Below are 72,089 nucleotides of genomic sequence, written 5' to 3' on the forward strand. Positions count from 1 at the left end.
TGCTGTTGAAGTGGAATGGGCTCTTTTGTTTTACATTAGGTATGGGTTTATCCGTGGCAAGTAATGTTTGGTCATGCAGGGTCCTTGGTTAACATTTCACCATAGGTACCTACTCCCTTATTCGTGTGCATATCCCCACCATAGGTATCTGTTTAATTGCCCTATTTTTACACACAACTCAACAATGACTCTGTAAGCTTTGTGTGTGGAGGTTTTTAGTATTTTTGCATCACTTAGTGGTTTCCCACTTTTTAATATGCTTAGTCTATGTATGTAAAATAAACAGATGTTGTCAGCAGACTTTGGATAGGGCGATACGGTGTTTGTTCAGTTAAGCTTTAATTCACATTAATACCTAACCCACATACACATTGAACACCAAGCCTATTTCTCCTTCCACCATTACCTTGGTTTTTCTCACTCGTGTTATAAGTAGCCTTCCCTTCCTGTGCCCTCCTGTTTGACAACCTTAGGCCCATAGATGTCAGTCACTTGTCACTAAATGAGAAATCACTATTTATTTTCTTAGATAGTGTGCCTAAACAACACTGTTATGCCTAGGCCTAGCAATTTTTAAGTGGAAATCTGGCCTTCTGATTTCCCACTGAAACACAGTTTTACCACAACCTATTTTTAGTAGCTAATTGCGCCTAGTGGCTGCACCACTATATTAGGCCTAACAAATTTTAAGTGGAAATCTGGCCTTCTGGTTTGCCACAGAAACACAGTTTTAGCACAAACGATTGGGAGTAGCTAATTGGCCCTCTAGGCTGCACCACTATATTAGGCCTAAAAATTTTTAAGTGGAAATCTGGCCTTGTGGATTGCCACTAAAACACAGTTTTAGCACAAAGGATTAGGAGTAGCTAATTGGGCCTCGTGGCTGCACCAGTAAAGTCGGCCTAACAATTTTTTTAGTGGAAATCTGGCCTTCTGATTTGACACCGAAACACAGTATTAACACAAATGATTTGGACTAGGTAATGGGGCTTCCGGAGACTGCCACACAGTTTTTGCACAATCTACTTCGATGCTGGAAGATTGACTTCACACAGGTTCACTTTCAGCACCCACACTAGCGCAGGAGTGACCTTACTGTACTGTGGCACTGAGCAAAAGGTGCCAGCAAAATAAGACATCTGCTTTTTATATGGTCATGGACATGTGACTTTGGCAACCAATCACAGAAGACCTTGTGTCATGATGTTGTGGATGGTTTCTGTGCCTTGATTGGTTGCCAGAATCAGCACGCAATGCTAAGGAACAAAAAGAATGCACACTTCGCTGCTGTAACCTCTCCACATGCTCCTCTGACCCAGATACAACCCTCACCTCATCAAACTCGTCCTCCAGCCTCTCCACTCTTCATACTGCAGCACTATCCTAGCCAAAGTAATAACAAGAGCATTAGTGGAAACGTTATGATGTATTGAGCTGTCACTGACTTATGCTGACTTTGTGAACATGAATCCGAATGTGCTACGTTCGTGCTGAATTTGAGATTGGCGAACGTTTTCTGAACTCATTCGCTCATATATAATTAAGAGTGCCTCATTGCGCTTCACTATAAATGTTATTCCAGCCAGGGCCTAGAGTAACCTTCCTTGCATAAGAAAGAACATCACTTTACAAGAATTTGATGGTCAGGCATAGCAACGCTCCATCCCACAACAGCTCCTCCTTAGCTTCATCCAGTTTAACAGAGGTCTTGAAATTGCTGTGAAAATGCCAAAAGTTGCAAAATGTTTGTGCAACTCTGCATTATGCAAATAATGTAAAATTTTGTGACTACTCAAAGTGTTTAACAGTGTTTTCTGCTGGAAACACTTTGCTGTACAGGCACCATAACTTTATGAAGGGAAATCCATTCTCATTCAAGCTGAGTCAATTTGTTGCTTATATTTAATACTAGATGTGTGCCCGATGCTATCGCATCAGGAGGGCAGTAAAATCACGATGGGGGCAACTTTGTGGCGCTGGGGGTAGTGGCCCACCCACTTCCATGCAGTCACATCTGGCAGGAAAGACGGTGTTTTGCGGCCTGTGCTGGAGATGGTGTGCGGCGCCACCAGAAGGTGGCCGTGCCCAATCTCCAGCACAGGCCTCAAGCCGCGGTCTTACTTATTTGCCGGCTGTGACTGCATGGAGGTGGGTGGGCAGGCAGCGGCGGAATCCGGCGTGTGTAGTCAGGCAGTAGGGTTCCGGCAGCGGTATCCCTCTCATTACTCCCCCCTCATTACATCTTCTTGTTACACCCCTCTCACAGCCGGCAGGAATGACTGTGTTTTGTGGCCTGTGCTGGAAATGGTGTGTGGTGCTGCGGGGAGGAGGACCCCCATATAGTGATTGGGCCGGAACCAAGGGGACCGCCATCAGAGTTATTGAAGGAATCACATCAGGAGGATTACAAAGGGAGACATGCGACTGAAGTTGTCAGAGCAACAGGGGGCGGGGCTAGGGTAAAAGGAGCAGGGGACGTGCTGAAGTGGCAGTTGGGGAAGAGAGAGAGTGAAGGCAGGACGCAGGGTGACTTGCAGGGGCACCGAGAGGAGCCTGCGAGGAGAAAGCTGGACATTTACCAACAAGAGAGATGTGAGAGACTGTTCCCAGAGACTGCTCCCCGCTCCCGTTCTGAGAGAATCATCCCCGCTACCACACGCCTTGGCGAGAGAGGAACTTTACCTCAGGTTGTGGCCGTGAGTACCCGTAACCAGGCCACAGAGGCCTGGGCACTTCCCCCCAGCCTTCCCCCATCACGCCGACCTGGCCGTCACCGGCCTGAAGATATGCCACCTCGTCACAGGCGAGATAAAAGGCTCGCTACCCTGGCTTTGGGAGAGACTCCTTGATAAAGGACGGCTACAGGTCATCTGGGGAACTGCGTCATCACCGCGCGCCACCTCCATCATTTTCTTCAGAGCCTGTTGCGCCCCAGCGGCAGCGCTTTCTTCAGGGCCTGTTGCGCCCCAGCAGCAGCGTTTCCTTCAGGGCCTGTTGCGCCCCAGCGGCAGCGCTTTCTTCAGGGCCTGTTGCGCCCCAACAGCCTCGCTTTCTTCAGGGCCTGTTGCGCCCCAACGGTATTGCTTTCTTCAGGGCCTGTTGCGCCCCACCGTCATCACTTTCTTCAGGGCCTGTTGAGCACCATTCCTTCCCGGGGAAGCGAGACTTCAGGACAGCCGTCTCAGCGACCTCAACGCGGCCACGCTCACGAAACCAGCAGTCCCTGGAAGGCTAAGTGGCATTAGAATTTGGATAAGATTGTTGAGTCCCTGCGTGGACTGTTTGTTTTGTTCTTAATTGTATGTTTGTTCAGACAAGCCCAGTGGCTAAAGCTAGATAAAAGTTATTTTGCAAACCATCAGTCGTCTAGTGTCTCGTCACTGCATCCTGCGAACCTACTCAACCCTACACTTGGCGTAGTCGGCAGGATGCAGTCTCCGAGCGTAGACAGTGGTGGCACAGGTCAGGGGGAAGCTGTAGACTCTGTAAATAATGAGGGCCCCCATACTAGCATTTCATTGGGGACTGTTATGATTGAGTCACCGTAGGAGGCAGACACAAAAATAGAAGCTACGTCCAGAAAACCAGAGAAGTTGGCAACTATCAGATTGCAGACCCCTGAACCTATCAACACAACTAGAAGTAGCCGTGGGGGGTTCCTACGATGCCCTAGACCCCTCGATCACAGCCAGAGCGCTAAATAGCGTAAAGACAGAAAAGGAAATCTAAACTGCCCCAGAGCAGACCCCAAAGTAAAAGGCAGCCCCCAACATATAATGACGGTGAAGCAAGATGAAAAAACACTCACACAGATAGAAAGATAGGCTGAGCAAACGATGGGGCCCAAGCTAACTAAACAGAAAAGGAAAGGAAGGTTGCTGTCTGCAATCTGCCAAAACCCTATCAAAGACATAAGCCAACAAGCTGATATGAAAAAGACCCTGAAGCAGCTAGGCTTCAAAAACTAAATCAGCACTCAGGTATTTTCAGAAGACAGAGCTAAAGGAATTCAGCACACCCCAGCAGGGAATGGCAGAAATCCAGAAAAACAAAGCAAAACAAAGTCAAAGCACCAATGCAAAAAGCCGAGCAGAATACTTAGCTTTAGAGGAGCAGGAATTCAGACTGGTCTCCAAGGATCCCACAGAGAAATCACCCGCAGGGCAGAAGGGCGTCGGCAGCCTTATATCCAGTCAGTAACTCCACTCAGCCAGTCATCATAATCAGGCTCAGGTGTTTGATAATCAGGCTCACTACCTTTCTTTACCAGAAGAGGGAGTTCCTCGGGCCTCAGTAGTGAAGGGGAAAATGAACTCACAACAGGGGGCCATGCTGAACAACCTGCCTAGATTCTCCGGCTCCAATGCTATGCTGTGGAGCTGGACGGAGCGAATGCGGGGGCTCTTTCGGATGCACCCAATGACCCCTGACCGGGAAGCTGAAGTGGCACTCATGGCCCTAGACGCGGAGGTGCGGAGGTCAGTGATGTTGAAACCTCCGGGGCACCGCAACACTTTTGAAAAGGTGTTGCAGATAGTGGAACAGACCCACGGGGATCCCACTAATGTGGGAGAGTTAAGGACCCGTCTGTTTAGCCGGATGCAGGCAGAGGGGGAGACGATTACTCAGTATATGAATGTACTCCAAGAATTGCATATGGCTATTGAAAGAAAACACGGGGTAGGGGTAGGACCTGTTGACATTACCCTACATGACCTACTGGTGACTGGACTGCGAGATCCACTGATAAAGCGGGAACAGATCAGAATTAATCCCCAAATAGACTTTTCAGAAGTGGGAAGTCAGGCACGGGTTCGGGAGCAAGAGCAGGGGATGGCGGTCCCCGTGGGGAAGGTCCGAGGTGTGGAGGCCTCCTCGAACACAGTTGAGGAACCTCAGTGGGTGGAGGAGATGAAGCGAGAATTGAAAAATATTAAGAGCGAGTTGGCTGAAGTAAAGAGAAGAACCGAACCGGAGATTGGACGACCCAGTGTTAATCTCGGTCCCTGGGGGTCACGCTCTCCGCGGGGTGGTCAATCTATACCGGCCCGGTGTTATGAGTGTGGAGAACCAGGCCACTTCGCCGGAGAGTGTCCGCGGCGTGGGAGATACCCACCCCAGCGGCCATTAAACTAAAGGGCTCCGGGCTGGGGGGACACTGCTCGGAGCCGAAAACCACAACTAGGGTTGATGGAAGTCCCGAAGATTTGGTAGCAAAGTGTCCGGTAGTTTGGGCAGAAGTAGAGGGCCGGGCCGTCCGGTGTCTGGTGGACACGGGGTCACAAGTAACCACTATGCCCGCAGCGTACTTTCAACGAAACTTTCCGGAGGCAGCAAGGCCTCAGTGGGGGCCCATGATTAGACTAGTAGCCGTCAACCAACTGCCGGTCCCGGTTGCCGGGGTAGTGTGGGTGCAGGTGACGTTGTGCGGTAAACCCCTCGGCCGCAAAGGGGTGGTGCTGATTCAAGGAGAAGCTGATCAACGACACCCCGTCACCCTAGGCATGAATATTTTAAAAGAGTTTGGTAACCTGATGCTTAATGATCCCACACAAAGGAAACTGAAGCAGTGGGGTTCTCGCACAGCTCAGGGACAGGTATTCCAGCAGCTGGTGCAAGGTGCGCGGGTGCATCGGGACTGCCAGGAGGGTGAGGCTCTGGGCAAGGTCATAGCGACAGCGGCACCCCTGCTTGTGCTGCCTCCTGGACAGACAGTGGTGGCCCTGCCAATTCAGGCCCCGATACCTTTGGAGGGCGTAGAGGTGCAGGTGGAGCCGTGTCACTCAGAGCACTTACCTCCTGGCATACTGGTGGCCCGTTCCCTCGCTACGGTGCAAAAAGGAACCGTCCTGGTCCGCTGCGTTAACCTTGAAGACCGAGATACCATTCTGAAAGCACGGACTGTACTGGCCAAACTAGTAAAGCCTTTAGAAGAAGTGCTGCCCGCTCCTGCGGTTCAATTACGAGTACACCCCGAGGATCCTTGGGAGGTAACAATACGAACCTTACAGGCCCATGAAGTCTCGACACAAGAGAAGGGCCGAAATATTTTGGAACAGGTGCGGGCCAAGCTTTCTGGACTAACTGCGGCCCAACTTTCACAAGTAAAAGCATTGCTGGGACAGTACCATGAAGTATTTGCTAGCCATGAGGACGACTTTGGGTGTACCACCGCCATCACTCATGAGATCCCCACAGCAAGAGCGGCCCCTATCCGAGAACGATATTGACAGATCCCGCCACAACTCTATCAAGAGGTGAAAACTTTGCTGGCTCAGATGCTGCAAAAAGGGGTGATACGGGAAAGTCAAAGCCCTGGGGCGGCCCCCATCGTGTTGGTCCAGAAGAAAGATGGTACACTACGATTCTGTGTGGATTATCAGAAATTGAATGCTTGCACTATTAAAGACTCATACCCACTGCCTCGCATAGAAGAATCTCTGTCTGCATTGGGCAAAGCAACATATTTTTCGACCCTGGATTTGGCCAGTGGGTACTGGCAGGTGCCCATGTCAGAAGAGGACAGAGCTAAGACGGCGTTCATAATGCCCATGCGACTGTTTGAGTTTAATCGAATGCCATTCGGGCTGGCCAACGCCCCCGGGACCTTTCAGCGATTGATGGAGCGATGTCTAGGGGATCTCAATTTTGAGGCCACGTTGATCTACCTGGACGACATCATTGTCTATGCCGCCTCCTTCGAGGACCACCTGAAGCGATTGTGACAGGTACTCAGCCGGCTGCAAAAGTGCGGGTTGAAGGTGAAACCTCAGAAATGCCACCTATTTCGCTCTCAGATTGAGTATCTGGGTCATGTCATTTCGGCAGAGGGTGTGAGGCCATCCCGGGAGAAGATTGCTGCTATCCAGGAATGGCCTACCCCCGAGACGGTGAAAGACGTGCGGGCTTTTCTGGGGTTAGCTGGATATTACTGTCGTTTCGTAAAGAATTTTGCATGTCGAGCTCGAGCCCTGCATGACCTGCTGAAGGGGGCTCCCGCTGCGGCCAATGGGCGAAAAATCCAGTGGCAACACCCTCAGGAAGAGGCCTTCCGAGATCTCAAGGCTGCACTCTCGGATGCCCCAGTGTTGGCTTATGCGGATTTCTCTCAGCCGTTCATCCTGCACACTGACGGGAGTCTTCACGGGCTAGGGGCTGTTTTGTCACAGGTTCAGGATGGCCGGGAGAGGGTGATCGCATATGGAAGCCATTCACTCCATGACTCCGAGCGTAACCCTGACAATTACAGCTCTTTTAAGCTCGAGCTCCTCGCAGTGGTGTGGGCTATGACGGAGAGATTCGCAGAGTACCTAGCGGGCTCCGAGGTGGTAGTGCGAACTGACAACAACCCACTGGCTCATTTTGTAAACGCCAAGTTGGGGGCTTTGGAGCAGCAATGGGTGGCCCGAATGGCAAAGTACAATTACAAGATTATTTACAAAAGAGGGGCCGAGAATGTTCATGCAGATGCTCTCTCCAGGATTCGACATACAACTCCCAGACAGAATCGAGATGAAGAATTAGAAGGAGAGGAAATACCGTTCGCTCTTACCGCTGCCGTGCTCACCAATGTTGATGCAAAAGTATCTTCCCCAGAGGCCCACAGGGGCATCCTGGAACAATCTCGGGATAAATGGATACAACAGCAACAAGAAGATGAAGAAGTTGGACTTCTCCGGACATGGGTCGCCGCTGGTCAATTACCCACTGATACTCAACGACAAACTTTGACCCAAGACCTGTCGTTGATGCTGCGACAATGGGAGAGACTGATTATCCAAAAGGGACTACTGTACCGTAAAATCACTTCGCAAACAACCTCAACGACTGTTTGGCAGGTGGTTATGCCTGGAGCTCAACTACACGAACTGACTCGAGAGGCTCACGAAAAAGGGGCCCACTTTGGAGTCAAAAAGACTTTGCAATGGTTACAACAGAAAGTTTATCACCCACGCATGTCGACTGTTGTGGACGAACTTTGCCGTACCTGCCGCTTATGTGAATTGGCCAAACCGCCTGCTCAGTGGGCCGCAACACAGATGATTGTGAGCACCCTTCAGCACCCTTTGAGCTCCTGACGGTGGATTATTTGCACATTGGTCCCGCATTCCAGGGATACGAACACTGCCTCATCATGGTGGATCATTTCACCAAGTTCGCTGTGGTCACCCCTACTCGAGACCAGACCGCGGAGTCAGCCACCTCCGCAATTTGCAGAAACTTTATACAAGTGTACGGCTGTCCTCAACGTATACATTCCGACCAGGGAACATGTTTTTTGGAGAAAGTTATGGAGGAACTACATCATCTTTATGGGATTGATAAATCCCGGACCACACCATATCACCCACAAGGGAATGGGGCTTGTGAGCGATTTAATCGGACATTGATTCAAATGCTACACACTCTGGAGAGTGACAAGAAAGCTCGTTGGCCTGAATATGTTTCTGAATTAGTATGGGTTTATAATAATCGGGTACATCGAGTTACGGGCTATACTCCTTATTTCCTGCTGTTCGGACGAGAGGGTAAAGGGATCACGGAGGTAGAGTTGGACCCCGAAGAGCCTCGGCCCTGGACCGGAGTGTCATCTTGGGTCCGAAATCATCGCCACAGGCTGCAAACTCTTCACCGAATTGTACATACCAAACTTCAAGACTGGGAACACCCAGGGAAGAATACAACCTCCCCTTCCCATCTCCAAAGCGGGGACCATGTGCTTGTACTAGATCAATGCCCCCAGAATAAACTGGAGTCACGATGGGAAGAGAGTCCTTATCGGGTACTATGCCGTATCCATCCAGAAGGACCTGTGTACGAAATACGGCCCGAGCAGGATGAAACACTGCCCACCCGCATTGTGCATCGTAATATGTTACGCCTGTGTATTTCCACCGACCCGAAGCAACTGGAACCCGTCCCGAAGACATCCGAACCGGAGTCCATATGCTGGGACTCGGACGACGAGGATTTCCCTCCAGTTCCCAAGGGCCCTCCACCCAATAATGAGCCAGTTGACACAATTAACCCACCGGCATCTTGCAGCCCACCGACATCCACCACCCCAGAAGATTCCACCCCAGTCGAACTTAGACGCTCCGAGCCGTCAACAGCCGGCAAACCCCCCGAATGGTATGAACAAGACCAGTTCGTATGGCAACGAATATTGACACCTTTACAGGCCAATTTCAATAGACTAACTCCCTCGCCCGAGGACTGGCGAGTTTACAGGGTGGGGGAATGTGGGGAGGAGGACCCCCATATAGTGATTGGGTCGGAACCAAGGGAACCGCCATCAGAGTTATTGAAGGAATCACATCAGGAGGATTACAAAGGGAGACATGCGACTGAAGTTGTCAGGGCAACAGGGGGCGGGGCTAGGGTAAAAGGAGCAGGGGACACGCTGAAGTGGCAGTTGGGGAAGAGAGAGAGTGAAGGCAGGACGCAGGGTGACTTGCAGGGGCACCGAGAGGAGCCTGCGAGGAGAAAGCTGGACATTTACCGACAAGAGAGACGTGAGAGACTATTCCCAGAGACTGCTCCCCGCTCCCGTTCTGAGAGAATCATCCCCGCTACCCCACGCCTTGGCGAGAGAGGAACTTTACCTCAGGTTGTGGCCGTGAGTACCCGTAACCAGGCCACAGAGGCCTGGACACTTCCCCCCAGCCTTCCCCCATCACGCCGACCCGGCCGTCACCGGCCTGAAGATACACCACCTCGTCACAGGCGAGATAAAAGGCTCCCTACCCTGGCTTTGGGAGAGACTCCTTGATAAAGGACGGCTACAGGTCATCTGGGGAACTGCTATATGTAAGAACTTGGCATACACCAAGAGCTCTGATGCAGAAAGGTGATTTTTAATAGATAACAGTACATACATACACAGACGTTTCGGTCTAGGACCTTCATCAATGTACGATATAATGCACTGTGAGATTCTTAGTGACTGGGCTCTGTGAAATGGATCAGTCCTATGAGGAGGCACATGTAGCCGTCCCACGTGGTAGTATGCAGAGTGTGGACGCGGTATCCTCCGCGAATCAAAGGTGATACCGCATCCACACTCTGCATACTACCACGTGGGACGGCTACATGTGCCTCCTCATAGGACTGATCCATTTCACAGAGCCCAGTCACTAAGAATCTCACAGTGCATTATATCGTACATTGATGAAGGTCCTAGACCGAAACGTCTGTGTATGTATGTACTGTTATCTATTAAAAATCACCTTTCTGCATCAGAGCTCTTGGTGTGTGCCAAGTTCTTACATATATCAGATTCACGGATTGGGATCCTACTTGGGCACCACCTTTAATCTTCAGGGTTGTGCCAACAGTTTTTGTTCCTATATCTGGGGAACTGCGTCATCACCGCGCGCCACCTCCATCATTTTCTTCAGGGCCTGTTGCGCCCCAACAGCATCGCTTTCTTCAGGGCCTGTTGTGCCCCAACGGCATCGCTTTCTTCAGGGCCTGTTGCGCCCCAGCGGCAGCGCTTTCTTCAGGGCCTGTTGCGCCCCAACGGCATCGCTTTCTTCAGGGCCTGTTGCGCCCCAGCGGCAGCGTTTCCTTCAGGGCCTGTTGCGCCCCAGCGGCAGCGCTTTCTTCAGGGTCTGTTGCGCCCCAACGGCCTCGCTTTCTTCAGGGCGTGTTGCGCCCCAACGGCATCGCTTTCTTCAGGGCCTGTTGCGCCCCAACGGTATTGCTTTCTTCAGGGCCTGTTGTGCCCCACCGTCATCACTTTCTTCAGGGCCTGTTGAGCCCCATTCCTTCCCGGGGAAGCGAGACTTCAGGACAGCCATCTCAGCGACCTCAACGCGGCCACGCTCACGAAACCAGCAGTCCCTGGAAGGCTAAGTGGCATTAGAATTTGGATAAGATTGTTGAGTCCCTGCGTGGACTGTTTGTTTTGTTCTTAATTGTATGTTTGTTCAGACAAGCCCAGTGGCTAAAGCTAGATAAAAGTTATTTTGCAAACCATCAGTCGTCTAGTGTCTCGTCACTGCATCCTGCGAACCTGCTCAACCCTACAGTGCCACCAGAGAGTGGCCACACCCAATCTCCAGCACAGGCCTCAAGCCGTGATCTTTCCTGCCGGCTATGACTGCATGGAGGAGGGTGGGCAGGCAGCAGTGGGATCCAGCGTGTGTAGTTAGCTGCTGTTGGGATTGCAGCGGTGGCCTGGATCCGAGCATCAGCTGGGATCCCAGCAGTGGTTGGGATCGCAGCGGTGGCCTGGTTCCGAGCGGCTGCTGGGATCCCAGCGGCGGTCCGGATCGCAGCAGTGGCCTGTATCCGAGCTGCATTCGGGATCACAGCTGCATCCTGGAACCGAGCGGTATCACTTGGGTACTCCAAAATGGCGGTCGGCGTACTTCCGGTGCGGCGCAGTGGATTGTGGGATTCGAGGACATCCAGAGTGGATGACAGACAATTTAAGGCAATTATATATATATAGATTATTGACCCCATATATAACCTGTTTATTGCTCAGACTTACAATTTTTATTTTACTGCGGATGGAAATCCCAAATATGCATTGCAACATCTTTGCGAGTCATATTTTCTCCTGCCTATATGTTGCTTATATTTTCCAATACCTGAACATGAAGAATTACAATTCAACACTTTTTATTTATTTTTTCAATGTACAAAAAGCTCTAATGTGTTTATGCAATTCCCAGATATTTTTGACTTTGATAGTTTATTTTTCCATAAATTTTCAATTACCTGGAAATCTGATTCCTGACAACAGGTGTCACCTTACTTCTTATCTTCAATCTCCTAGCTTTTTTTTTGCCTATTTCAAGATGTTTGTAACATCTCATGGCCTTCAAAAATAAATATAAATAATTATAAACAAAATTTGCTATTTTAACTTGTTTTTCTTGTATAATCTTATAACCGACACAATGTTATCCCCAATTATATCTTCAATATGTAAAATGCATATTTTTTTCAAGTATGAACAATCAGATTCATATTTTTGCAAATTCTCTCTGTCACAGCTATTGGATGAGAATCTAACAGGTTATTTAAAGAGGACCAGACATTTGCAACAAAAAAATAGTAAAATACCTTGTAAAAATGCCCCCTGATTCTGTTACTTAATTTGTGTTGTCTCCCTCCAGTGCAGAGATATTCACATTTATTGCTTAATGCTTTTTGGGCCCAATATGTCTGATGTGCAACTGGGTCACTGTCCGGTACAAACAAAACAAAGCGCCTGTGCAAGACCAATATATTTATATTTTACAGCACAGTAGCTCATTGTAATGCTTAAATCCACTTGTTTTGGAAGTGGAATTGGGTCCTCTTACCTTTTGGGCCACTGTGTGTCCGTACAGGTTGCATCAATGATATGTTCACCCCTGAACTGGGAGTTTCTTCATAGTTTTCTCAGGTTAGCATGTGTTTTCATCCCTTCCTCTCAGATTTTGCCAATCACAGGTCAATATACAAGTCTGGTTTCTTTCAATGCTTCTTTATAATTACACATTTCCATAACGCACAATATCTTCAGTACATAGTTGAATAATACATTATCAGTCTAACCAATGTGAAATGAGCATAGCCAAGAAGCTGAGTTACTTAGCAGAGACGCTACAATAGGACTCAGCTATAAATACCAGTCACAGTTCCAGTAGTCTAGCAGTCTTAAGGGCCTGTCACACTAAGCGATATCACTAGCAATATCGCTGTAACATCACTGGTTTTTGTGACGTTATAGCGATATTGCTAGCGATATCGCTATGTCTGATACTTACCTCTGACCGCTCCCCCGCTGGTTATCGCTGATCGCGCGAGAACGTCCTGGACCGTTTCTCGTCATCAGCTTCCTGCTGGGCTTCCTGCTGTGATGACGAGCGACGCATGGACGCGGGCGGGAGGACGTTAGGATCGCCTCGTCTGACAGGTAAGTAGTGACCTCTGACCCCTGCGATGTCGCTGGTGAGTTCTGCCTGTGTGGCAGCTCACTAGCGACCACTTAGCGATGTACCAGCGATCCTGACCGCGTCATATCGCTGGTCGGGATCGCTGGTACATCACTAAGTGTGACAGTCCCCTTAGATGCAGCTGATCTGTGAATGCCAGCATCTGGAAGGAAGGGGTGAAAGCACACCCCCCCAAAGAGGACTCTAAAATTTCATGCAACTACAAGCCGAGATTTCACATACTGCCTTCCAAAAAAAATTAATGTGAATTTCTTTGCAATGTAGAGATACAACATAAAACAGGAAAAAATGGCTGAATCAGGAGAGCTCAGGGATTTTTACAAGGTATGTTAAGTTTTTAAACAAGTGTCAGGTCCTCTTTAAAAATACTAGGCTAAACCAGATACTCTTTTAAGAGAAATGAATATTTACAGTATCTTATCTTATGTTAGAAATATTTATCTTTTATAGTAAAAAATGCTTTTTAATGATTAAATGCTGGTTGGGCAACTAGCTGTGTTGGCCCAACGATCTATAATCAACTTCATTATTTATTGGTTCCAAGCAAAATGTAAAGCATTTAATTTTAAACACTTACTGTATATGCTGGAATATTAGTGTTCTAACACAAACATATGATTATGTGATCGTTACAGTCTTGTTTTCTGCAATTTACTTTTAGAAATATATAATATGGTAAGAAAAAGGGTAGCCAACTGTGCAGATTTATTCTGTGTGTATATCACAGTTAATCTACTATACGTGCTTTTAGTAACAAAATAACCTGAAGCAATCTACAATTGCTGCAGAAATATTGTAGCTTGAAAAGCTTCAGATTTTATTACATAAAGAAAATTTTTATTTTTTTTATCCTAAGAAAATATGCAAAATATTTAGTATTTTCTCATATTAAAATGGGTACTTGTTTTATTTATGCCAAGCATCATAATGCTAGTTAAGTGTGTGTGTATATATACAGTGGGTGCGGAAAGTATTCAGACATTCAGACCCCTTTAAATTTTTCACTCTTTGTTTAACTGCAGCCATTTGGTACATTCAAAAGAGTTCATTTTTTTCTCATTAATGTACACTCTACACCCCATCTTGACTGAAAAAAACAGAAATGTAGAAATTTTTGGAAAACTTATTAAAAAAGAAAATGAAATATCACATGGTCATAAGTATTCAGACCCTTTGCTCAGTATTGAGTAGAAGCACCCTTTTGAGCTAGTACAGCTATGAGTCTTCTTGGGAATGATGCAACAAGTTTTTCACACCTGCATTTGGGCATCCTCTGTGTTAAGGGACTGCGGATCACAACAAATATAAATAACGATAGGGTGCGATCGCGACCCGGGGTCCACTGTGCAGAGATGTAAAACTGCTGCTTTAGGGTAATGGCGGAACAAATGACTTGCATACACCTAACACAACTGCGCCAGCTCCATGCAGTGTGAAACAGAATGCACAGCACACAGCTCTATTAACTTCACAGAGCGAAGAAGCTATAGGTTGAGCTCACTCTGTAATCAACCCATGCCAACGTAGCTGAAGCAGACGCAGACGCAGAGTCAAAAGGAAAATACTATGCTGACGCTAGTTAACTAAAACGAAACCCTGTACTGAACTCACAGAGAAGCAAAATGGCTCTGTGGTTTGACTTGCTCTGTAACTCAGCTGTGCTAACTGCACACATGACTGGATACAGATGCTGGAAACCAAGCGGCAAGCAAAACCCCTAACTGGTACTAAGCTGAGCAAGGTCAAAACACTCAAACGTGCAGTCAGAGTGGTAGCGTATCCACTCACACACATCAGCAAAAATGATACTAGCATGCCCGCAGGTGTCACCAGGAGCCTTATAAAGCCAAAGCACCATCCCAAACACACTCACTGACATTGCCCATTGAGCGGATGACACCTCACGGACATGCTCAGTAAGGTGATTTCTGGACTTAGACTCCGGAGCATCCGATCGCCGCTGCCTATAACTGGTTACCATAGACTTGGCTGGAGAGCCAGCAGTAACCAGTCGAACAGCATGAGCCTGAGCAAGACGCTGGGACTGACTCTATGCTCAGCAGCACCTTCAGTGGCCGAATATGGGAGACCGCAGAGGCAGACTAGGCTTGGGATCTAGCACATGCAGTGGGAGAATCCCAGCACCTAACATTACCCTCGGCGATGCTCACCACGCTTGAAAGCCGTAATAAGCTGGGGGGCACAAATGTGCTCTATAGGCTTCCAGGTCCTATCCTGAGGCACATAACCCTTCCAATTGCCCCCCAAAAATTTTTGATCGCACACCACCTTGGACCTGAAAATGGTATTGACCTCTAAATCGTCCGAGGATGTATCTGAGCTCCCAGCAGGAGTCCCAGAAGACCGAGTCATATATACCGGTTTCAACAGAGACACATGGAAGATGAAAGGCAGTGAAAGGCTAAGGCGATAGACTACAGGATTCACCTGTTCAAGGACCTTGAAAGGACCATGGTAGCAGGGAGCAAATCTAGTGGACTCGACATGCTGCCTGATGGTCCGAGCTGACAGCCACACTAAATTGCCAGGAGTGAAGATTGGAGCGGGACGACAATGCGAGTCAGCGGAGACCCTCATTCTCTCTTTAGAAATCCTGATGACATCCTGCATGCGATCCCAAATGTTATGAGCCTCCACTGCCCAGTCCACCATCCTAGGGTCAGAAGACAAGACATGCAGGGGCACGAGAACCTGCGGATTCTGACCATAGTTTAGGAGAAATGGTGTCTGCCCCATGGAGTCACAAATGGCATTATTCAGAGCAAACTCCACGCAAGTAAGCAAGGACGCCCAGTCGTCATGCCTGGCAGAAGCAAAATACCATAAATATGTGACCAGAGTCTGATTGGTCCTCTTCACAAGCCCATTGGTCTCAGGATGGTACGCAGATGAGAGATTGAGCTCTATGCTGAGCAGCCGACAAAGCCCTCTCCAGAACTGAGGCGAAAACTGAAGACCCCGGTCTTTGACAATCTTGTCAGGCATTCCATGAAGGTGGAAAATATACTTAACGAATAGTACTGCCAAGCCCCGTGCACATGGTATGTGCGGAAGGGGGGCCAGATGCACCATTTTGGAAAAATGGTCGGTGACTACCCAAATAAACTTGTTGTTATGGGACTTGGGCAAGTCCACAACAAGGCCATCCCAACCATCTCCCAGGGCCTATCTGCTACTGGCAAAAGATGAAGCAAGTCGGCGGGTCTCAGCCTGGAAGGCTGATTCCTGGCATAAGAGATACAAGCTTGGACATAGTCCCTCACGTCACAGGTCACCAAGAAGACCTTGCCAAAAGCTCAGTGGTCCTCTTGATGCCGAAATGCCCTCCCAACTTAGAAGTGTGTGCCCAAGAGAGGACCTCCGGCTGCAGGTTAGGCGGTATATAAGATTTGCCCGGAGGCAACTGCTCTAGTCACACCGGAGCCACCATTCAATGGATGGTGAAATTAAACCGGGAGAAGAATAAGGACCACCTGGCCTGGCAAGAATTCAGCTATTGAGCCATCTGCAAGTATAGCAAATATTAGTGGTCTGTTAAAAACTTGAATGGATGCCGAGCGCCATCTAGGAGATGTCTCCACTTCGAGAAAGCCAACTTCATGGCCAGTAATTCCCTGTCCCCGATAGAATAGTTTTTCTCCACCAGTGAGAAGGTCTTAGAAAAAAAGAAACAAGGACATTTCCGACCTTTAGCATCCTTCTGGTACAGGGCTGCTCTAGCATCGACGGAGGAGGCATACACTTTCAGGATGAAGGGCTTATCCACATTGGGCCAATACAGCACGGACGCCCTAGCGAAGTGAAACTTCAGGGAAATAAAGGCCTTAGAGATCTCCTTGGACCACTGTTTAGGATTAGCTCCCTTCTTGGTGAGGACTAAGGACTTAGCTGCAAGGGTAGAGAAGTGGGGAATGAACTGGAGGTAATAGTACATAAACTCCATAAAGCGCTGCACCGCTTTAAGGTAAGGCGGTTCCTGCCAGTTCATCACAGACTCCAGCTTGGCAGGGTCCTTTGCCAAGCCCTTGGCTGAACTAATATACCCTAGAAAAGGTAGAGACTCCTGCTCAAACACACACTTCTCCAATTTGTCAAAGAGGGAGTTGGCACGTTAGAGATCGAAGACTCTACAGACATCTCTTTGGTGAGCATCTAGATCTGGTGAATAAATAAGTATGTCATCCAAATGCACCACTACAGAGGTGAATAACAACTTTTAAAAGATGTTATTAACGAAGTACTGGAATACCGCAAGAGCATTGTAGAGACCGAACGGCATTAATAAATACTCATAATGACCTTTCCGAGTATTAAATGCAGTCTTCTCATAAGTGTATTAAATTATAAGCCCACGCAGATCCAACTTAGTAAATATCTAAGCACCCTGCAGTCTATCAAAGAGCTCAGAAATGAGTGGCAAAGGGTACTTGTTTTTGATGGTGATGGCATTCAAACCCCTATAACACTGTGTTACCAAGGTTTTGTCCCTCGGACAATTTTGAGTGTTGCTGATAGATTTTTTTCATGCTGATTTCAGAAATGACTTTAGATTTTTCCTATCACTTAAGGTTTTTGAGAAATGATATGAAACATTATAATATTGTTATAATTCTAAAAACTCATATGAACTTTTTCTGAAACAATATATTCTGTATTTTCCACTGAAATAACATATATCGCTGATCTACACATATGCAAGCACTTATTATGTGAATTACGCACAGGCGCAGTGAATCATTTGGCTGACCGTGTGCGGAGCATACCACATCTCCTGGGCAGGGGAGGAATCAAAAGACAATACTGACATACTTAGAGCATGGCTGAATGGATCACGACCTTCAATGCCATTCGCTGTCCCAAAGATATGGAGAGAGCAGAGAGATCATGTAACAGATTGCTACTTCTGCCTTGCAAATGTAACAGGATGTTCAGCAAAGAACAAGAAATCAATAGAATATCCTAATCTTCCTTCAGCCATAAGACCAGTGCCACATGATGAAAGTCTTTGTGTTCCAAAGCTGCCCAAAGTATGTACAATGGAGGATGATGAAGATGAACTAACAATGTCAGTGGAAAATGAAACTGCTGCAGACGCTGACTTTGAGCCTTCTACATCTAATCCACATCTGTTCAGTCAAGCTGATCTGAGTGACTTGGTCAGAGATTTGAAATTGTTAAATAGGCAGGCAGAATTATTGGGATCAAGGCTACTAGAACGGAATCTCTTATTACCAGGAACAAGAGATTCTGTTTTTCACATTCGTCAAGATGACCTTAATCAATTTTTCAACCATGTTGACAGTTTAACCTTTTGCAATGATGTCTTGGGGTTGTTTGGTGCTCTTGGATGCGAACATGACCCGAAGGAATGGTGACTAGAGTTGAGCGAAACGGGTCAAAAAATTTCAAAAGTCGCCGACTTTTGGCAAAGTCAGGTTTCATGAAACGAAACCCGACCCTAGGATGAGGTCGGCCACGTGGTCGGCGACTTAAGCGCCAAAGTCGTGTTTCAAAAATTTGTTTTGCGCTCTTTTTCACCCAATCAGGATCCACGGACACTGTGGGCAACGTGATGACATAGGCAGGGGTCACCACCATCTTTCAGAAGGGCATGCAAGTGATTGGCTTGCTTTGGTGGGCGTCACAGGTGGTATAAAAGGGCGTGCATGCCGACCGCCATGTTACTCATGCTGATCTCAGAATAGGGAGAGCTGCTGCTGATGATGATTTTGTGGGGAGAGCGTTAGGCAGGGAAGAAGACACCAAAAACTGCTTCTGCTGCTAGCGATTTTGCCTGTACAACACACCAGTCACTGTGTGTGCAGTGCAAGTGGAGGCTATATTTTTCTGGATCAGCGGTGTTGGTTGTTAGGCTGCCTTCTAAGGCTTCCTGACGGCTGCATTGCTGTTTACCCACTGCTCTGCAAACTGCTTTTTTAAAAGCAATCCCAATTTTTTTTTTGTCCTGGTGAGATACTGAGCGTGCATTTTTTCACACCATACAGCGGTGCACACTCCTCACACAGTACCGTGTAACGGCTGTTATCACAGCTACAGTGAAGCGATCTGTGTGTCACTCCGTAAGAATAAGTCGAGGACATGTTCCGTTCTTACAGACCTGCACCTTCTAGTTTTGTCTAGCTTTCAAACAGTTAAATATATTTGCTGTTTGATCACATTCAAAACTATAGAGAGACAGCGTGTGTCAGTCCGTATATTTAAAAAACACGGAGCTTGACAATTTTACGTACACGGGGCAGCCGTGTACGTGCACGCTCCTCTCTCAGTACTGTGTAACAGCTGTTATCACGGCCACAGTGAAGCTATCTGTGTGTCGCTCTGTAAGGATAAGTCGAGGACTTGTTCCGTTCTTACAGACCTACACTCTAGGGAGATTCCTATTCTGCCCAATTCTATATACACCTTGTAGTTTGTCATACACTAGCCAATTTCTGCCTGTGACATAGCGCTGTGATATTCACTGGGCCTCACACAATCCAAAAGTGTCCAGTGTCCACAAGTGTGTGCTGAAATTCAAAATCTCCGTTATCCTCTAGTCACATTTTTCACACCTGCGACATCAAGCCTGTGACATAGCGCTGTGATATTCAGTGGGCCTCACACAATCCAAAAGTGTCCAGTGTCCACAAGTGTGTGCAGAAATTCAAAATCTCCATTATCCTCTAGTGACATTTTTCACACCTGCGACATCGGGCCTGTGACATAGCGCTGTGATATTCAGTGGGCCTCACACAATCCAAAAGTGTCCAGTGTCCACAAGTATGTGCAGAAATTCAAAATCTCCCCTGTCCTATAGACACCTTGTACCTTGTTTTACATTACTATATAGTTTGTTGGATTTTGTCTACATTTCTACCAAGAATGAGGAAGGCTGGTGGAAGAGGGCAGGGGTTGGCAGCTGGTAATGATGGTGTTGGTGGTGGATCTGATGGAAGTGGCAAAAGCAAAATAGGACCGAATGGAGGAGGTGTTGAGCCTGCATCATCGTCTGGCTCCACAAGGCCTCGAAGGCTTAGTTTTCTAGGAGTTGGCAAACCGCTTTTAAAGCCAGAGCTTCAGGAAAAAGTTTTGTCTTACATTGCTGACTCAGCCTCCAGCTCTATCGCCTCCTCTTCTGAAGTTGTAAAAAATAAAAGCACTGAGTCGTCATTGGAGGCTCATGTTCATGAACCACACCTTTCCTTGTGTCCTTCACCCCAACCAAGATTGAAGGATGACGCAGGCCATACTACTGATTACTCCATGGAGCTGTTTTCACATACCATGCCTGGATTATCAAGTGAATTGGTGAATTACCCAACCTGATAGAAGATTCTGCAGGTACATTCACTCAGAGCACTACATTGTCCTCGCAGTGTACAGAGCCAGATTCTGACACTGATGAGACTCAGGTGCCCCTTCCCGCACACTATACCACCATACACGGTGACACAGAGGAAGGTGCACATGACATTGTAGAGGAGGTGATGGATGACCCAGTTGTTGACCCAGATTGGCATCCATTGGGGGAAGAGGGTGCTGCTTCCAATAGCTCAGATGAGGAGGAGGAGCATCCACAGCAGACATCGACATCGCAACAGCTGTTATCTGGCAGGCCCGGAGCACTCCAAAGACAGGTTCCAAAAATCAAAAGAGTTGCTGGACAGCTTGTCCAGAGGGTCAAAATATCACAGCATGCTAGGCCGCAAAATGTCTGCTAAAGTAGGAAGAGTGCAGTGTGGCACTTTTTTGAACAAAATCCTCATGATCAGGCCAAGGAAATCTGTAAGAAGTGCACAAAGACCTTTAGCCGAGGGAAAAATCTGAAAAATGTGAACACCAGTTGCATGTTTAGACATTTAACCAGCATGCACTTGCAAGCGTGGACACAACACCAAACCTCAAGTACCACATGTGCAGCTGATCACAAAGGAGGTAGTCAGCAAGGCTACATTGTTTCCTCCACTGTAAGCCCACCGGTTAGCACAGCAGCAAATGTTGAGGTGTCGCTGCAAGGCCACAGCAGTCAGGGAATCCCACTGTTATATCAACGAAAGACTGAATCTAGGCCATCAGGAAGAACACCAACTCCATCACCATCATCAACCCTCTGTCAGTCCGCCCTGTCCACCGCTACTTCCACCATATGCAGCTCTCAAGTCCAGCTCACCCTCCCAGACACTATGAGTAGGTCAAGAAAGTACTCAGTCTCTCATCCGCGTACACTGGGTTTGAACGCCCATATTGCCAAACTAATCTCGTTAGAGATGATGCCCTATCGGTTGGTGGAAAGTGCAGCTTTCCGCGAACTCATGGCTTATGCAGTACCACGCTATGACCTACCCAGTCGCCACTTCTTCTCTCGCAAAGCCATCCCAGCCCTCCACCTTCATGTGAAAGACCGCATTGTCCATGCACTCAAGCAGTCAATGAGTGGAAAGGTGCACCTCACAACTGATGCACGGTCCAGTCGGCATGGCCAGGGCCGTTACGTGTCCATCACTGCGCACTGGGTTAATGTGGTGGATGCAGGGTCCACAGGGGACAGCGGTGGTGGGACAGTGCTGCCTAGCCCACGGTATAGGAAACAGTTGGCTGTAGGCGTTCGACCCTCCTCCTCCTCCTCCTCCTCCTCCAGAAGCGAAAGCTCGTCCACAGAGCGCAGTCGTACGGGCACTCCATCTGCAGCTGCCACTGTTGCACACGAGGTGTCCCCCTATCGAGCAGCTAGTGGAAAGCGTCAGCAGGCTGTGTTGCAGATGATGTGTTTGGGTGACAGACACACTGCCGAGGTGCTGGCCGAGTACTTTCAGCGACCAACTGAGTCATGGCTGGGCAGTGTACATCTTGAGGCAGGCAAGGTAGTTAGTGATAACGGCCGTAATTTTGTGGCAGCCATAGCCCTTTCAAAACTCAGCCACATACCTTGCTTGGCTCACACCTTGAACCTGGTGGTGCAGTGCTTCCTCAATAATTATCCGGAGTTAACAGCCCTGCTCCAGAAGGTGCGAAGACTGTGCGCGCACATCCGCCGGTTGCCTGTACACTCCATTCGTATGCAGAAGCTGCAGCGATTGCTCCACCTTCCCAACCACCGCCTCATTATCGACATTGCAACAAGGTGGAACTCCACCCTGCACATGGTTGAGCGACTGTGCGAGCAGAGGCAGGCCATAATGCATTTGTGGGAGGATACACGGCCAGGCACTTTGAGAGCAGACATGGAGTTGACAGGTGTGCAGTGGTCGAAGCTGAAAGACCTCTGTAAAGTCCTTCAGTGTTTTGAGGAATGCACACGGCTGGTAAGCGCATACGACGCCATCCTAAGCATGAGCATCCCACTTATGCGTCTGCTCATGCAAACTTTGACGCACCTTAAGGAGCAGGCGTCTGCAGCCAATGTTGACGAGGTGGAAGAGGTGGAGGGAATCCTTGATGACATTCAGCCATTGTCTGCTCAGGGACCTCTCCTGGACGAGGTGGAGGAAGAAGAGGAGGAGGAGGATGATGTTGGGGATGATTACTTAGGGGAGGAGGATGCATCTCGTGGGGCAAGTGAAAATGTTGGTGTGGCAAGGTCTGGTACAGGGTTTGTGCGTGACTGGAGGGATGTGGATTTGCCAGAAAGTGCTCCTCCACCCAGCACTCGCAGTGCATCATTGACACTGGGAACATTGGCCCACATGTCAGATTATGCCTTGCAGATCCTAAAAAGGGACCCACGCATTGCCAAAATGATGAACGATGATGACTACTGGTTGGCCAGCATCCTGGATCCACGCTATAAAGGCAAATTACAAAACATCATGCCACAGGAGAATCTTGACCCAATAATGGCTACTAAACAAGCAACTCTGGTTAACCGGTTGGTTGAGGCATTCCCAGCACACAGCAGCGGTGATGGTTCTCACACGAGCCGTACGGGCCGGGGGCAGCTTGGCAGAGGTGTTCTTGGTGCACACATCAGAAGTGGCGTTGGAGACAGGGGTTTCATGACAATGTTGTGGACTGATTTTTCACGGACCGCTCACACAACTGGTAATACTGCATCGATGGAATGTGACACGAGACAGCAGTTGTCAACTATGGTTAGCAACTACTTTTCCTCCCATATCGATGTTGTCCCGCTAAACTGGACACCTGGCCTGAATTGGCACAATATGCCTTACAGGAACTCGCTTGCCCAGCTGCAAGTGTGCTATCGGAAAGAGTCTTCAGTGCAGCTGGATCAATCCTGACAGAAAAAAGGACCCGTCTGTCAACCCAAAATGTGGATGATCTAATCTTCATTAAAATGAACCATGCATGGGTTTCCAAGGATTTTGTCCCACCTTCCCTTGATGACACATAGGTTGACAGAAAAATGGCTTGCTTTGGTCCTCCTCCTATTCCGTGAACTTGACCTATTTCGCCTTTTGCAGCAGCTGAATGACCCACATCTACATATACCACTTTGTAAACCTCCCTAAGTGGGCGCCCCCCCCATGGCCGGGGTCACCACCTAGCGCACAAAACCGTGCGAGTGCCGTTGCCTGGACAGGTGGGTAGGCCGACTCTTGGGCGCGGGCACTGGCAAAGGGTCCCTCATAGTGCAATCAAGTGTCTCTGACAGTGGTGGTGCACACCCGCCGTCAGACACACCGCCATACTATGAGGGGCCCAGTGCCAGTACCGACGCCCACGAGTGTGCCCCCCTTGCTTGGGCAGGGCCCCAGCATTTGCAATGTTTACCTCTCCCTGCTCCTCCGCTGTGTAGTCTGGGCTGTCAAATCCTTCACTGGGACTGCCACTACAAATTGTATTGAACTGAAAAATGATGGTTAAGATGTAGCTATGCCCTGTCCTGCTGGCCGGCTCTAGCTCCAGATGATCAGTGGCTTCCATTTCTTATGGACGTCGACTCACAATTACATGCAGTGGTGGTTTATCATCAGCTTTCACAGTTTTCCTACTCACAAACGTGTGACATGCCGGCACACATTTCAAAATGTGCCCTCTCATGCCAATCAAATAGAATCGCCTACGGCCTGTGGCTTCTGTCTTTTGCACTCCAAAGTTACGTGACAGATCATGATAGCCAGTGAGCACCATGTTTACATCGCTTCCCTGTGATAAAAATTGGATTGAGATGAGTAACAGTGATGGAATCAATGGAAGTGCTATACAGCAAGACTTTATTCACAAAAAAAAGTTTTCACTGTCTCAACACACAAATTAATTGAGGGTCAGCATCGCCTATGAAAATTGTGACGGAAGTTTTTCGCGTGAATAATAATTCCTAGATTTCTGCAATCAATAGCCTTTATGTCACTAATTGTATGCATCTCATTTCCTATTGCGGAGAGGCTGGACTGTATTACTGAGACAGAAATATATATGAAGATTTAAAAATAACACCAAAAGTATATAGTTGTGTACGCCTCAAATGCATTTCCTTTTTTCCACTTTTTAGATTGCTGTGCAATCCATACTGAGAACACGGAGATTTTACATGTTTAAACTATGCTATATATACCTGCTATCCAGTGATAAAGTACCCTTTCTCAACTTTGTACAATCTGGTCAAATCCATACTGGGCCTGAGAACATCTGAGTCTGCCTCCTGATCTATAGACATATATTTTTAATGTGTAAACCAGGCTACATATATACGTGTTATCCGGTGAAACTGTACCCTTTATCAACTTTCTACAATGTTGTTGAATCCATACTGGGCCTGAGAACGGCTGCCGAGCTGTTAAGCAAGCTACAGCACCTGTGGTTTGGACACGTAATTTTTTCAGGAATGACGGTTAGGCCTAACTCCGGAATTGCGGTTGACCTGAACTTACTAGGAAATCATCGTTCGCGGGGAATAATCTGAATCCCAGATCCCCATCACTAACGGAGTTCAGCAGGTTATCTGCACCTTTAAGCGTCAAAAGCTGGTCCTTTCAGTGTAGCGTGCATGCAGCCCCGGACATGTACTGGAATGCTAGACCTGATATTGCTCGATCTCTCGTGCCACAGCCTCGCGTATCCCCCCTCTAGTAAGCTTGACGCGTACCGTGGGGCCATGCCGGAGTCTCGGTCGTTAACGGAATAAAGCTGAGAAATCGCTAGCACAACTACAAACGGACATACCACACCACACACAAAATTGACAAAGATTGCAATCTGTCCATCTTTTCTGTAGCTTGTATGGTAGTGGTTTCCCGGGTGCAGTCCAATTAAGCCACAGGCTCCACTCCTGGTGGTGCCCTTTTGGACATTCCTTTAAGGTTCAGCTTTGCAATCATACTGCCCCGGAAACCAAAAACTTTGCCTTCAGGGACGCTGTTTGGAGGTTCATGGGAATAACGCCGCCCGATCAGCAGTCGGCATATAGGTTGCCCTCCCAGGGCTGTGGGGTACTCGGTGCTGGGTACTGATGGTGTTGTGCAGCAAAGATGGTGAAGCTCCCCACAGGTGGAGCTGGAGTCCCAGGGAAGTGTAGATGTAGTGAAGGGGGAAAGGCACAGGCGGTGTAGGTGCTGGTACCCAGATGTAGCGGTGCTGGAATAACTGTAGGACACCAGAGCGTGCAGTTCCAATGCTTTACTCACAGTCTGCAGGATACACAGATGCCTGCCTCCGTGCTGTGTCCTCCGGGTCAGGACCTCTGCCAACCTCCAGGACCAGAATGGAAAGCTCCCTTCCAACACTCCGCCAACATGTACCTTCCTGAACATCTCCTTTCTAGCGCTTGTGGGGGAAGCACTCACAGGACCGTGGTTCACTGAAACGCCTACTGTCTAACAGATGTTCCTCAGACTTTATTTGTATGGCAGACAGCTGTAGCCTTTTCCTTCTGCCTCGCACACGTCGATGCTTGGGCCTCCGAGCCTTAGTTGGGTACAGAGCATTTATAGCTGCTACTTCCCCCGGTTTCTGCTGCAGGAACGTCAGTGTCCCTACAAACTCGGAGACCGGAATCCGGACCATGCGCTCCAGCTAGGAGTGAGCCTTAACTCTGCTCATCCTCCAGCTCCCCTTCTCACATCCACACACTTTCCCTTCCCTGCACAGAGTGCCCTAACTTACCTCCTCCCGACCACAGAGAGCAGCTCCTCAGCAGTCAGGTTCGGAGGTCTCCCTGCTGGCCTGGAGTGGGAAATGTGTTTTGTGTTGGTTTCACTGCTAGAGAGATCCTTCGTTGCTCCCAAGCTTGACAACACACTCCCTAGGAGGAAGGCAATGCCACAGTGGCGACCGTACTCTTGGGGACGCCACAAGTGCACTGAGGCCCAGCCACTGCTGGATGATGCTGCTGGTACATTGACCCAGACCACTACATTCCCCTCGCACTCTACACAGCCAGAATCTGACCCAGAGGAAACTCAGGTTCCCCTTCCCGCATACTATACCACCTTACACGGTGACAAAGAGGAAGGTGCAGATGAAAGTGCAGGTTCCTTGAGCAGGTGGGGGGCATACTCATGGGCGATGGCACTGGCACAGGGCACCGCAAAGTACGCAAATGCGTCTCTGCCGGTGGGAGGGCCTAAACAGCCAAGTGCAGTGAGATGGAAGATGGGGACGACAAGGAGTTCAGAGTAGTGAAGGGATTCCCTAGCAAGGAGACTTATGTAATTGTTTTCAATGTTGGGACAGCAATTTTTGGGGAGCACTATACTCTGGTGAATGATATATGGGGCCCACCATACACTGGAGCATTCCAAAGGTGGACATCAGACACTGGAGCAGCATTTACAGGGCCCATTATACACTAGAGCAGTAGAAATGGGGCCCATTATATATGGAGCATTATTTGGGCCCATAAGACAGTGGAGCTTCATCCATTGGGACCAACATATACTGTAGCATTATGTGGAGCTCATCATATATGGTTTCAAACATTAAATGGGAATAATGATTCCGTATGGAGAAATATATGGGCCTCATTACTCTGTATAGCACACTAAGCGCTGGCCATAATACTGTATGAAGTTATATACTGTCCATTTTTGGAGGTATGGGAGAATTTAAAATTTATATCAGTCATGAGTTGTAAGAAGTGAAGTATTTTTCATTGTACTATACTGCTATTTCTCTGCCGTATCGGAGCATCATGAGTTGTGGTATGTGTTAAAGGGGCGCTCTTTGGCCCTGGGCCCACGAAAACCTGGAGCCAGCCCTCCCCCCCCACAACTGTAGCCAAATAACCCCCATTTTTCAGTGCGTAACTAGTATTATGAAGTTAATTAAGGTTGACAAGCTTCAGTAACAAGAATTTATGCTTTTGGCATTCAAATGGGCACTGTTGGTGTGTTTCCTGTCCTCCTCTCTCTGCCGACTTTAATTCTCCATTGACTTACATTGGGTTTCGTGTTTCGGGACGACCCCGATTTTTCCCTATAGTCGGCCGATTTTGCTCGACCCGACTTTTGGAAAAGTCGGGTTTCATGAAACGAAACTCGACCCTAAAAAACCAAAAGTCGCTCAACACTAATGGTGACTGTTCATTGACTCGTCAGTTTTAAGTCTGAAGGCTGTTTTACTACACAATGGAAATATCTATCCTTCTATACCTATTGGACATGCCACACACATGAAAGAAACGTAGGAGAATACGGAGTTACTGTTGGCCCACATTAATTATAGAAATTATAGCTGGAACATTTGTGGTGATTTAAAAGTTGCTGCACTTTTTCTTGGACTGCAGCTTGGATATACCAAGTATTGTTGTTTAATTTGTGAGTGGGACAGTCGTGTACGAGAAATGCACTATTTCAGAAATGACTGTCCACTCTGCAAAAACCTGGTTGTTGGACAGAATGTTAAACATAATCCTCTCATTGATCCAGCAAAGATATTTCTCCCTCCTTTGCATACTAAACTTGGGCTTATGAAGAATTTTGTCAAAGCAAAGAATAGGAAGCCTTTTCTTACTTGTGACAGAAATTTCCAAGAATAATGATGCAAAGATTAAAGAAGGTATGTTTATTGGCCCACAAATCAGAGATATAATGAGTGACAGTAGCTTTGATGGTCTTTTGCAAGGTGGTGAACAAGTGGCATGGAGAACCTTTAAAGATGTGACCTTGAACTTCCTTGGCAACAGCAGGGCCGAACTTTGAACAACTTGTGGACAACATGCTCACAGCATATCATTTGATGAAATGCAATGTCACTTAAAATGCATTTTCTACATTCTCACTTAGACTTTTTTCCAGCCAATCTTGTTGCCGATAGCGATGAGCGCAGTGAAAGATTTCACCAAGACATTGCGCTGATGGAGAAAAGGTACCAGGGAAAGTGGAGTATGTCAATGCTGGCTGACTATTGCTGGAATCTTATTCGAGAAACATGTGACATGGATTATAAATGAAAGTCATCTGAAAAATGCTTTTGAACAATTGCTTTTGCTACTGACATTGATGCTCATGTATGTAGTGTCTCGGATGTCATAATGTAGACTATAAACTGTTGTATCTTAAACCCTTACTGCCAGCTGATGGAATAGTACGTCAGCTAGCAGTATCCCCCGCTTTGAGATGGGTTCTGGCGGTGAGCCCACATCAAAGCCGCGAAATGTCAGCTGTTTTTCCCACGCCTATTAAGTAGTTCAATGCCGCGGTCAAACTATGACAGTGGGCATTTACATGCACTTCCGGATGCCACGCAGCGACGACCCCCATCACATGATTGGGTGTCATCGCTGCATTGCCATCACAACCAGAGGTCTCCTCAAGACCTCTATGGTTGTTGATGGCAGATTGCTATGAGCGCCATCCTGTGGTTGACGCTCATAGCAAGCCGGTAATTGTACTGCATAGAGGTAATCTGAGCATCACCTCTATGTAGCAGAGGCGATCGCACTGTGGCAGCGTCTAGCCTCGTGTGGAGGCTATTGAAGCATGCCAAAAGTTTTAAAAAAATGTGTTTAAAAATATAAAAAAACTAAAAAATCCTAAAAGTTCAAATTACCCCCATTTCGCCCCAATCAAGATAAAACAATAAAGAAATCAAATCTACACATATTTGGTATCGCTGTGTTCAGAATGATCTGATCTATCAATAAAAAAAAAAATTAACCTGATCGCTAAACGGCGAGGCGTTAAAAAATCAAAACGCCAGAATTAAGTTTTTTTGGTTGCCGCAACATTGCATTAAAATGCAATAATGGGCAATCAAAAGAACGCATCTGCACAAAAGTGGTATCATTAAAAACGTCAGCTCAGCATGCAAAAAATAACCAACCTGAGATCACGAAAAATGGAGACGCTTATTTTTTTTTAGCAGACTTCGGAATATTTTTTTCACCACTTAGATAAAAAAGAACCTAGACATGTTTGGAGTCTATGTACTTGTAATGAACTGGAGAATCATAGTGGCAGATCAGTTTTAGCATTTAGTAAACCTACCAAAAAAGCCAAACAAAAAACAAGTGTGGTATTGCACTTTTTTGCAATTTCACCCCACTTGGAATTTTTTTCCCGTTTTTTGAGTACATGACATGGTAAAACCAATGGTGTCATTCAAAAGTACAACTCGTCCCGCAAAAAATAAGCCCTCACACGGCCATATTGACAGAAAAATAAAAAAAAGTTATGGCTCTGGAAAGAAGGGGAGCGAAAAACAAAAATGAAAAATGTAGAGAGAGAAGCCGGTTGTCTACCGATGCCATATAATTAAGGATGTGGGCCTGGGTGTCGCGTTGCTGGGGGTGCTGCTGCTGGAGACTGGCCAGCTGGGATGCGTTCCCCGGAGCAGAGGGTTATAAGGCTGATAAACGGGACTCCATGGTTTTTAAAAAGGACATGATCCTGGTTTGATTTTCCCGCAGGAACACCAGTTACTTTTGGGCGGAGGCTGAGGTACCAGCGGGGTCCATGGCCTGACTGTGCTATGAGAACTTGAGGAACTCCTAGGGTGGATCCGCTGGACCACAACAACGAACCTCCCTTGGGCGAGCTGACCAGGTGACCGACCCCCTATACAGGGAGCTTTAGAGGCAGGCCCAGGGGAGACTATCGCCATGGCACCTGGTACCCAGGGTCAGATAACAGGAGTCACAAGCAGGAACCAGGAAGGACTGGCAGAGAGACTGGTACGGCAGAGACACAGGAAGGCGAGCAAAGCTGAAACACAGGCAGGCACGGCTGATACACAGAAACTCGGGCAGGAGTGAGACGCTGACGAGCAGACAGGCTGAGACACAGGGACATGGGCAGGACTGAGACACAGGCAGGCAGGCATGGATGAGACATGGGAACATGGGCATGATGGACACACTATCAAGCAGGCATTAGGAGAGAGCAGAGAGGAGGACCTAGGTGAGGACAAAGGATAAAGCAGCAAGGGCATGCGGCGGAGTAGGTATGCAGGGAAGAGACACCACAGGGAGATGTGGAGCCAGAATCAGATGTGGGGCACAAATGACAGTCGGGCACAGTCAGTAGGAAGAGGCTGCCTGATAAGCAGAGCACACCACGGAGCTTCAGGGTCAGGGTCCTCCTGGAGCATAGAGCTTGCAGGATGGAGCGGCTGGGATCAAACAGAAAAATTTGCGTGTGCGCCGCTGAACCCAGCGCACACGCGCACCCAACCTGAGACAGGAGCCGGCCGTGAGAGCAGAGGAGCAGACGCCGAGTGACGCACACCAGCTGCGGGAGCGCGCCGAGGACCGGTAAGTATGACGGGGCTCGGGGGGCGGCGGCGTGACAGGTGGAAAGGACGGCGTGACAATTTTGTTGGTCAATAACCCTCAAAAAGCTTGTTTAAATGTTTATCAGTATTATGTTGCACAACCATAGGGCATTACATCTTCTTGGGCACATTTCCTTGTTATATAACCCTCCAAAAACTTGTTCAAAATCTATTGGTATAAAAAATTAAAAAATTGGTATTCTCTGGTCTGGAGTACATTTTCTTGGTTTAAAAGATGTTAAAAAATGTATTGGTATTATGTTGCTCACCCATGGAGTGTTTCATGGTCTGGAGGACATTTTCTTAGTATATACAGTTACCCTGAAAAGTGCATAGGAGACCAACACATGACATATTGAGCAGAATGTATATGAGGCCCTCCTTTATATCTAAAACAGAGTGCATCTGTGTCCCTTATTTTTAGCAGCTCTAGCTTCCTTCATAAATTACACTGAAATTTCCTATTTTTTTTAATTAAAAAAAATCATTGTTGGTATACTTCAATTACATATTTTTTAAAACAGCATTTTTAAATGTTGCTTTATATAAAAGTTATTACACAGGAAAAAATGTTTCTTAACATTTTTTCTGTAAAATGCAATTTCTTATCGGTTTGGATTGTTTTATTGTCAGTCCTTAAAGTGGAGTAAGTGTGACACTATTGTTCTCAACATCGATCTAGGAGTCAGAGATGCTTCCAGGGGTCTTCCCCATGCTCTTTTCCTTCCATTCAGCTGTTTTCCAATCCATTTGAATATTTTCACTGCCCCTCAGATCTCTTTGTAGGGTCTGGCGGAAAAAGATTCAGCTTTACCATTAACTTTCATTGTACTCGAAACGCGCATGCGAGTATTAGGAATTACTGGGTTCGAGCAACGAGCACCCAAGCATTTTAGTGCTTGGTCATCTCTAGTTCTCACCCATCCCTATTCTCTTGTACCAGTCAGTGACTTGTATTGTTTAAGATTATTGTACTTGTTTTTTATCATGTATACTCCTTTTCACATGTAAAGAGCCATGGAATAAATGGAGTTTTATTAATAAATAATAATACCACCGTAATGTAACACCAACCATGTTAGACAATATGAATGACTAATTGAATTTAGAAAAAAAAATTTTTCTTGCAGTTTTATACATCACTGTAATGTAACAATAACCACATTAAACTCTATGGATGACTAATTTAATACAGAAAGATTTTTAAAGATTTTTTTGGAGGGTAATAATGCTGTAATGTAACACTTCAGATGTTACACTGTACGGATTATTATTTAATTCCACAAAGATTTTTTGACTGTTTTTTAGAGGTTAATACCACCGTAATGCAACCCTTTGCACGTTGCATTGTATGGATTATTAATTCAACCCTGAAAGGTTTTGTGAATGGTTTTTCGGAGAGTAATACCACTGTATTGTAATATAGTCATTTTTTTCACCACCCCAAAAAAACAATTTGGTCACGTGCAGCAGCTATATATGTAGTAATGGACTGTAAAGCCTTAAGCCCTGCCTAGAGCCTGGATTCTGCCACTTTCCCTGCTCATGCCACTGTCCTTTGGTAAATAAAGAATCTGACATAAACAGCAAAGCACAATGTTAGCCCTTAGAAGGACTGTTAGTATCATGGTTCAGCATCAGCACCACTATCAACACTAGAGGACTTTGCTTAGCTAAACTGTGCACATAGGCCTGAATAACTGCTCTCTTCCTCCAATCACAACTTTCCCTGAGCTGTGTAATAGCATCAGTGAGCTGAGTGTGGTGGCACCTTACCTTTTATAATCTCTGATGACTTAATGTTGCCAGCCAATCATAGTAATGCCACTACCAAAATGGCTACGAGATTACACGACTGGCAGGTAATCTATGCATGCCTATTGGCTGTGTAACTGGCACCAAATATGCAAGGAGGGGATTCGAGCTTCAAATTCAAGCACTAGCCGTTGCTCATTGAGTGTCGAGTACATCCGAGTACCCAGATAGTTGAGTGATATCTGATTATCACCAAGTACGTTTGCTCAACCCTAGTGAAATGCATATGCCAATTTTTACTTATTTGATCCCATAAATTTAATTTAAGCCCATATTTTTCACTTGCGCAAGAACACCTTCCACCTCTGTCCCAGCCGCCACTATAATTACCCAGTGTGCAGTTAGGGGATATAATGTCCCTGGCGGAGCTTACTGGTCTACATATTGGTAGTTATGTGGACCTTGCCACTGATGGCGTTGCACAGTGCACATCTGACTTGGTCAGAAATATGTCAGTGCAGAGCATGCATGGCCCGCCTGGCAAAGTAGTGGTAGAAGGGAACAACGTACTGTGGGACAGCCACAACCATCAGTTTTTTAAAACTGTGCATGTCCAACAGTTGCACACGTGGTCAAAATTGTTGGTACCCCTCATTTAATGACAGAAAAACCCACAATGGTGACAGAAATAACTTGAATCTGACAAAATAATAAAAAATAAAAAATCTTTGAAAATGAACAAATGAGAGTCAAACATTGCTCTTCAACCATGGATCCACAAAATGTAAAAAAAAATAAATCTCATGAAATAGGCCAGATCAGAAATGACGGTATCCTTAACTTAATATATTGTTGCACAACTTTTTGAGGCAATCACTGCAATCAAACAATTCCTGCCACTGTCAATGAGACTTCTGCACTTCTTGACAGGTATTTTGGCCCACTCCACAAGAGCAAACTGCTCCAGTTGTCTCGTGTTTGAAGATTGCCTTTTCCAGATGGCATGTTTCAGCTCTTTCCAAAGATGCTCAATAGGATTTATGTCAGGGCTCATAGAAGACCACTTCAGAATAGTCCAATGTTTTCCTCTTAGCCATTCTTGGGTGCTTTTAGCTGTGTGTTTTAGGCCATTATCCTGTTGCGAGACCCATGACCTGCGACTGAGACCAAGCTTTCTGACACTGGGCAGCACATTTCTCTCTAGAATTCTTTGATAATTTTGAGATTTCATTGTACCCTGCACAGATTCTAGACACCCTGTGCCAGATGCAGCAAAGCAGCCCCAGAACATAACAGAGCCTCCTCATGTTTCAAAGTAGGGACATTGTTCTTTTCTTGATATGCTTCATTAAAAAAACATAGTAAAAGTTTTGACCTTACAGGAACATGGTCTGATCATACCACATCTGGGCAGAGGAGGATGTAAAAGACTATTCAGACATTACAGCAGGGGATTGCTGCTACATTTTTTTGTGACGTAAAACATTTCAATGCCTGTTTTAAATAATGTTTTACTTCAAAGAAAGAATAATTTGTGATCCCCTGCTGTAATATCTGTCTAATCTTTTTCTCCCCCTGCCAAGGAGCTGTGGTATGATCATGTCTCTGCATGCTTTCCTTCTCTTGAGTCTGTGAATCTTTGGAAGAGACCTCTGATGCCCATGGACTAGATTGTGCAAACAGCTCTGCAGACGCGCCCAATTATGGTCTCCCACAGTCGGTTGGGTGGTTGGAGAGTTGTGACACGGGTGGAAACAAGGGTAAATGGAGTGCCACTTATGAGGTCTGTACTGTGTCTAATGTTAAAGGGAATCTGTAACCTCATTTTTCCAATATGAGATGCAGCCACTGCCATCAGGGGCTTATCTACAGCATTCTGTAATGCGGTTGATAAGCCCTCGATGTAACCTGAAAGATAAGATAAGATTATACTCACCCTGGTGTCCGGTCTGGTCCAATGGGTGTCACGGTCCGGTCCGGCGCATCCCATCTTCTAGCGATGATGTCCTCATCCTTATTTCTGCCGCAGCTCCTGGCAGGCGTACTTCATCTGCCCTGTTGAGTGTGCAGGTGCCAGGAAAGGTCAGAGAGGTCCGGCGCCTGTGCACTGCAGTACTTTACTCTGCCCTCAACAGGGCAGAGTAAGTACACCTGCGCAGGAGCCACACGAGGAAGTACGGAGGAGGACGTCATTGCTAGGAGATGGGAGGTGCCGGACCGGACCGCGACACCCATCGGACCGGACTGGACCCCCGGGTGAGAATAATCTATCTTGTTTTTCTTATCTTTCAGGTTACATCGGGGGCTTATCTACAGCATTACAGAATGCTGTAGATAAGCCCCTGATGGTGGTGGCCGCATCTCATATCGGAAAAATGAGGTGACAGATTCTCTATAAGGTGGCGTAAGAGGAGGAGCGGCCACTTGATGTAGAGCTTGCCATTCACTGGAGCACATGCTCTTTCTGGCCCTCATCTACAAGGCATACTGCTCTGTAGGCTGCCAAAGAAAGGGAGTCGAGAAACCCGTTCAGTAACAGAAGTTGTCAAAATGCTGCACAATTACTCACTACAGAAAAACAAATTACTTCTCATTCTCTCATATCATCCCTGTCTCGCAACCCTAAACAACTATTCAGCATTTCCAATTCTCTCCTCTGTCCCCCAGCTCCCCCTCCCTCTCCACTCATCTCAGCTGAAAATTTTCATTCTCCAAGCAGATTAACAACAAAGGGCAAAGTTTTTGCCTAAAGTCCACACAGCTTCTCCTCATAAATACTCAACTCTCCTTCTACAAAACCAACTTCTCCACCATCATGGAAGATCAACTTTCTTCTTTACTTTCCAAATCATGTCTCACCACCTGTTAACTTGACCCAGTCCCATCCCACCTCCTTCCAAACTGTATCACAGTCTTCATTTCAATCAGAACTCACTTCTACAACCTGTGACTAACAACTGTTGTCTTCATTTCATGCTATAAATATACCTTGATCCCACCCATCCTAAAAAACCCTCCTGTGGTTCATCCTCTGTGTCTAGCTGTCAGCCCATATCACTTCTCTCTTATGCCTCAAAACTACTTGAACTATTTTGAACTGTCCTCCCAACTCTCCTATTGCTCCATCTTTGACCACTTACAGTCTAGCATCTGACAGCACCATTCCACTGAAACAGCTCTGAGTAAAGTCAACAATGACTTAATAACTGCCAAATCCAAGCAACACTATTTTTTCCTCCTGCTCCTCTTGGACCTGTCAACTGCCTTCGGCAGAGTGGACTATTCCCTCTTACTACAGTCTTTCTCATCTCTTGGCATCACAGACTTGGCCCTATCTTGGATATCTTGATAACAGACAGGATATTCAGTGTCTCCCACTCACACACCACCTTCTCATCTCACCCCCTATTTGTCGGTGTCCCTCAAGGTTTAGTTCTTGAACTCTTGCTCTTCTCCATCTACACCTTCGGCCTGGGACAGCTCATAGAGTTTCACAGCTTTCGGTATCACCTCTATGGAGATGACACACAGATCTACCTCTTTGGACCTGATATCACCTCCTTATTAACCAGATTCCCATAATGTCTATCCACTATTTCATCTTTCTTTTCGGCTAGATTTCTAAAACTTAACATGAATAAAACCAAATTCTTCATCTTTCCACCATCTCATTCAATGCCCCCAATTGACCTATCTATCAAAGTCACTGGCTGCCCACTGTTCCCAGTCCCGCAAGCTTGAGTCTGATCTCTTCCTCAAATCTGAAATCCAAGCCGTTTCCTCTTCCTGCTATCTCCAACTCAAAAATAATTTCTGGATCCGCACATTCCTCAATCATGAATCTGCAAAAAGCACTAGTGCATGCTCTCATCATCTCCTGCTTCACCTACTGCTGCCTCTGTGTGGCTTCCTTTATAACACTCTCGCACCCATCCAATCTATACTAAACTCTGCTGCCCGACTACTCCATCTGTCACCCCGCTATTCCCCAGCTTTTCCCTTGTGTCAATTCATGAACTAGCTCCCCATTGCCCAGAGACTTCTGTTCAAAACTCTAACTTTGGCATACAAAGCCATCCAAAACCTGTCTTCTCCATACATCTGTGACATGGTCTGCCGGTACTACCTGCATGCAACCTCCAATTGGAACAAGATCTCCTACTCTACTCTCCTTTTATCTCCTATTCCCACAATTGCATGCTAATTTTACCCCAACATATCATATTCTCGTCTACCATGGAAACTTTCAAAATGAACCTGAAGAACCACCTTTCAACAAGCCTGCAATCTACACTAACCATCTCTCCACCATACTGCTGCAAAAGCAGTTCTACTCTCACCTATGGTATAGTCACCCATCTCTTGTGGACCTTGAGCCTTTGTGGGCGGCATCCTCTCTCCTCCAGTACCAGTCAATGACTTGTCTTGTTTAAGATTATTGTCCTTGTTTTATTATATTTAAGCATTTTCACATGTAAAGCATCATAGAATGAATGGCGCTATAACAATAAACAATAATAATACTACCGCTTTGCAGCTGCCAAAGAAAGGGGGTCAAGTAGACAGTACAGTAACAGAATTTTTCAAAAATGTTTGCACCCCTTTATGTGTGTTGCCTAAATTTGGCAGACCTCTGAGAGCAGCAGGCTTACACCTGTTCTTCATCCACCTGTTACTGATCATGTTGACATCAGCGCTGATTGTTACCTTAGGGCTGTGAGTGCTGAATCCTAGGACTTGCGACTCTTACGAGAAATGGGGTGGTTTAGCACATGCGCAAGAAAGATCACAGTAAATGTCATGATAATATAATGTCATGGCATTTCACATGCTTGAGCAGAACAGTGTGATCATGTTGGCGATCAGAACATGTGATGAAGACTGGACACGTGAGGAAAGGAGGTATCAGCGAGGTAAGTGCTAAGGGAGAATACTTATTTATGCTTTTATTTTTTTACTTCTCACGTTTATTATGCTCTATGGTCTGTAAAGACACCAGAGCATAAAAAGGAATATTACATTTGCAGAGAACAACTTCTGTGCAAATAGAATTTCCCGGAAAATTCTTCGCAAACAGGCAAATTTTAATTTTGTCTTATACGCATATCACTAAGCTGTGAAAATGTATGGGTAATGAACTGAACTAATCTTTAATTATTTGTTTTTCTCTTTATGAACTTTTGATGTACATAAATTTTCAGTAACAACACTTTATTAACATAAATCTATAATCCAATACTTAACTGTTTGTTAAGGCAAAAATCATTGGCATGCTGGCAAGTGCATAATCTTTCAGGTATTGACAGTCCTGCCGATAGGTACATGTTCAATTGCTCTGCCAAAGGTCAAAAAGCTATTTTCAGTAATTAATAAATTGCATAATATGTTGAATCACTGCTGCTTAAAGATGCAGTCACATGGCCATGATTTCTGGACCAGCTTATGCTAGCTTATGCATAGGCATAATGAGGCTGTCAAGCAGAGGTGCATATGGGTTTTCTGGCACCTGGGGCAAGAATTTAGTTTGGCGTCCCCCCATCAGCATACATGCAATTTGCACACATAGTCATGTACCAATGATCTCCTCTCCCTAATGCTCTCAATGTTCATTGAAAAACTGAGAGAATCAGAAGAGAAGCTCGTTGTCACAGGACCATAAGTATGAAAATCGCATACGAGTGAAGTGTCCATGTGATGACTACAGGAACCTGCAGAGCTGAATCCTGACATTGTGCAGGCTTCTGAAGCCTCACAACGAATGCATGCACACTTTTAGGATTCTCTCTTGCCAGTGGACAGTCATGTCAGCACAAGTATGTGATTTGTATACTTCTGGCCACATTCCGACTAGACGTGCTTGGCCTTGCTCAGTTCATTTTCATTAAGTGAGGCCACACATGTTTAGTCAGCATGTGATGGCATGTGTCTAGCCAGCACGAGAGAATCCTGACAGCATAAAGTGAGCACTGTCAGAATTCAGAAGTCTGTAGTCACATAGAATGACTGCAGACTCAGCACAAACCTGGACAACCCCTTTAATGCTCCTAACATAAATAAAAACATGAGAATTAGTCAGTATCACAAATAACATTTACATCCAGGTACTTTATAGATGATGCCGTCTCTTGAGTCGTTCTTCTTTTCTTCATCTTGTCCAGACCTTCATCCACAGCACGTCTCTGCAGACTTCAGTCTTCTCCAGTCTTCTACAGCAAATTTCCACATGATCCCCTTAAGAGAGCAGTGTTATTATAATGCCCCTGTGTTAGGGCTGGCGGAACGCACCAAATAATAAAATATAGTAATAAGGTGCGTTCGCAGCCCGGGGTCCACCTTGCAGAAATGGTAAACTGCTGCCCGGTAATGGCAGACACTATGTGGCGGTATAATAGAAGAACACATGCGGGTTAACGTCACCCGATGTGGACAGAGGCGGATTCTGTTGCTTCACAGAGCCGCACTACTACGGAACATACAGTACAGACTAAAAGTTTAAACACACCTTCTCATTCAAAGAGTTTTATTTATTTTCTTGACTATGAAAATTGTTAATTCACTCTGAAGGCATCAAAACTATGAATTAACACGTGGAATTATATAATTAACAAAAAAGTGTGAAACAACTGAAAATACTGTATGTCTTATATTCTAGGTTATTCAAAGTAGCCACCTTTTGCTTTAATTACTGCTTTGCATACTCTAGGCATTCTCTTGATGAGCTTCAAGAGGTAGTCACAGGAAATGGTTTTCCCTTCACAGGTGTGCCCTGTCAGGTTTAATAAGTGGGATTTCTTGCCTTATAAATTGGGTTGGGGCCATCAGTTGTGTTGTGCAGAAGTCTGGTGGATACACAGCTGATAGTCCTACTGAATAGACTGCTAGAATTTGTATTATGGCAAGAAAAAAGCAGCTAAGTAAACAAAAACTAGTGGCCATCATTACTTTAAGCGCTACAAAGAAACTGGCTCACATGACGACCGCCCCAGGAAAGGAAGACCAAGAGTCACCTCTGCTGCGGAGGATAAGTTCATCCGAGTCACCAGCCTCAGGAATCGCAGGTTAACAGCAGCTCAGATTAGAGACCAGGTCAATGCCACACAGAGTTCTAGCAGACACAGCTCTACAACAACTGTTAAGAGGAGACTTTGTGCAGCAGGCCTTCATGGTAAAATAGCTGCTAGGAAACCACTGCTAAGGACAGGCAACAAGCAGAAGAGACTTGTTTGGGCTAAAGAACACAAGGAATGGACATTAGACCAGTGAAAATCTGTGTTTTGGTCTGATGAGTCCAAATTTGAGATCTTTGGCTCCAACCACCGTGTCTTTGTGCGACTCAGAAAAGTTGAATGGATAGACTGTACATGCCAGGTTCCCACCGTAAAGCATGGAGGAGGAGGTGAGATGGTGTGGGGGTGCTTTGCTGGTGACACTATTGGGGATTTATTCAAAATTGAAGGCATACTGAACCAGCATGGCTACCACAGCATCTTGCAGCGGCATGCTATTCCATCCAGTTTGCATTTAGTTGGACCATCATTTATTTTTCAACAGGACAATGACCCCGAACACACCTTCAGGCTGTGTATGGGCTATTTGACCAAGGAGGAGAGTGATGGGGTGCTACGCCAGATGACCTGGCCTCCATAGTCACCAGACCTGAACCCAATCGAGATGGTTTGGGGTGAGCTGAACCGCAGAGTGAAGGCAAAAGGGCCAACAAGTGCTAAACATCTCTGGGAACTCCTTCAAGACTGTTGGAAGACCATTTCTGGTGACTACCTCTTGAAGCTCATCAAGAGAATGCCAAGAGTGTGCAAAGCAGTAATCAAAGCAAAAGGTGACTACTTTGAAGAACCTAGAATATAAGACATATTTTCAGTTGTTTCACACTTTTTTGTTAATTATATAATTCCACATGTGTTAATTCATAGTTTTGATGCCTTCAGAATGAATCTACAATTTTCATAGTCATCAAAATAAAGAAAACTCTTTGCATGAGAAGGTGTGTCCAAACTTTTGGTCTGTACTGTAAATGGCAAAGCCTATTAAGCTCACAGAGCTCGGCAAGGTGAGCGCCCAGTATATGGTCACAGAATTCTGCCCCAAGGACATGGGGTCTGAGTCCCTCTAGACCTACTAAGTGTGCGATGTTGCACCTGCGGATGCCACAAATTGACGCTGGCTACCGTGGAGTGCTGACCAAGAGTAGTGTGGCATACAGACAAGCCACCACTTGGCGTTGATGCCTGTCTATGACTCAGCCTCCTACCTACACCTCAGCCTGGGCGCTAACAGGCAAGGCTGCACAACACATGTGTACCAAGGGTAGGGGTTCTGAATGAGTCAATCACCAGAGACATTCATATGTGCATTGAACTCTCACTCCTCATGGTTTATACTAGCGCACGGTCGTGCGGCCGTGCAATCCTTTTATAGGCCCAGCCTTCCGGGACCTTCCTGATGGCCCAATCTGAGCTGCTTGAGGACTTGAGCATGTGACCTCCGACCACCAATGAGCGATCATCTCACGGGCATGCTCAGATGGAGGAAAGCAGGACTTAGTCCCAGGAGCGTCTACTCGCCGCTGACTCATACATGGTGCTATGGCTGAGCCTGGAGCAGCAAACAGACACCTAGCATTAGCCTGGGCAAGATGCTGGGACCGATGTCCCTGCTGAGCAGGAACCTCTGCAGCTGCAGAAGAATGGGAGACCACAGAGGACATGGCTAGAGATTCCCCCTGTGTAGTGGGGGAAACTCAATGCCTAACATGCTGAATAAAAAATTGCCCCTCACTATATTGTCTGCACAAAATATGACCCCACACTATCCCTCTTATGGTACATGCTCTTTACAATGACCTCTCCTTTGCATAGTGGCCCCCCTCTTCACCCTGTCCTCTCACACTGTGTCCCCCTATAGGGCCCAGTCTTTATACTGTACTCTCTCATCACACTCCCCCTCCTTGGTACTCTGTCCCCCCATGCTACGCCCCCTCTACTCACTTTCTATTCTATGTCCACTCACTTTTCTCCCACCATACTCTCTCTTCACACTATTCCCCTCCTTCCTCATACTGTCTCCTCTCACATCCCCCTATTCACCATATTGTCTCCTTGACAGATGGTACAGAGAAGAGCTGACTCCCAGTCCAGGGGGGCGGCAGAATGCAGCCTCTGGGGGAGACACTGTGGACCGTCGAATTAGGTGGCCCGACAGCGCCCCCCTGCCAGCTGTGCCCGGGGAACGTGCCCCAGCTGTCCTCCCAGACACGCCTCTGCTGTCAAGTTCAGGTCAAGAGAACCATGGCCAGTCCATGTATTCGGACAACCCAAGGATATGTGAATCTGGCCTACGTCATACATAGCCCTTTCCTAAACTTTGACATCTAGAAGGTCATGTTACATAAACCATGACAACTCTCTGGTAACTTATAGCTCCTGTGTGGTTCCATGGAAACTTGAAAGTTAATCATATTGAATTTTGTGAAATGGCTGGAAAAATCTGTTTTTATTATTTATTATTATTATTATTATTATTATTATTATTATTATTTATTTATAAAGCACCATTGGTTTTCTGCAAGGCTGGAGGAGAGGAGAGAACTAAAGAACTCTTTAAAATGTCAAAGGTTCAAGGGGGAAATGTTTTAAGTAAGAGACAAAGCTGATCAAGTTTGTTTGGTTATTATGTGATCCTTTAATATTCAACCATTTAATATACTATAATTATTACTACTTAAAGTTGTTGACATTTCTTCTTGTAGCAGAAGAAAAGATCTATATCTCCAATATGCCTCTAGAGAGATTTTACTAATGTACGACTTTGCAGGAAATTCACTGTGTATGACCTTTTCAGACAAATATGAATATAGTATGATAACCTATGTATTTTAATAAAATTTGAAGCCACACATAAAATATCTTAGGGGCCTTAAGACAAGTTAAACTCCCAGAACCATTATTATTTTCTGTTTTATAAAGACATCCATTTCGTAAAACATCCTTTTAAAATGATTTATTGTAAGAAACAATATTTATAACTATGACAGTGTTTGGAAGGTCAAAATCTAAGGAAAGACCAAGAAGTACTGTTTACTGTAAAATATTATTTGGAAGAATGCTTATTTACAACCACTGCAATATGAAAAGATGCTCTGCAGATGCATTTAGCTTGTGTGTATTATGGAGAACAATTGCTAAACTTTTATGAATTTGAAAATACATACTTACTGTTTTATGGCTACATTTTACATTATTTTTGTAAATAATGATGTGTGAACCACTATTTTGTTTTAGTAATGCATTCATAATTTAATAGTTTGCTTTACACATTGATGGATTGATGCCAAAACTTCAATATAGTTTCATATTTTTTTTTTTTTTTTTAAGATTGAAGGTAGACATAAATTCATCAATATCAACAATAGCCTAACATGTTGATCCAGAGGAAGGCAAAATCCACATGAGGCAGGAAATAATTGCCCCATGTTTGGGCAAAGATTCCTTCCAGACAATACATATGAAAATCGGACTAGTTCCCTTGATCAATTTATATTATATTTTTTATATTTTTTAAGTAAGGCAGCCAGGCACACCTAGAACTTTTGTAGTGAATCAACCAGTACATGATTATGTGACAGTAAGATCCATTGTCTCATTGCATCTGTGATTAAGTTTAACCTTTCTTTCCTCTAGACATATGGGGATTGCCCTTTGTCATAATTGCAGGTCTAGGTATAAAAATGAAAATAACTTATCAGCAGTTGGATTTTCCAGAACCAATCACAGCACCATGGAAAGTGAGGATCCACCCCCAAAGACCGGAAACCTAAGCTTTAAAAGGCGGAGCCTCTCTATTCACTTCAGCGGTTTACAGAGCATGAGAGGTACTTGGTTTGATTTGTTTAATTTGCACTTAAATATATACATGTTTGACAGCATAGATAAGCTATTGTACATTTATCACCATCTCCCCATATTTATATCTACACATCCTTTTTTATTTTTATCCTTTGTGACACCATGTGAGTCAAATGTCTAACATACCCCTACACCGTAATTTGCAAAATAAATCTTGCCAAATCAGACAAGATAATATTCTGGATTTGTTTTCTCATTTTGACTCTCATATCTGTGGTCTACTTCTGATGTCAATTACAGGTGTCTCTCATCTTTTTAAATAGGAGAACTTGCACAATTGGTGTCTAACTAAATACTTTTTTTCCCACTGTGTCTTCTTAGCATTCTTTTATTGCAAGCTAAACATCTCTAGATCCATTAACCGTTCCTCGCAGGACATACTTTGCAGTCCGCTTACCATCCTGGTACCTCTTCTCTAAACTTGCTACAGTTTTTCAATGCCTTTTATAAAATGTGATGCCCAGATGAGTACACAGTAGAGATGAGCGACTTTGCCTTTTTTCGGGTCGAGTCGGGTTTCATGATACAAAAGTCGGGTCGAACGAAATCGGCCGAGTCGGGTTTCATGATACAAAAGTCGGGTCGAACGAAATCGGCCGTTTGTCGTGAAAAGTCGAAGGCCGACTGAAACACGAAACCCAATCAAGTCAATGTGGAAGAATAGTCGGCAGTGAGTGGAGGACAGGAAACACACCTACAGTGCCCATTTTAATGCCAAAAACATCAATTCTTATTGCTTAAGCTTGTCAACCTTAATTTACTGTATAATAATAGTTAGGCATTGAAAACTGGGGGTTATTTGGCTAAAGTTGTGGGGGGGTAGGGCTGGCTCCAGATTTTCGTGGGCCCAGGACCAAAGAGCGTCAATGGGCTCCTTTAACACATGCCACGATTCATGATCCTCTGATACGGCAGAGAAATAGCGGTATAGTACAATGAAAAATACTTCACTTCTTGCATCACATGACTGATATCCATTTTAAATTCTCCAATAGCTCCAAAAACGGACAGTATATTACTCCATACAGTATTATGGCCACCGCATAGTGCGCTATACAGAGTAATGAGGCCCATATATTTCTCCATACAGAATCATTCCATACAGTATATGATGAGCTCCACATAATGCAACAGTATATGTTGATCCCCATGGATGAAGCTCCACTGTCTTATGGGCCCAAATAATGCTCCATATATAATGGGCCCCATTTCTAATGCTCCAGTGTATAATGGGCCCTGTAAATGCTGCTCCAGTGTCTGATGTCCACCTTTGGAATGCTCCCATATATCATTCTCCAGAGTATAGTGCTCCCCAAAATTTGCTCACAACCTTTAAAACAATTAAATAAGTCTCCTCGCTAGGGAATCCCTGTACTAGTCTGGACTCCTCATCGTCCCCATCTTCCATCTCTCTGCACTTGGACTGTTTAGGCAGAGGGTGTACAGACGTGATGTCATCGCGCTCTCTGACCAGAATATCACTGTCAGGAAACGCAGAAGACGTCACGGCAGTGGAGCAGGGAGAGGTAAGTATTTCAAATTTGCAAGTGCTGTGATCCTGAGCATGCAGGAGGGCACACTCATTGGCGACGGCACTGGCACAGGGCCCCTCATAGTACGGCGGTGTGTCTGACGGCAGGTGGGCCCTCCCACCAGCAGAGACACATTTGCGTACTATGAGGGGCCCTGTGCCAGTGCTGTCGCCCATGAGCATGCCCCCCACCTGCTCAAGGAACCTGCACTTTCATCTGCACCTTCCTCTTTGTCATCGTGTAAGGTGGTATAGTATGCTATGAATGTTATGAATGTGTCACCAGAGGAGGAAATAACAAAAATACAAGCTAAGTCCAGAAAACCAGAGAGGTTGGTAGCTAGCGGATTGCAGACCCCTGATCCTATTCACAACAACTAACAGTAGCCGTGGGGTGTTCCTACGGTGGTCCTAGACACCTCGCTCACAGCCGGAGAACTAAATAAACCTAAAGAAAGAAAGGGGAAATCTAAACTGCCCCAGAGCAGACCCCAAAGCAATAGACAGCCCCCAACATGTATTGACAATGAAAAGAGATGAAAACACAAACACAGACAGAAAGACAGGCTGAGAAAATGATGGGGCCCTCACTAACTAGATAGGACAGGAAAGAAAAGCAACTGTCTGCAATCACGCAAAAACCCTGCCAAAAATAATGTCCAACACGTCTGACAGAAAAGGCCCTGAAGTCACTAGACTTCAAAATCACTATATCAGCACTCAAGTATATTCTGAAAACAGAGCAAAGAGATCAACTGATCAGAGACAAAAATGGAGTTCAGCCAGTCCCAACCAGGGCTGGCTGAACACAAACACTAAGTAAACCAGACAAAATCTCATGGAACAATAGCAGAGCAAAAACTTAGCTTTAGTAGACAGGACTAAACTGGAGGCCAGAGCTCAGAGCAGAGAGGATCACCAGCAACCCAGCAGGGCGTGGGCGGCCGTATATCCACTCAGAGATTCCGCTTGTCCAATCACACTCTACCTGTTCAGATGACAGGTTTTTCCTATCCAAATCAATTTCACTACCTCCTTTCACCAGCAGAGGGAGTTCATCGGACATCAAAGGTGAAGGAGAAAATGAGCTCATAACAGTAATTACCCCTTGAGGAGGGGTCACCGAACCCTCATCCACGCCACCAGGGCGATCAGGATGGGCCCGATGAAAAGCACGAACCATTCTTTCGCCATGAATATCGGATGCAGAGACCCAAGAATTATCCTCCTGGCCATAACCCTTCCACTTAACCAAATACTGGAGTCTCTGTCTAGCCAGACGAGAATCCAGTATCTTCTCAACCTCATATTCCACATTACCTTCAGCCAATACAGGGTCAGGAGGTGCCACCACAGGAACTACTGGCTCAACTAACCTCTTTAACAGAGACTTATGAAACACGTTATGGATCTTGAATGTAACAGGAAGAGCCAATCGAAAAGAGACCGGATTAAGAATCTCCAAAATCTTGTAAGGTTCAATAAATCTAGGTTTTAAACTTTGGAGAAGCCACCTTCATAGAGATATTCTTTGATGACAACCAAACCATATCACCCACCTTAAACCGGGGACCAATGGTCCTATGCCGGTTGGAAAACCGCTGGGCCTTTTCTTGGGAGAGAGACAACTTATCCACCACTTGGTCCTAGATCTGGTGCATTCTCTCCACCACAGTGTTAACACCTGGGCAGGCAGAAGACTCCACCTGCCCTGAAGAGAATCGAGGATGAAACCCAAAGTTACAAAAAAAAAGGTGACATCAAAGTGGCAGAACTAGCTCTATTATTTAAAGCAAATTCGACCAAGGGCAAAAATGAAACCCAATCATCCTGATCAGCAGAAATAAAACATCTCAAATAAGACTCCAAAGTCTGGTTTGTGCTCTCCGTCTGCCCATTGGTCTGAGGCAAATCCAAAGTGGAAAAAAGAGCTGGGCTGAATAAACCGTGCTGACCAGAAAAAAACGCACCTTCGGCAGTCCATATAATAAAAAACTTATTTAATAAGCCTACGCGTTTCGTGGCAAAACCAGCCACTTCATCAGGGCATAAAAAACAATCACAAATTCAGGATATAAATACAATCACAAACTGTTTCAATACACCTTTCTTTGACATCATTTCCTATGGAAACACCCATATATCATATAAAACCATGTATATAAATAAAAAATGCTTAAATATTGCGATTAAAATCCAATAACATATCTATCAATATCATGGAAATATTATACACCAAAATAACAAAAAATATATATGATAAAATAAAATGCAAAAAAAATGAACTTGAACCCACCACTTCAGAACAACTCAAAAATGTAGTTTACATGTCTAAGGCTGGTTTCACATTTGCGTTTTTTTTCGCGGTAATTTAGCGCTAAATAGCGCATGCGTTTTTTTTTCCTATACTTTGCATGGGATGCGCTTATGTGCGCATACACATGCATTTGTACGCGTTTTACCGCGCATGCGTTTTTTTGCGGTATGCGCTCGGGCGCACAAAATGCAACTTGTTGCATTTTTTGTGCGTCCGATTTGCCTCAAAAAAACGCATGCGCGCAATGCATTTTTTTACAGCAAGACACTCATTATAAGTCTATGGTGAGCATATGTGTGCATTGGCATGCTTATGTATGCGTTTTTTTGCACATGCGTTTTTTTTTTTACCATTAGTTTAGACAATGGAATTTAGGGGTGTGGGTAAAGTTAGGGTTAGTTAAGGGGGTTTAGGGTTAGGGTCAGGGTTAGGGTTAGGGTTAGGGTTAGGGTCAGGGTTAGGGTTAAGTATGGTTTGGTTAAGGGTTAGGGTCAGGGTTAGGGTTAGGGTTAGGGTTAGGGTCAGGGTTAGGGTTAAGTATGGTTTGGTTAAGGGTTAGGGTCAGGGTTAGGGTTAGGGTTAGGGTTAGGGTCAGGGTTAGGGTTAGGGTTAAGGTTAAGTATGGTTTGGTTAAGGGTTAGGGTCAGGGTTAGGGTTAAGTATGGTTTGGTTAAGGGTTAGGGTTAGGGTTAGGGTTAGGGTCAGGGTTAGGGTTAGGGTTAGGGTTAGAGTTAGGGTTAGGGTTAGGGTTAGGGTCAGGGTTAGGGTCAGGGTTAGGGTTAAGTATGGTTTGGTTAAGGGTTAGGGTCAGGGTTATGGTTAGGGTCAGGGTTATGGTTAGGGTTAGGGTTATGGTTAGGGTCAGGGTTAGGGTTAAGTATGGTTTGGTTAAGGGTTAGGGTCAGGGTTAGGGTTAAGTATGGTTTGGTTAAGGGTTAGGGTTAGGGTTAGGGTTAGGGTCAGGGTTAGGGTTAGGGTTAGGGTCAGGGTTAGGGTTAGGGTTAAGGTTAAGTATGGTTTGGTTAAGGGTTAGGGTCAGGGTTAGGGTTAAGTATGGTTTGGTTAAGGGTTAGGGTTAGGGTTAGGGTTAGGGTTAGGGTTAGGGTCAGGGTTAGGGTTAGGGTTAGGGTTAGGGTCAGGGTTAGGGTTAGGTTTAGGGTTAGGGTCAGGGTTAGAGTCAAGTATGGTTTGGTTAAGGGTTAGGGTCAGGGTTAGGGTCAGGGTTAGGGTTAAGTATGGTTTGGTTAAGGGTTAGGGTCAGGGTTAGGGTTAGGGTTAGGGTTAGGGTCAGGGTTAGGGTTAGGGTTAAGGTTAGTTAGGGTTTGGGTTAGGGTTAAGTATGGTTTGGTTAAGGGTTAGGGTCAGGGTTAGGGTTAAGTATGGTTTGGTTAAGGGTTAGGGTTAGGGTTAGGGTCAGGGTTAGGGTTAGGGTTAGTAAAGTCATGGTTTGGGTTAGTGTGAGGGGCCACCTAATGTTGGAAAAAAACGCAAACGCGGTAAAAACGCACTAAAAACGCATACAAACGCATAAAACGCTGCGTTTTTTTCATGCATGCTCATAAAAATGCTTGAAAAAAAACGCAGCAGTTGTATGCGTTTTTCAATGCGTTTTTTTGCGGGAAAAACGCGCTGCAAAAAAAAGCAAGTGTGAAACAGGCCTTAGCCCACTGGACCACACCAAATCCACATATCCCATGAGATCCTCATATGTAACAAATACCCCACTCATTTAATTATTTCACCAAAATATGTCTAAAAAAGGTCACTAATTTCATTTAAACCCATTGGTTGGAGTGTATTTAATTTATATATCCAATAAGTTTCCTTTCTTTTTAAATTTTGTATTCTATTCGGGGTATGTTCGGATACATGATCTATGGGAAGCACCGTCAGAGACACAGAACCTTAATGGAACACTGCGCAGTGACGGGACAAACCATGTTTCATATATCCCTTCCGAATGTTAAACCTAAACTGCGCAGTGTTCCATCAGGGTTCTGTGGTGTATAATGTTTCCATGATATTGATAGATATGTTATTGGATTTTAATCACAATATTTAAGCATTTTTTATTTATATGATATATGATTGTATTTATATCCTGAATTTGTGATTGTTTTTTATGCCCTGATGAAGTGGCTGGTTTTGCCACGAAACGCGTAGGCTTATTAAATAAGTTTTTTACTATATGGACTGCCGAAGGTGCGTTTTTTTCTGGTCAGCGCGGTTTATTCAGCGCAGCTCTTTTTTCCACTTTGGATTTGTTTCATTTACTACCAGCGGGATACCAGCGACGACCGGACCTTTATGAGAGATTCCCAGTTTGTTGTGACTCACACAACTTCAGCAGGTGAGTCTAACTGATTGGGCTTGCTTGCTATTGTGGTTCTTCAAGACAATACACCCTATGTGCGATTTCCATTTTTGTTTTTTCTAGCATTGGTCTGAGGGTGAAACGCAGAGGAGAAGGACAACTGAATTCCCAGCTTGGAACAAAAAGTCCTCCAAAATCTAGAAACAAGCTGAACTCCTCTGTCAGACACAATGTTCTCAGGAATCCCATGCAAGCGAACCACCTGTTGCAAAAACAAGGGCACCAACTCTGAGGAAGATGGCAACTTAGGGAGTTGTACAAGATGGACCATCTTAGAGAATCTATCACAAATCACCCAAATAACAGTCATTCTCTGAGAGACAGGCATATGAGAAATAAAATCCATTGAAATATGGGTCCATGGCCTCCTGGGCACCGGCAGAGGCATCAACAACCCACTAGAGCGAGAACAAGGTTTAGACCAGGAGCAAGTCCCACAGGACTGCACAAAATTCCTGACATCACGAGACAAGGCGGGCCACCAAAAAGACAGACTCACCAAATCTCTAGTATCAAAAATACCTGGATGACCAGCCAATGCGGAGCAATGAACTTCAGACATTACTCTCTTAGTCCACTGGTCAGGAACATACAATTTTCCAAAGGGACAATGCTCAGGTTTGTCCTCCTGAAGCTCTTTCAGTGCACGTCTCAAATCGGGCGAGATGGCAGAAAGAACTACCCCCTCACCTAAGATTGTAGCAGGCTCGGTCACAATAGGAGAATCAGCAAAGAAACTCCTAGAGAGGGCGTCTGCCTTGACATTCTTAGTGCCCGGAAGAAAAGAGACCACAAAATCAAAACGTGTGAAAAACAAGGCCCACCAAGCCTGTCTAGGATTCAAGCGTTTGGCCGACTCAAGGTAAATCAAATTCTTGTGGTCAGTAAGGACCACGACTTGATGTTTAGCTCCCTCCAACCAATGTCTCTACTCCTCAAATGTCCATTTCATGGCTAACAGTTCTGATTCCCCACATCATAGTTGCGTTCGGATAGGGAGAACTTTCAGGAAAAGAAAGCACAGGGATTCATTTTAGATGTTACCGGATCTTTTTGGGACAAAACAGCTCCTGCACCAATCTCAGAAGCGTCCACCTCTACCTGAAACGGAAGTGAGACATCAGGTTGCCGCAAAACCGGAGCAGAAGTGAACCTCCGTTTCAGCTCCTGAAAGGAAGAAACAGCCACTGGAGACGAATTCAGCACATCAGCACCCTTCTTAGTCAAATCAGTCAATGGTTTGGCAATACCAGAAAAAAGCTATAAATTTACGATAAAAAAGAGCAAAACCCAAAAACTTCTGGAGGGCCTTCAAAGAAATTGGCTGAACCCAATCATTAATGGCCTGTACCTTGGCCGGGTCCATTTCAATAGTTGACGGAGACAAAATAAATCCCAAAAATGAAATCCTCTGTACACCAAAAAGGCATTTCGATCCCTTAACATACAGAGAATTCTCCCTCAAAATCCGGAACACAGTCTGAACATGTTCCACATGAGAGTCCCAATCCCTGGAAAAGATCAAAATATCATCCAGATAGATGATCAAAAATTTATCCACAAAGTCCCGGAAAATATAATTCATGAAGCACTGGAAGACAGAAGGGGCATTAGTGAGCCCAAAAGGCATCACCAGGTACTCAAAATGTCCCTCCGGAGTATTAAACGCCTTCTTCCATTCATCCCCATGCTTAATGTGAATAAGATTATACGCCCCCTGAGGTCAAGCTTGGTAAACCAGCAAGCACCTTTAACTCTGGAGAATAGATCAGAAATCAGGGGTAGCAGATACTGATATTTAACAGTAATTTTGTTGAGGGAACGATAGTCAATACAAGGCCTTAATGAACCATCTTTCTTGGCCCCGAAAAAAAACCCAGCACCCAAGGGTGAAGAGGATGGTCTAATATGACCCTTCTCCAACAACTCCTTAATATAAGATCACATAGCCTCATGCTCGGGTACAGATAAATTGAAAAGTCAACCCTTGGGAAATTGACACCCAGGGCTCAACTCAATTGCACAGTCATAACTCCTATGAGGAGGCAAAGACGCAGACTTATTCTCACTAAATACATCATAAAAATCAGCCAAATAGTCAGGAACATCATGCAACTGGAGAGAGGTGGAGAAAACAGGAGCATCACCAAGAGCACACCGACAACCCCAACTCACCACAGACACAGATTTCCAATCCAAAACTGGATTATGGATTTGCAACCAGGGAAATCCCAGAACAATGGTATCATGCAAATTATGCAACACCAAAAATCTGCAATTTTCTTGATGGTCTGGGGCGGGTCACATTAACACCTGGGTCCAAAACTGAGGTTTATTCTTCGCCAAAGGAGTAGCATCAATACCCCTCAAAGGGATAGGAGTCCGCAGAGGTGTCATAGGAAACCCACAATGTTTAGCAAAATCCAAGTCCATCAGGTTCAGAGCCGCTCCCAAATCCACAAAAGCCTTAGCGGAAAATGTGGACAGGGAGCAGATCAGCGTAATTGCCAGAAGAAACTTAGGTTGAACACCACCCACAGCAAATGTGTGTGCAAAACGTTTCTCTCGTTTAGGGCAGACAGAAATCATATGAGAGGCATCTCCACAGAAAAAACACAGCTTATTATGCCTTCTGAACTCCTGACGTTGCGCCCTAGACAAAACTCTCATCACATTGCATAGGTGCAGACATTTGTTCAACAGGTGGCAACATTTCTCGTGTACTCTTATGGTCACGTAAACGCCGATCAACCTGAATGGCCAATGACATAGAATCATCAAGACCAGAGGGAACAGGAAATCCCACCATAGCATATTTTACGGTTTCTGACAAACCCTTCCAAAAGAGAGCTGCCAAGGCACCATCATTCCAGGTAGTAAGGACCGCTCACTTTCTGAATTTTTGACAGTATAACTCTGCAGAATCCTAACCCTGGCTCAATGCCAACATGGCTTTCTCAGCTTGATCAATAGCATTAGGTTCATCATACAACAACCCCAAGGCTTGAAAAAATGCATCCACATTAGTTAGAATAGGATCATCAGGTGTCAAAGAAAACGCCGAATCCTGGGGATCGCCACGCAACAAAGAGATGATAATTTTAACCTGCTACACAGAGCTCCCCGATGAATTAGGCTTCAAGGCAAGAAATAATTTACAATTATTCTTAAAATTCAAAAATTTAGACCGATCCCCAAAAAACACATCAGGAGTAGGAATCTTTGGTTCAGCAGCTTGTGAATGAGCAAGATAGGCGGAAATTCCCCACACTTCAGCAGCCAGCTGCTCCACACGATCAGACAATTGCTTAATCTCCATTAAGAAAATTCCTTCTAAGGCCCCAGATAAAAAGAGGAAAAAATATACATTAAAAAAAAAATTCTGACCCTTTTTTTTTTTTACAATTCTTTCCTGCTATTGAGTACCCTAGAATCTGCGGTATGGCTGGTGATTCTGTTATGAATGAGTCACTGGAGGAGGAAAAAACAAAAATACAAGCTAAGTCCAGAAAACCGGAGAGGTTGGTAGCTAGCGGATTGCAGACCCCTGATCCTATTGACAACAACTAACAGTAGCCATGGGGTGTTCCTACGGTGGTCCTAAACACCTCGTTCACAGCCGGAGAACTAAATAAACCTAAAGAAAGAAAGGGGAAATCTAAACTGCCCCAGAGCAGACCCCAAAGCAATAGACAGCCCCCAACATGTATTGACGGTGAAAAGAGATGAAAACACAAACACAGACAGAAAGACAGGCTGAGAAAACAATGGGGCCCTCACTAACTAGATAGGACAGGAAAGAAAAGCAACTGTCTGCAATCACGCAAAAACCCTGCCAAAAATAATGTCCAACACATCTGATAGAAAAGGCTCTGAAGTCACTAGACTTCAAAATCACTATATCAGCACTCAGGTATATTCTGAAAACAGAGCAAAGAGATCAACTGATCAGAGACAAAAATGGAGTTCAGCCAGTCCCAACCAGGGCTGGCTGAACACAAACACTAAGTAAACCAGACAAAATCTCATGGAACAATAGTAGAGCAAAAACTTAGCTTTAGTAGACAGGACTAAACTGGAGGCCAGAGCTCAGAGCAGAGAGGATCACCAGCAACCCAGCAGGGCGTCGGCGGCCTTATATCCACTCAGAGATTCCGGATGTCCAATCACACTCCACCTGTTCAGATGACAGGTTTTTCCCATCCAAATCAATTTCACTACCTCCTTTCACCAGCAGAGGGAGTTCATCGGACATCAAAGGTGAAGGAGAAAATGAGCTCATAACAGGAACCTGAGTTTCATCAGGGCCAGATTCTGGCTGTGTAGAGTGCGAGGGGAATGTAGTGGTCTGGGTCAATGTACCAGCAGAATCATCTAGCAGTGGCTGAGCATCAGTGCGCTTGTGGTGCCCCCAGGAGTACGGTCGCCACAGTGGCATTACCTTCCTCCTAGCGAGTGTGATGTCATGCTTGGAAACAACGAAGGATCTCTCTAACACTTAAACAACACACAACACAGTTCCCACTCCAGGCCAGCAGGGAGAGCTCTGAACCTGACTGCTGAGGCGCTGCTCTCTGTGGTCGGGAGGAGGGAAGTTAAGGCAGTCTGTGAAGGGAAGGGGAAGTGTGTGGATGTGAGAAGGGGAGCTGGAGGATGAGCAGAGTTAAGGCTCACTCCTAGCTGGAGCGCATGGTCCAGATTCCGGTCTCCGAGTTTGTAGGGACACTGACGGTCCTGCAGCAGAAACCGGAGGAATTAGCAGCTGTAAATGCTCTGTTCCCAACTAAGGCTAGGAGGCCCCAGCAGTGACTTGTGTGAGCCAGAAGGAAAAGGCTACGGCTGCCATACGAGAAATTTCCAAAAGAGAGTCAACAGGGGGAACTTCAGTGAACTCAGTTCTGCGAGTACCTCAGATAAGCGCTAGAACAGAGGCCACACTACCTATCTGCGGAGGCAGAATTCCTCATTTGCTTCCAGGCTGACCAACTCCTTCTCCATCTGTACTCTTGGTCCTGTACGGCACTTACCGAGTACAGGTAAAGGAACTGCACGACTATGTCTGTCATCTTTCTCCTGCGCCTGATGCACGGCTCTGCTACATCCTGCACTGCACACCATCTACCAACTCTTTCATCTGCGCTACGACTACGGCCCTACCTGTGCAGGGCTTCGACATCTTAGCTGCACCACAACATCTGTCCCAGAGAAGCAAAACTGCAGCACTGGTCAGTCTGATCAGAAACCACAGGTGGCTTCACGTATCATTCACCTATAAATGTTATTCACCCCTCTGCATGCCCATGCCCACGGACCGGGTTACCATCACCGTGACACATCCCTCTGAGACACTGGCCCGGTACCCATTAACCCCACTGCCCTGGCTGGCCACCCACACTCGATGTCAGATTCATCTTGAACTGGGGAATTCACGATTTGACTTGATAACCAAGGCATGGTATGTGGGAAAGAGCTACATGGACTAATGTGAAGAGTGGCCTGCTGCATCATTCACTTTTGGTGGGGGTGAAGGACACAAGGAAAGGGGTTCTTCCTAACCAGGAGCCAGCACTTGACGACTCAGTGCTTGCATTTTTTGAAACTTCAGAAGAGGAGGGCATATTTGCTGGAGTCTGTTTCGGTAATGTAAGCAAAAACCAGTTCCTGATGCTCTGGCTTTAAAAGCGGTTAACCTACTCCCAGAAAAGGTAGCCTTCCTGGCATTCCTGAGTCAGACCATGACGCAGGCTCAACAGCTCCTACCTTAGCTGCTATTGTGCTTTTGCCACTACCAGCAGAGGCACCACCACCATCAGTACCAGCTGGCCCCCCCACGCCCACGTCCGCAGCCTCTTCCACCATACTTCCAAATTTTGGAGAAAATTTACCCAAAATAACATCAGATATATGGTACTGAATTAGAAGCGTACAGCTCTATACAGTCAAAGGATAATTGTCAATCTCCCTATATATTTTATGAGTCAGACAGAGACGCTCACAGGCTCAGTATGGATTAGACAAGAATATAAAAAGTAGAAAAAGGGTACAGTATCATCAGATACCAGGTATATATAGTATAGTTTAAACATTCTAAATCTCCGTATATATTTCAGGAGAAAGACACAGACGCTCTCAGTCTCAGTATGGATTACAACACAATATAAAAAGCCGTAAAACGTTAATGGATCTGAAGCGTTCAGCTGTACACAGTGTAGGGGTCATTGTTAATCTCAGTATTTATTTCCACAGTCAGAAACAGACTCTCACTTGGTCAGTTTGGATTAGACCAGAATATAGAAAGCAGTAAATGGGTAATGTATCACAAGCTTAGAGCTGTATACAGTGTTGGGGTAATTTTTAAATCTGCATATAAATCACACCACAATATAAAAAGAAGATCCGCAAGAAGTAATCACACATGTGGGCCAATGTTCCAAGTGTCAATGATACACTTAGAGTGGTGGGTGGAGGAGGACTTCCTGGCAGAAAGGGTACAGTATCACCAGATACCAGGTATATATAGCATAGTTTAAACATTAAAAATGTACGTCTATATATCATGGAGTAGTGTTGAGCCACCCCGCTAGAGTTCGGTTCGGTTCGTCGAAGAGGAGCCAAGTTCGTCGAATGTTAGTCGAACGTTCGACGAACACCGTTGAGCCCCATTGAAAACAATGGCAGGCAAACACAAACACATACAAACACATAGAAAACAATTACAAAACACCTTAAAAGGTGTCCCAAAGCAGACACAATGCTCAGAAGACAAAAATAACATATGGAAAAGGGCAACTACATATAGAAAATAGGTGGAGAAGTAAAAGGAGGAGGAGACACAGATTTAGGCATGTCATGCCCTTACAAAGTCAAGAAAGGCTGGACTAAAAATCTAAAATAAAAAAAATCTAAAATTCTAAAATCGAAGACGATCATATACCATTGGACTTCCCACCATAAATTATGCCAACTGCCGATCGGGCAGCGTTATTCCCACGACCCTCCGAACAGCGTCCATGAAGGCAAAGTGTTTGGTTTCCGGGGGCAGTATGGTTGCAAAGCTGAACCAACCTTAAAGGAATGTCCAGAAGGACACCACCAGGAGTGGAGCCTGCGGCTTAATTGGACTCCACATGGGCAACCTCAACCATGTCAGCTACGGAAAAGATGGACAGATTGCAAGCTTTGTCGATTCTGTGGGTGGTGGTGCATGGCCGTTTTTAGTTGTGCTAGCAATTTGTCAGCTTAATTCCGTTAACGAGCGAGACTCCGGCATGACCCCGTGGTCCGCGTCCAGCTTACTAGAGGGACACGCAAGGCTCTGGCACGCGAGATCGAGCAATAACAGGTCTGTCATGCCCTTACATGTCCGGGGCTGCATGTGCGCTACACTGAAAGGACCAGCATGTTTCGCTTACAGGTGCGGATAACCCGGTGAACCCCATTAGTGATGGTGATCTGGGATTCCAATTCTTCCCTATCAAGGATTTCCCAGTAAGTGCAAGTCAACCGGATTTCCAGAATTAGGCCTAACTGGCATTCCTGAAAGAATGTGAAAAAATTAATTGTCCAAACCACAGGTGCTGTAGCTTGCTTAACAGCTGGGCTCCTCTGCTGAGTAGCACACAGTTCTTACATAAACAGGCGGCATAGCTAGGTTGACGGGTGGCTCCTCTGCTGAGCAGTAGACACAGGTACTAGGCCCAAAGTATTGACTAGGCTAAATGGAGTTAAAAAATGGTTCTTACATCAACAGGCGGCACAGCTTGGTTCACGGGTGGGCTCCTCTGCTGAGTAGCAGACACAGTTACTAGGCCCAAAGTATTAACTGGGCTAAATGCAGTCAAAAACTGGTTCTTTCATAAACAGGCGGCATAGCTAGGTTCACGGGTGGGCTCCTCTGCTGAGTAGCAGACAGTGCTACAAGGCCCAAAAGGATTTTCTGGACAAGATGCGGTAAAAAATTATTAGAAACACACACGGTGTAGCTCCTTGACTGGTGCACTACACCGCTGGCTACCAGACACCACTACTATGCCATGAAAATGTCTATTAACATTTAAAACCATTATTAATGTGAAAATAAAGTTACGCTTTTGGTGAACGAACCGTTCTCGAACGGAACCTCAAACAGCCGAATTTTAAGCAAAGTGTTCGAGTTCGACGAACGGCTCGAACACCGCCCAAAACACCTCGAATTTGAACTTGGCGAACAGGTCGACTCGAACACCGCTCATCTCTAATCAGGAATCAGACTCAGACGGTCTCAGGCCCAGTATGGATTCGACAAGATTGTAGAAAGTTGAGAAAGGGTACAGTATCACCGGATAACAGGTATATATGTAGCATAGTTTACACATTAAAAATCTATGTCTATATATTAGGAGGCAGACTCAGATGGTCTCAGGCCCAGTATGGATTCTACAAGATTGAAGAAAGTTGAGAAAGGGTACAGTATCACCGGATAACAGCTATATAGCATAGTTTACACATTAAAAATCTATGTCTATATATCATGAGGCAGACTCAGACGGTCTCAGGCCCAGTATTAATTCGACAAGATTGTAGAAAGTTGAGAAAGGGTACAGTATCACTGGATACCACGTATATATAGCATAATTTAAACATTAAAAATCTCTGTGTATATTTTCAAAGTCTGACAAAGACACTCACAGCCTCAGTATGGATTAGAAAAGAATCTAAAAAGGAGAAATAGTGTAATGTATTTGAAGCATACACCAGTATACACTGTTGGGGTATTTTTCAATCTTCATATATATTTCAGTCTCAGTAACACAGTCCAGACTCTCCGCAAGAGGAAACGAGATGGATACAAGTACAGACGGAAAGTCGAGTGATTGCAGAAATTTTGGAATTACTAATCATGGGAAAAACTCCAGGGAGAATTCTCAGAGGCGATGCTGACCCTCAATTACTTTTCTGTGGAGACAGCAAAAACAGTTCTTTGTGAAGAAAGGTTTTCTGTATCGCAGTACCGTGGATCCCATCACCGTTACTCATCTCCATCAAATTGTGATCACAGGGAGAGATGTAGACATTGTCCTCACTGCCTATCATGATCTGTCTGGTCACTTTGGAGTGCAAAAGACAGAAGCCACAGGCCGTAGGCGATTCTATTGGATTGGCATGAGAGGACACATTTAAAAATGTGGGCAGGAATGTCACACGTCTGTAAGTAGGAAAACCGTGAAAGCTGATAATAAACCACCAGTGCATCTCATTGTGAGTCGATGTCCATAACAAATGGAAGCCAATGATCATCTGAAGATAGAGCCCAGCAGGACAGGGCATAGCTACGTCTTAACCATCATCTATCAGTTCATCAAATTTGTAGTGGCAGTCCCAGTGAAGGATTTAACAGCCCAGACTACACAGCGGTGGAGCAGGGAGAGGTAAGTATTGCAAGTGCTGGGGCCCTGAGCAAGCAGGGGGGCCCACTCGTGCGCAGTGGTACTGGCACAAGGCCCCTCAGAGTACGCTGATGTGTCTGATGGTGGGTGTGCACTCCCGCCGTCAGAGACACTAGATTGTACTATGAGGGACCCTGTGACAGTGCCGTCGCCCCAGAGTGGGCCCACCCACCTGTCCAGGGCAACGGCACTCGCACGGGTGCGTGCGCCAGGTGGTGACCCCGGCTCTGGGGGGGGAGGCAGCCCAGTTAGGGAGGTTGAAAAAATGACATATGTTGATGTTGGACATTCAGCAGCTGCAAATGGAGGAATTGGAGAAGTCCGAGGAAGAGGAGGACAAAAGCGAGCCATTTTTCTGGCAACCTACGTGTCAGCAGGGGAAGGTGGGACAAAATCCTTTGAAACCCATGCATGGTTCAATTTAATGAAGGTTAGATCATCAACATTTTGGGTCCACAGACGGGTCCTTTTTTCTGTCAGGATTGATCCAGCAGCACTGAAGACTCTTTCGGATAGCACACTAGCAGCAGGGCAAGCGAGCTCCTGTAAGGCATATTGTGCCAATTCAGGCCAGGTGTCCAGTTTACAGGTCCAATAGTCAAAGGGGAATAACCTGCGAGGGAGAACATCGATATGGGAGGAGAAGTAGTTTGTAACAATAGTTGACAACTGCTGTCTCCTGTCACTTTCAATCGATGCAGCATTTCCAGTCGTGTGAGCGGTACTTGAAAAATCAGTCCACAACATGGTCATGAAACCCCTGTGTCCAACACCACTTGAGCCGTGTGCACCACGAACACCTCTTCCATGTTGCCCCATACGGCTCGTGGGAGAACCATCATCGCCGCTGTGTGCTGGGAATGCCTCAAACAAACGGTTTACCAGAGTTGCTTGTTTGTTAGCCAATATTAGCTCTAGGTTCTCCTGTGGCATGATGTTTTGGAATTTGCCTTTATAGCGTGGATCCAGGATGCTGGCCAATCAGTAGTTGTCATCGTTCATCATTTTGGCAATGCGGGGGTCCCTTTTTAGGATCTGCAAGGCATAATCACACATGTGGGCCAATGGTCCAGGTGTCAATGATGCACTGCGAGTGCTGGGTGGAGGAGCACTTTCTGGCAAATCAACATCCCTCCAGTCACGCACAAACCCTGTACCTGACCTTGCTATGCCAACATTTTCTCTTGCCCCCTGAGAAGCATCCTCCTCCCCTAAATAATCATCCCCATCATCCTCCTCCTCCTCCTCTTCCTCTTTGTCCTCCACCTCGTCCAGGAGAGTTCTCTGAGCAGACAATGGCTGATTGTCATCAAGGCTTCCCTCCTCCTCTTCCTCCCCGGCTGCAGATGCCTGCTCCTTAATGTGCATCAAAGTTTGCATGAGCAGACGCATAAGTGGGATGCTCATGCTTATGATGGCGTCGTCTGCGCTTACCAGCCATATGCATTCCTCAAAACACTGAAAGACTTTACAGAGGTCTTTCAGCTTCGACCACTGCACACCAGACAACTCCATGTCTGCCCTCAAACTGCCTGCCCGTGTATCCTCCCACAAATGCATTACAGCCTGTCTCTGTTCACATAGCCTCTGAACCATGTGCAGGGTGGAGTTCCGCCTTGTTGCAACGTCGATAATTAGGCGGTGCTTGGGAAGGTGGAGCAATCGCTGCATCTTCTGCATACGACTGGAGTGTTCGGGCGAGCGGCGGATGTGCGAGCACAGTCTTCGCACCTTATAGAGCAGGGCAGTTATCTCCGGATAATTATTAAGGAAGCACTGCACCACCAGGTTCAAGGTCTGAGCCAGGCAAGGTATGTGTCTGACTTTTGAAAGGGCTATGGCTGCCACAAAATTCCGGCCGCTATCACTAACTACCTTGCCTGCCTCAAGATGTAGACTGCCCAGCCATTACTCAGTTTGTCGCTGCAAGTAGTTGGCATGTACCTCCGCGGTGTGTCTGTTGTCACCCAAACACATCATCTTCAACGCAGCCAGCTGACGCTTACCACTAGATGTTCGATAGTGGGACACCTCGTGTGCAACACTGGCAGCTGTGGATGGAGTGCTCGTGTGACTGCGCTCTGTGGACGAGCTTTCACTTCTGGAGGAGGAGGAGGGTCAAGCACCTACAGCCAACTGTTTCCTATACCGTGGGCTAGGCAGCACTGTCCCACTGCCGCTGTCCCCTGTGGACCCTGCATCCACCACATTAACCCTGTGCGCAGTGATGGACACGTAACGGCCCTTGCCATGCCTACTGGACCATGCATCTGTTGTGAGGTGCACCTTTCCACTCACTGATTGCTTGAGTGCATGGACAATGCGGTCTTTCACATGCAGGTGGAGGGCTGGGATATCTTTTCGAGAAAAGAAGTGCCGACTGGGTAGGTCATAGCGTGGTACTGCGTAGGCCATGAGCTCGCAGAAAGCTTCGCTTTCAATCAACCGGTAGGGCATCATCTCTAACGAGATTAGTTTGGCAATGTGGGTGTTCAAACACTGTGTACGCGGATGAGAGGATGAGCACTTTCTTGTCCTACTGAGAGTCTCTGGTAGGGTGAGTTAGACTTGAGAGCTGCATATGGTGGGTCTAGCGGTGGACATGGCGGACTGAGATAGGGTTGGTGATGGTGTTGGTGGTCTTGCTGATGGCCTAGATTCAGTCTTTCATAGCAATAACATTGTGATTCCCTGACTGCTTTGGCCTTGCGACGACACCTCAATATCTGCTGCTGGTGATGTGCTAACCGGTGGACTTACAGTGGGGGAAGCGATGTAGCGTTGCTGACTACCTTCATTTGGAGCAGGTGCACATGTGGTACGTGAGGTTTGGTAGTCTAAGCATGCAACTGGTATTCAAATTTTTCAGATTTTTCCCTCGGCTAAAGGTCTTAGTGCACTTCTTACAGATAACCTTTGCCTGATCATTAGGATTTTGTTCAAAAAAGTGCCACACTGCACTCTTCCTACTATGGAAGACATTTTGAGGCCTGCCACCTGTGCTAATTTGACCGTCTGACCAAGTTGTCCTGCAACTCTTTGGGTTTTTGTAAACCATTTTTGGACTGCTACGGGCCAGCCAGATAACAGCTGTTGCGATGTCGATGCCTGCTGCGGATCCTCCTCATCCTCTTCTGAGCTATTGGCAGCGGCACCCTCTTCCCCCAATGGATGCTAATCTGGGTCAACAACTGGGTCATCCATCACCTCCTCTTCATTTTCATGTGCACTTTCCACTGTGTCACCTTGTAAGGTGGTATAGCATGTGGGAAGGGGCACCTGAGTTTCATCAGGGTCAGATTCTGGCTCAGTACACTGCGAGGACAATGTAGTGCTCTGAGTGAATGTACCAGCAGAAAAATCTAGCAGTGGCTCTGCATCAGTGCACTCCATGTCCGATTCATCTTGGACTGGGGAATTCACGATTTGACTTGATAACCCAGGCATGGTATGTGAAAAGGGCTCCATGGAGTAATCTGTAGTGTGGCCTGCCGCATCCTTCACTTTTGGTAGGGGTGAAGGACACAAGGAAAGGTGTTGTTCCTGACCAGGAGCCTCCACTGACGACTCAGTGCTTTTATTTTTTGAAACTTCAGAAGAGGAGGCGATAGAGCTGGAGGCTGTGTCAGCAATGTAAGCCAAAACTTGTTCCTGAAGCTCCGGCTTTAAAAGCGGTTTACCTACTCCCAGAAAAGGGAGCCTTTGAGGCCTTGTGGAGCCAGACGATGATGTAGGCTCAACACCTCCTGCCTTAGGTGCTATTGTGCTTTTGCCACTACCAGCAGATGCACTACCCCCACCACCATCAGTACCAGCTGGCAACCCCTGCCCACTTCCACGGCCTTTTCCACCATACTTCCTCATTTTTGGAAAAATATGCTCAAAATACCACCAGCTATATGGTACTGTAAAACAAGGTACAAGGTGTATATAGTATTGTGGAGAATTTAAATCTCCCTAGAGATTTTAGGAGGCTGAACTATTATCTCAGGCCCACTATAGATTACACCTCAATTGAACAGGCTGAAATAGGCATGTGTATGACCATGCACAAGGTGTGTATATAGTATTGGGGAGAATTGGAATCTCCCTAGAGATTTTAGGAGGCTGAACTATTATCTCAGGCCCACTATAGATTACACCTCAACTGAACCGGCTGAAACAGGCAGGTGCATGACCATGCACAAGGTGTGTTTATAGCATTAGGGAGAATTGGAAGCTCCCTAGAGATTTTAGGAGGCTGAACTATTATCTCAGGCCCACAATAGATTACACCTCAATTTAACAGGCTGAAATTGGCTGGTGTATGACAAAGTACACGGTGTGTATATAGTATTGGGGAGAATTGGAAGCTCCCTAGAGATTTTAGGAGGCTGAATTGTTATCTCAGGCCCACTATAGATTACACCTCAATTTAAGAGGCTGAAATAGGCAGGTGTATGACCATGCACAAGGTGTGTATATAGTATTGGGGAGAATTGGAAGCTCCCTAGGGATTTTAGGAGGCTGAACTATTATCTCAGGCCCACTATAGATTACACCTCAATTTAACAGGCTGAAATTGGATTGTGTATGACAAAGTACAAGGTGTGTATATAGTATTGGGGAGAATTGGAAGCTCCCTAGAGATTTTAGGAGGCTGAACTATTATCTCAGGCCCACTATAGATTACACCTCAATTTAACAGGCTGAAATTGGATTGTGTATGACAAAGTACAAGGTGTGTATATAGTATTGGGGAGAATTGGAAGCTCCCTAGAGACTTTAGGAGGCTGAACAATTATCTCAGGCCCACTATAGATTACACCTCAAATTAAGAGGCTGAAATAGGCAGGTGTATGACCAGGCACAAGGTGTATATAGTATTGGGGAGAATTGGATGCTCCCTAGAGATTTTAGTAGGCTGACAATGATGCTCTCAGTCCAAGTAAGACAGCAGGCAGCCTAATAAACAGGACTGCTGCACACAAAAGTGTGGAAAAATTAAGGTTTGGTAACTGTGCAGAAAAGAGGAAGAAAAGTATTTTTGCTTTTAAAAAAGCAGTTTGCACAGCAGTGTGCAAGCAAAAATGCAGCTATCAGGGAGCCTTATAAGGCAGCCTAATAACCAAAAGAGCTGATGCACAAAAAATATAGCCTCCTCTTCACTGCACTTCACTACCAGCAGAAGCAATTTTTGGTTCTTCTTCCCTGCCTAACGCTCTCCCTTATTCAGAATCAGCAGCTGCAACCTCTCCCTATGCTAAGATCGGCAGAAGTAAGATGGCGGTCGGCATGCACGCCCTTTTATAGCCCCTGTGACGCCACACAAAGCAAGCCAATCACTTGCATGCCCTTCTCAAAGATGGTGGTGACCGATGCCCATGTCATCGCATTGCACACAGTGTGCGTCCTCCATCATTGGCTGAAAAAGGGCGCTGGAAGCATCATTTGAAACGCAACTTTGGCACTCTGGTGTCTCACCTCGTGGCCGATATCCTGCTATGGTCGGGTTTCGTTTCATGAAACCCGACTTCAGCGAAAGTCGGCGACTTTTGAATTTGACCTACCCGTTTCACTCAACTCTAGTACACAGTATTCCAGACAAGGCCTGACCAAGGAGGAGTAAAGGGGGATAATTACTTCACGTGATCTAGACACTATTCTTCTCTTAATATTAATACATCCTAGAAATGTGTTTGCCTTTTTTGCTGCTGCATCACACTGTGGTCTCATGTGCAGTCTGCGATCTATTAGCAAACCCAGTTTTTTTTCACACGTTCTGTTGCTTAGTTCTATTCCTCCCATTCTGTAGATGGAGTTTTCGTTTTTTGCCAAGATGTAAAATGCTGCATTCCTCCCTGTTAAATACCATTCTATTAGTCACTTCCCATTCTGCGAAGTTTATCTAGACCCTTCTGTATCCTATCTCTGTCTTCTCTAGTGTTAGCTATCCCTCCTAGCTTTGCATCATCTGCAAATTTGATTAGTTTACATTCAATTCCCTTATCTAAATCATTTATAAGAATAATAAGTACCAAATCCACAGTAAATCCACACCAAATCCGCAAACCTTTTTAGTGCTGTGTTTTTGCTGCAGATTTGAGTGACTCAATGGAAGTCAATGGGTGGAAAACGCTGCAGATCCACAAAAAGAATTGACATGCTGCGGAAAATAAAACGCTGCAAATCAGGATGGAATTTTCCACATCATATACACAACAATTCAGGATTGTCATTGAATAATCTTACTTGAGCAATCATTTTCAGATTTGGTGCAATTCAGAAATAACGCTGTGGAAACGCAGCAAATTTGCATTGTGTGCACATAGCCTAACAGTCACAAACAGATTTCAGCTGCATTGGGTATGGCTGGAAGCCCAAGAAGGTATAATTATGAGTTTACAGGTATCCAGAGACAGCACAAGCAACTTGGGGCTGAAAAAATATTGTCTAGACTGGACCTGGGAGTGTTCCACAGGGAAATGGGCTGTGGACAGAGAAAGACAACTAAAATAAAGTTCTCAAGAAGGCATGCCATATGGCTGAAATGTTAAATTATGTGCCATTACATGAAACCAATATGTCTATGCTCTGTGCTCTCTACATATGTTTCAACAGTTCCACCAGTAAGGTTTACTTTATTTTTATAAAAATGGACTGATTTCCCATAACACCCATCCTCAAAAAATCAAACCTTGACCCAACTGCTATGCCCAGCTATCGCCCCATATCACTGCTCCTGTTTGCTTCCAAACTCCTTGAACAGCATGTCCACGCTCAACTTTCCTCCCACCTCTCATCTAACTCCCTCCTTGACATCCTCCAATCTGGCTTCCGCCCTCATCATTCCACTGAAACTGCCCTGACCATAATTACTAATGACTTACTCACAGGCAAAGCTAACAGACAGTTCTCCATCCTCCTCCTTCTCGACCTGTCCTCTGCCTTCGATACAGTCGACCACTGCCTACTGCTACAAATTCTTTCTTCCCTTGGCATCAAAGACCTTGCCCTGTCCTGGACTGCCTCATACCATTCTGACCGCACATTCAGTGTTTCCCACTCCCACACTACTTCCTCATCCCGCCCTTTATCTGTTGGAGTCCCCCAAGGCTCTGTCCTGGTGCCCCTACTTTTTCCATCTATACTCTTGGCCTAGGACAACTCATAAAGTCCCATGGCTTCCAGTACCACCTGTATGCAAGCGACACTCAGATCTACCTCTCTGGCCCAGATGTCACCTCTCCTCTGTCCAGAATCCCAGAGTGTCTATCAGTCATATCCTCCTTTTTCACCTCTCGCTTCCTAAAACTCACTGTAGACAAAACTGAACTCATTATCTTTCCTCCATCTCACGTATCTTCCCTACCCGATCTATCTATTATGGTAAACGACATCACGCTCTCTCCCGCACCTGAAATCTGCTGTCTCAGAGTAACTCTCGACTCTACCCTGTCCTTCAAACCACGCGTCCAAACTCTTGCCACCTCCTGTCGCCTCGAACTCAAAAATGTTTCCAGAATCCGTCCCTTCCTCAGCCCTCAATCTACTAAAACTCTTGTACATGCCCTCATTATCTCCCGCCTTGACTACTGCAACACTCTCCTCTGTGGCCTCCCTGCTAACTCTTTTGCACCACTCCAGTCTGTCCTCAACTCTGCTGCCTGACTAATCCACCTCTCTCCTCGCTACTCCCCTGTCTCTCCCCTCTGCAAATCCCTCCACTGGCTCCCAATTCACCAAAGCATCCAGTTCAAACTACTAACACTGACCTACAAAGCCATCCACAACCTATCCCATCCCTATATGTCTGAACTAATCTCCCAATATCATCCCTCACGTAATCTTCGATCCTCCCAAGACCTCCTACTCTCCTCCACACTTATTTGTTGCTCACACAACCGCCTCCAAGATTTCTTTTGAATATCCCCTATCCTCTGGAATTCCATGCCTCAACATGTCCGATTATCCACCACCCTCGGATCCTTCACACGGAACCTGAAAACCCATCTTTTCAGGAAAGCTTACAGTCTGCAATAACCATTCTGCCGCCTCACCACTGCCCGAGCCACCGCCTCAAAACCACCAGAGCTGCTGCACCCTCGACCTACTGTCTCTTTCCCACTATCCCATAGAATGTAAGTCCGCAAGGACTAGGTCCTCTCCCCTCTGTACCAGTCTGTCATTGTAAATTCGTTTACTGTTAACAATATCTATAACTTTGTATGTAACCCCCCTTCTCATGTACAGAACCATGGAATTAATGGCGCTATATAAATAAATAATAATTATAATAATAATAATCCTTACTTATGCACTACATCTGTAGTTCCTGAGTCATCTGTGGCTATGCAGCCTCAGTGGGAAACAGCAACAGCAAATAACATCACAAACACAACTCAGAGGAAACCATGTAAGTAGTACCAAGGGAATCAACAGAAAACCTTGAACCGTGTGACCCTTATGCTATAAATTGGTGTAGTCGGCAGGATGGAAGAGTTCTGAAAAGTATGCAAATTACATGCAGTGCAGCAATGGTGTCTTACAAATTAAGGCTAAAGGTGGTGGATGGTGTCACAGTGAGAAGGAAAAGACAAGCCCATCATGGGTAGAGACTATCTGGAAAGCACAAACAGTAGCCCAGCTCACTGAAATGAAAGACAGCTAGAAGAAGTGCAATATTGAGAGAGGTGCGGACTGTCCTTGGAAGTGCATACCTGAGGGAGGAACGAAGTAAGAAAAATTCCTATTCAGCAATAAGAGGAGGATAATGTAATTAAGCCTTTCTATCAGCTTTGAAAAAACACTGGAGCATGAAGCAGCCTAAGTTGCTTGCAGTTCAGACCATTATGGGAGTTTACACAAATTAAGGGAAGCGCTGCTCACTGGGAAGCAAGGGAAGCAAGCGAGCAGTGTGAATTTACGCAGAAGTTGGTCAGTCCACAGTCAGAGAGTCAGAAAGTAGCAGCATGTCTTAGAGCTTCTGATGTTGGAGACAAAAATGGAGGAGTATTGTGCAGTGGAGATGGTAAGCTACAGGAAGCTACTCTGGATGGTAACAGAGATAAGATGATTTATTCCAGCGAATCCTTCTTGGTATAGTCAGGCTGAACGCTGGAGAGGTAAAGAAGTCCACCCAGGTTTAACAAATTACCAAAACCCCTGTCGTCATTGCGCTAGCCAAAGCACAGCAGGCACCACTGTACCACCATTACAAGTCACCTTTGGAGAACGGATGTATCAGCATAAAACCTGACAGTGGTCTGCTTCTGAATGTATGTGTCCAACAGTGGGCGCAAACATAATTTGCATCTACCCTTACTCTGTTCAGTTGAATCACGCTGTATTTTTAAGGTATTACTATAATGTTTGCTATTGTCACTTGTATTTTGTATCTTCCTAAATTATGGCATCAGTATTGCGCAAAGTTTCTTTTTTATTATATGCATTTTAATTTTGGAACATACTGCATGAATAATAACCCAGAAACGTCTAAATAAGTGAAATTCGAGGATTAAAAATAAAGATTCAAATCAATTTAGCTGTAAACTATATTACTCCTGTTTCCAAATACAACTACATTTTCCCATTATAAAAATGAGAACTTGAACTTTATATGTATTTTGCCAAGGTTTCATCTCAGTTCAATTTCTGCTTAGACTGATATGTCATTTTTACCTCCTGCGAAGCAGTAAACTAAATTGAGAGATGAAACTTTAATGCCAGCTGTTTTCATTTATGATAATAAACCAACTTACATGAAAAGCCAGAGGCAGTCAGTGGAATCCTCTGCCTGCTTTAACTCAGCAATCAGAACTGATGAAAGACTTCACAGTTAGAGATTTGCTATTCACTAAAATATATAAAATATAAATACATAGATTTACTCATTTTCTTCAAATGATTACATTCATATTTACTAGAGTTGAGCGAAACGGGTCGAACAATTTCAAAAGTCGCCGACTTTTGGCAAAGTCGGGTTTCATGAAACGAAACCCGACCCTAGGATGAGGTCGGCCACGAGGTCGGCGACTTACGCGCCAAAGTCGCGTTTCAAAAGTTTGTTTAGCGCTCTTTTTCAGCCAATCAGGATCCACGGACACTGTGGGCAACGTGATGACATAGGCAGGGGTGGCCACCATCTTTCAGAAGGGCATGCAAGTGATTGGCTTGCTTTGGTGGGCGTCACAGGGGTTATAAAAGGGCGTGCACGCCGACCGCCATCTTACTTCTGCCGATCTTAGCATAGGGAGAGGTTGCTGATTCTGTAGGGAGAGCGTTAGGCAGGGAAGAAGACAAAAAAACTGCTTCTGCTGCTAGCGATTTTGCCTGTGCAACACACCAGTCACTGTGTGTGTAGTGCAAGGGGAGGCTATATTGTGGTGGATCAGCGGTGTTGGTTATTAGGCTGCCTTCTAAGGCTTCCTGACAGCTGCATTGCTGTTTCCCCACTGCTCTGCAAACTGCTTTTTTAAAAGCAATCCCAATTTTTTTTTTTCCTGCTAAGGTACTGAACGTGCATTTATTCACACCATACAGCGGTGTACGCTCCTCACACAGTACCGTGTAACGGCTGTTATCACAGCCACAGTGAAGCTATCTGTGTGTCACTGTGGAAGGATAAGTGGAGGACTTGTTCCGTTCTTACAGACCTACACTCTAGGGAGATTCCTATTCTGCCCAATTCTACAATTCACTTTTTTCACACCTGTGCCATCGAGCCTGTGACATAGCGCTCTGATATTCAGTGGGCCTCACACAATCCAAAAGTGTCCAGTGTCCACAAGTGTCTGCAGAAATTCAAAATCTCCCTTATCCTGTAGTCACTTTTTTCACACCTGCTGCATCGAGCCTGTGACATAGCGCTCCTATATTCATTGGGCCTCACACAATCCAAAAGTGTCCAGTGTCTGCAGAAATTCAAAATCTCCCTTATCCTGTAGTCACTTTTTTCACACCTGCTGCATCGAGCCTGTGACATAGCGCTCTGATATTCATTGGGCCTCACACAATCCAAAAGTGTCCAGTGTCCACAAGTGTCTGCAGAAATTCAAAATCTTCCTTATCCTGTAGTCACTTTTTTCACACCTGTGCCATCGAGCCTGTGACATAGCGCTGTGATATTCAGTGGGCCTCACACAATCCAAGTGTCCAGTGTCCACAAGTGTCTGCAGAAATTTAAAATCTCCCTTATCCTGCAGTCACTTTTTTCACACCTGTGCCATCGAGCCTGTGACATAGCGCTGTGATATTCAGTGGGCCTCACACAATCCAAGTGTCCAGTGTCCACAAGTGTCTGCAGAAATTCAAAATCTCCCTTATCCTGTAGTCACTTTTTTCACACCTGCTGCATCGAGCCTGTGACATAGCGCTCTGATATTCATTGGGCCTCACACAATCCAAAAGTGTCCAGTGTCCACAAGTGTCTGCAGAAATTCAAAATCTCCCTTATCCTGTAGTCACTTTTTTCACACCTGCTGCATCAAGCCTGTGACATAGCGCTCTGATATTCATTGGGCCTCACACAATCCAAAAGTGTCCAGTGTCCACAAGTGTCTGCAGAAATTCAAAATCTCCCTTATCCTGTAGTCACTTTTTTCACACCTGTGCCATCGAGCCTGTGACATAGCGCTATGATATTCAGTGGGCCTCACACAATCCAAGTGTCCAGTGTCCACAAGTGTCTGCAGAAATTTAAAATCTCCCTTATCCTGTAGTCACTTTATTCACACCTGTGCCATCGAGCCTGTGACATAGCGCTGTGATATTCAGTGGGCCTCACACAATCCAAGTGTCCAGTGTCCACAAGTGTCTGCAGAAATTCAAAATCTCCCAGAAATTCAAAATCTCCCTTATCCTGTAGTCACTTTTTTCACACCTGTGCCATCGAGCCTGTGACATAGCACTGTGATATTCAGTGGGCCTCACACAATCCAAGTGTCCAGTGTCCACAAGTGTCTGCAGAAATTCAAAATCTCCCTTATCCTGTAGTCACTTTTTTCACACCTGTGCCATCGAGCCTGTGACATAGCACTGTGATATTCAGTGGGCCTCACACAATCCAAATGTCCAGTGTCCACAAGTGTCTGCAGAAATTCAAAATCTCCCTTATCCTGTAGTCACTTTTTTCACACCTGTGCCATCGAGCCTGTGACATAGCACTGTGATATTCAGTGGGCCTCACACAATCCAAGTGTCCAGTGTCCACAAGTGTCTGCAGAAATTCAAAATCTCCCAGAAATTCAAAATCTCCCTTATCCTGTAGTCACTTTTTTCACACCTGTGCCATCGAGCCTGTGACATAGCGCTGTGATATTCAGTGGGCCTCACACAATCCAAGTGTCCAGTGTCCACAAGTGTCTGCAGAAATTCAAAATCTCCCAAAAATTCAAAATCTCCCTTATCCTGTAGTCACTTTTTTCACACCTGTGCCATCGAGCCTGTGACAAAGCACTGTGATATTCAGTGGGCCTCACACAATCCAAGTGTCCAGTGTCCACAAGTGTCTGCAGAAATTCAAAATCTCCCTTATCCTGTAGTCACTTTTTTCACACCTGTGCCATCGCGCCTGTGACATAGCACTGTGATATTCAGTGGGCCTCACACAATCCAAGTGTCCAGTGTCCACAAGTGTCTGCAGAAATTCAAAATCTCCCAGAAATTCAAAATCTCCCTTATCCTGTAGTCACTTTTTTCACACCTGTGCCATCAAGCCTGTGACATAGCGCTGTGATATTCAGTGGGCCTCACACAATCCAAGTGTCCAGTGTCCACAAGTGTCTGCAGAAATTCAAAATCTCCCTTATCCTGTAGTCACTTTTTTCACACCTGTGCCATCGAGCCTGTGACATAGCACTGTGATATTCAGTGGGCCTCACACAATCCAAGTGTCCAGTGTCCACAAGTGTCTGCAGAAATTCAAATTCTCCCTTATCCTGTAGTCACTTTTTTCACACCTGTGCCATCGAGCCTGTGACATAGCACTGTGATATTCAGTGGGCCTCACACAATCCAAGTGTCCAGTGTCCACAAGTGTCTGCAGAAAATCTAAATCTCCCCTGTTCTATAGACACCTTGTACCTTGTTTTACATTACTATATAGTTAGTAGGATTTTGTCTACATTTCTACCAAAAAT

The sequence above is a fragment of the Dendrobates tinctorius genome, unplaced genomic scaffold, assembly GCF_039654945.1.
Source record: "Dendrobates tinctorius isolate UK_male_01 unplaced genomic scaffold, ASM3965494v1 ptg000191l, whole genome shotgun sequence".
Lineage (NCBI taxonomy): Eukaryota > Metazoa > Chordata > Amphibia > Anura > Dendrobatidae > Dendrobates > Dendrobates tinctorius.